Genomic DNA, 67,500 nt, shown 5'->3' on the forward strand with positions numbered 1-67,500 from the left:
ACATACAATCAAATTGACAATAAGTATTGATCATTGAAAAGAAAAGTTTAGAAAATAACGGAGGAAAGTTGACGCCTAGACAGGAAGCATACCCCCCCCCCCCCCCCCCCCCCCCCCCCCCCCCCCCCCCCCCCTTCCCGTTCTGCTTTGTTATAACAATCCCTTTTTTTATGGATAACCCTTTTGTTGTCATGGGTTCCTTTACCTGCGTTAAATGCATGCTCCATTATTGGGATCTCAGTTTAGCATCTGTTCCAAAAGACTAGCGCCTAGACCACCACTTAAGGTCTTATGGAGCGTGGAGGGAGTACAAATTTCCGGTCCACATAATTATGGGAACTGAACTCAAACCTGTGGACACTGGCTTCCTCGCTGGACATATCACCACTTGGCCGCCGCTCAGAACGTGCTGTTCCTAAAATGCCGTCGTCATGGCTCCTGAAGACATGTGCTGTTGTGATGCTTAAAGCATGGCTGAAGAAGAGAAACTGTCGGAATCAATTTTGTTCTGGGAGCAGAATGAGCTGCAATCTACTCAAGGGAAGCAATTTTTGCAAAACAGATTTTCACTCTGAATTTACAATTACTGCCCCTCTACTGGTCTGATTCTTGCGCCGTCAGACCTTTTGCCTGTTCGAAACCTGATTAACCGTTTCGTAACCGTCAAGAGCAACAACTAACAAAAAAAAAAAAAAGAAAAAAAAAAAATTTACTTAGCTTTTCTCTGGTAGTTTTGGCCGAATGAAAGCTATTGAAAGTGATTGATTGATTCTTATTAAAAAAAAAAATTTGCATAAAAATGACCCAAACATTTTGCCGCCGCAAGGAAAAGAAATGTGTATGGAAGTGAAGTACGACTGCTGTATATCAAAGCAAAGCGCACATAAGGAGACCGATTTAAAGCACATCGAAGGGGACTGAGCAAAGCACACTTAAGGGGACTGATGTATCATAGTTAAAACAAAGCACAGTTAAGTGGACAGGTGTATGAAAGCAAATCACGGTTAAGGGGACTGATGTATGAAAGCAAAGCACAGTTGAGAGGACTGATGTAGGAAAACAAAGCACAGTTAAGGGGACTGATATATGAAAGCAAAGCACAGTTAATGGAACTGATGTATGAAAACAAAGCACAGTTGAGAGGACTGATGTATGAAAGCAAAGCACAGTTGAGAGGACTGATGTATGGAAGCAAAGCACAGTTGAGGGGACTGATGTATGAAAACAAAGCACAGTTGAGAGGACTGATGTATGGAAACAAAGCGCAGTTGAGAGGACTGATGTATGAAAACAAAGCACAGCCAAGGGGACTGATGTATGAAAACAAAGCACAGTTAAGAGGACTGATGTATGGAAACAAAGCACAGCCAAGGGGACTGATGCATGAAAACAAAGCACAGTTGAGAGGACTGATATACAGAAACAAAGCACAGTCGAGGGGACTGATGTATGAAAACAAAGCGCAGTTGAGAGGACTGATGTGTGGAAACAAAGCACAGTCGAGGGGACTGATGTATGAAAACAAAGCACAGTTGAGAGGACTGATGTATGAAAACAAAGCACAGTTAAGGGGACTGATATATGAAAGCAAAGCACAGTTGAGAGGACTGATGTATGAAAGCAAAGCACAGTTAAGGGAACTGATGTATGAAAACAAAGCACAGTTGAGAGGACTGATGTATGAAAACAAAGCACAGTCGAGGGGACTGATGTATGAAAACAAAGCACAGTTAAGGGGACTGATGTATGGAAGCAAAGCACAGTTGAGGGGACTGATGTATGAAAACAAAGCACAGTTGAGGGGACTGATGTATGGAAACAAAGCACAGCCAAGGGGACTGATGTATGAAAACAAAGCACAGTTGAGAGAACTGATGTATGAAAACAAAGCACAGTTTAGAGGACTGACGTATGAAAACAAAGCACAGTTGAGAGGACTGATGTATGGAAACAAAGCACAGTTGAGAGGTCTGATGTATAAAAACAAAGCACAGTTGAGGGGACTGATGTCTGGAAGCAAAGCACAGTTGAGAGGTCTGATGTATAAAAACAAAGCACAGTTGAGGGGACTGATGTCTGGAAGCAAAGCACAGTTAAGGGGGCTGATGTATGTTGGGGCTCATGTACGTTTATGTGTATTTGATTGTGCTTTCATATCTGTGAAACTGCATGTTTGTTGCATATCTGTTATGAGTGTGTGTGTGTGTATGTGTGATGAATGTGTGTCTGCGTGTTTTACATTTATTTGCTTATTTATCATCATTGTTGTCTTTTTCTTTTTTGTTTTTCTTTTTTTGTGCGCTTAGAGTTGACTTCATCAAGATTTTGCACCTTATAAATATTAGTAGTAGTAGTAGTAGCATTTTTATGTATTTATCTTCTTTTTTTTCTTCGTTTGTTGTTGTTGTTTTTCTCAAGGCCTGACTAAGAGCGTTGGGTTACGCTGCTGGTCACGAGGCATCCGCTTGGCAGATGTGGTGTAGCGTATATGGATTTGACCGAACGCGGTGACCGCCTCCCTGAGCTACTGATACTGATGTATGAAAACAAAGCACTGACAACTAGGGGGCCGCTGATATTCAAAAGCAAAGCACAGTTGAGGGGACTGATCCCGAAAACTGATGTATGAAAGCAAGGCGCGGCAAGGGAAGTAAAACACATTTGTTTATACATGCATACATGAAAACAAAGCATCAGTGACAGTACCGTCGTCAGTGGTTGTGCAACATGACTTTTTGCTTCCCTCCCTTGAAAAAAAAAAAAGCATTGTTTTATGTTTATCCAAAGAATATCCTATGATGCCAAAACGTTTGTTTGGGGGCGAGGGGGTCTTTTTTTATTTATTTTTTTTTACTACACTGCTTAAAGGATTAAAAAATTGGAGAGGTGATGATTGAGATACATCACTCTCCGGCTTTTCTTCCCCCCTCCGTCCCTCCCCGCATCTCTATTCTGTATAAAAGAAATCGTGTCCCATCAGTCTCCTTGTCTCCATCAGTGCCGTAGTGTGTGTGTGAGTGTGTGTGTGTGTGTGTGTGTGTGTGTGTGTGTGTGTGCTGTCACGTGTGTGTGTTGTGTGTGCGCGCACGCAAAAAAGCACTCACACACACGCACGCAAAACACACACACACACACACACACACACACACACACACACACACACACACACACACCGTCACACACACACACACACACACACACACACACACACACACACACACACACACACACTCAAAATAAAAAACAAACAAAAAAAAACAATAATATGTTTTGGACTTTGTATTGTGTTGTGTCTTTTTTTTTCCACAACAGATTTATCTGTGTGAAATCGGGATTCTCTTTCCAAGGAGAGTCCATTGCCATAGTACAGCGCCATTCATACTTCTTTTTCTTCCTTTTTTTTTCTTTCTTTCTTCCTTCCCCCCTCAGTTGCGTGCAGGTCATGTAACAGCAGCCGCGATTTCATAGACAATTTCAGTGAATACCTTAACTATTTTTTTTCTTTATGAGTTTCGAGTTGTCTGAAATTGAGTTTGCTCTGGTGTGAGTATGTGGATTCCCTTTTTCATCAGAGGAATCGTGATACAAAGACATCGAAGACATACAATCAAATTGACAATAAGTATTGATAAATAACGGAGGAAAGTTGACGCCTAGACAGGAAGCATAATCCCCCCCCCCCCTCCACCTCCCCCCCCCCCCCTTCCCGTTCTGCTTTGTTATAACAATCCCTTTTTTTATGGATAACCCTTTTGTTGTCATGGGTTCCTTTACCTGCGTTAAATGCATGCTCCATTATTGGGATTTCAGTTTAGCGTCTGTTCCAAAAGACTAGCGCCCAGACCACCACTTAAGGTCTTGTGGAGCGTGGAGGGAGTTCAAATTTCCAGTCCACATAATTATGGGAACTGAACTCAAACCTGTGGACACTGGCTTCCTCGTTGGACATATCACCACTTGGCCGCCGCTCAGAACGTGCTGTTCCTAAAATGCCGTCGTCATGGCTCCTGAAGACATGTGCTGTTGTGATGCTTCAAGCATGGCTGAAGAAGAGGAACTGTCGGAATCAATTATGTTCTTGGAGCAGAATCAGCTGCAATCTACTCAAGGGAAGCAATTTTTGCAAAACAGATTTTCACTCTGAATTTACCATTACTGCCCCTCTACTGGTCTGATTCTTGCGCCGTCAGACCTTTTGCCTGTTCGAAACCTGATTAACCGTTTCGTAACCGTCAAGAGCAACAACTAACAAAAAAAAGAAAAAAGAAAAATTTACTTAGCTTTTCTCTGGTAGTTTTGGCCGAATGAAAGCTATTGAAAGTGATTGATTGATTCTTATTAAAAATAATTTGCATAAAAATGACCCAAACATTTTGCCGCCGCAAGGAAAAGAAATGTGTATGGAAGTGAAGAACTACTGCTGTATATCAAAGCAAAGCGCACATAAGGAGACCGATTAAAGCACACCGAAGGGGACTGAGCAAAGCACACTTAAGGGGACTGATGTATCATAGTTAAAACAAAGCACAGTTAAGTGGACAGGTGTATGAAAGCAAATCACAGTTAAGTGGACTGATGTATGAAAGCAAAGCACAGTTGAGAGGACTGATCTATGAAAGCAAAGCACAGTTAATGGAACTGATTTATGAAAACAAAGCACAGTTGAGAGGACTGATGTATGAAAGCAAAGCACAGTTAATGGAACTGATGTATGAAAACAAAGCACAGTTGAGAGGACTGATGTATGAAAACAAAGCACAGTTGAGAGGACTGATGTATGAAAGCAAAGCACAGTTGAGGGGACTGATGTATGAAAACAAAGCACAGTTGAGAGGACTGATGTATGGAAACAAAGCGCAGTTGAGAGGACTGATGTATGAAAACAAAGCACAGCCAAGGGGACTGATGTATGAAAACAAAGCACAGTTAAGAGGACTGATGTATGGAAACAAAGCACAGCCAAGGGGACTGATGCATGAAAACAAAGCACAGTTGAGAGGACTGATATACAGAAACAAAGCACAGTCGAGGGGACTGATGTATGAAAACAAAGCGCAGTTGAGAGGACTGATGTGTGGAAACAAAGCACAGTCGAGGGGACTGATGTATGAAAACAAAGCACAGTTGAGAGGACTGATGTAGGAAAACAAAGCACAGTTAAGGGGACTGATATATGAAAGCAAAGCACAGTTGAGAGGACTGATGTATGAAAGCAAAGCACAGTTAAGGGAACTGATGTATGAAAACAAAGCACAGTTGAGAGGACTGATGTATGAAAACAAAGCACAGCCAAGGGGACTGATGTATGAAAACAAAGCACAGTTAAGGGGACTGATGTATGGAAGCAAAGCACAGTTGAGGGGACTGATGTATGAAAACATAGCACAGTCGAGGGGACTGGTGTATGAAAACAAAGCACAGTTGAGAGGACTGATGTAGGAAAACAAAGCACAGTTAAGGGGACTGATATATGAAAGCAAAGCACAGTTGAGAGGTCTGATGTATGAAAGCAAAGCACAGTTGAGAGAACTGATGTATGAAAACAAAGCACAGTTGAGAGGACTGATGTATGAAAGCAAAGCACAGTTAAGGGGACTGATGTATGAAAGCAAAGCACAGTTGAGAGGACTGATGTATGAAAACAAAGCACAGTTAAGGGAACTGATGTATGAAAACAAAGCACAGTTGAGAGGACTGATGTATGAAAACAAAGCACAGCCAAGGGGACTGATGTATGAAAACAAAGCACAGTTAAGGGGACTGATGTATGGAAGCAAAGCACAGTTGAGGGGACTGATGTATGAAAACAAAGCGCAGTTGAGAGGACTGATGTGTGGAAACAAAGCACAGTCGAGGGGACTGATGTATGAAAACAAAGCACAGTTGAGAGGACTGATGTATGAAAACAAAGCACAGTCGAGGGGACTGATGTATGAAAACAAAGCACAGTTGAGAGGACTGATGTATGAAAACAAAGCACAGTTAAGGGAACTGATGTATGAAAACAAAGCACAGTTGAGAGGACTGATGTATGAAAAAAAGCACAGCCAAGGGGACTGATGTATGAAAACAAAGTACAGTTAAGGGGACTGATGTATGGAAGCAAAGCACAGTTGAGGGGACTGATGTATGAAAACAAAGCACAGTTGAGAGGACTGATGTATGAAAACATAGCACAGTCGAGGGGACTGGTGTATGAAAACAAAGCACAGTTGAGAGGACTGATATATGAAAGCAAAGCACAGTTGAGAGGTCTGATGTATAAAAACAAAGCACAGTTGAGAGGACTGATGTATGAAAACAAAGCACAGCCAAGGGGACTGATGTATGAAAACAAAGCACAGTTAAGGGGACTGATGTATGGAAGCAAAGCACAGTTGAGAGAACTGATGTATGAAAACAAAGCAGTCGAGGAGACTGATGTATGAAAACAAAGCACAGTCGAGGAGACTGATGTATGAAAACAAAGCACAGTCGAGGAGACTGATGTATGAAAACAAAGCACAGTTTAGAGGACTGATGTATGAAAACAAAGCACAGTTGAGAGGACAGATGTATGGAAACAAAGCACAGTTGAGAGGTCTGATGTATAAAAACAAAGCACAGTTGAGGGGACTGATGTCTGGAAGCAAAGCACAGTTGAGAGGTCTGATGTATAAAAACAAAGCACAGTTGAGGGGACTGATGTCTGGAAGCAAAGCACAGTTAAGGGGGCTGATGTATGTTGGGGCTCATGTACGTTTATGTGTATTTGATTGTGCTTTCATATCTGTGAAACTGCATGTTTGTTGCATATCTGTTATGAGTGTGTGTGTGTATGTATGATGAATGTGTGTCTGCATGTTTTACATTTATTTGCTTATTTATCATCATTGTTGTCTTTTTTTTTCTTTTTTTTGTGCGCTTAGAGTTGACTTCATCAAGATTTTGCACCTTATAAATATTAGTAGTAGTAGTAGTAGTAGTAGTAGCAATTTTATGTATTTATCTTCTCTTTTTTTTTTCTTCGTTTGTTGTTGTTGTTGTTTTTCTCAAGGCCTGACTAAGAGCGTTGGGTTACGCTGCTGGTCACGAGGCATCCGCTTGGCAGATGTGGTGTAGCGTATATGGATTTGACCGAACGCGGTGACCGCCTCCCTGAGCTACTGATACTGATGTATGAAAACAAAGCACTGACAACTAGGGGGCCGCTGATATTCAAAAGCAAAGCACAGTTGAGGGGACTGATCCCGAAAACACAGTTAAAGGGACTGATGTATGAAAGCAAGGCGCGGCAAGGGAAGTAAAACACATTTGTTTATACATGCATACATGAAAACAAAGCATCAGTGACAGTAATTCATCTTTATTCTTATCTTATCTGTCTATTATAATCAATGTGCAGTATAGTAGGCTATGTTTATAATTATATTCAAATAATGTTTCTTAATTCTTTCTGTTTTTACATTAAGAATACTAGTTATTACCTGCAGTGTGTGGATGTATGTATGAAACGATGTACGTGATATTTTTTACATTTGTATCTTCGTAATATTTGTTGGGGCTGTTGTTGGCTTTTACAGTTATGGTCCCCATGTTGTTTACTTGTCTATGTTGTGATAATGCACCTGACCAAATTTCTCCAGTTGGAGATAATAAAGTTATTCTTATCTTATCTTATCTTATCTTATCTTATCTTATCTTACCGTCGTCAGTGGTTGTGCAACATGACTTTTTGCTTCCCTCCCTTGAAAAAAAAGCATTGTTTTATGTTTATCCAAAGAATATCCTATGATGCCAAAACGTTTGTTTGGGGGCGAGGGGGGATTTTTTAAAATTTATTTATTTACTTTTTTTTGTACTACACTGCTTAAAGGATTAAAAAAAAAAAAAAATTGGAGAGGTGATGATTGAGATACATCAATCTCCGGCTTTTCCCTCCCCGCATCTCTATTCTTTATAAAAGAAATCGTGTCCCATCTCCTTGTCTCCATCAGTGTAGTGAGTGTGTGAGTGTGTGTGTGTGTGTGTGTGTGTGTGTGTGTGTGCCGTCACGTGTGTGTGTTGTCAGTGTGCGCGCACGCAAAAAAGCACTCACACACACGCACGCAACACACACACACACACACACACACACACACACACACACACACACACACACACACCGCCACACACACACACACACCGTCACACACACACACACACACACACACACACACACACACACACACACACACACACACACACACACACACACACGCACACACACCCACCGTGCACTCACACCGGACACACACAACACTGACACACACACTGACGCGCGCGCCAGCTTTCATGACATGCATGCATATACGTAAGCACGCTCTCACATTCTCATACTGTCCTGTCACAGTGTTGCCGCCGAATTACTTCACACAATCATCATTTTTGTCAGTGTACGGGCATATCAAAAGGTGGTGTCGGAAAAGGTCATGTCACCGAAGCCATGAACATGATGGGACAGAACCGGGCAATGTGGGCCTACGTCCGCATTGATGATTCTTTAATGCGTGATTTCATTAGCGGTATTAATGCTGTATTAGAACAGAAAACCACTCCAGTGTAGAATGAACAATGAATCAAGCCACTGATCTGCCGTGTGCCTCGAAACTGAAGGCTTCCCAGGGAGCTAACTGTGGAAAGTCAGGCATCGCCGCAGTTATCTTTTCTTACTTGTTTATTGCCAGAGGGCGTTTTACAACGGATTTGAGTGAGTTCCCCTGCAGAAGCAGATGTCTGCAATAAACATAGCGTCAGATTTACAGGTTTGCAATTTATTCTTGTTCTAGAACCGCTGGCTTTTTCACTTTAAGAATAGCAGCTGCATTCCTTATTGATAAAAGCAGTCATATCATGCAAGGGAAGCGATTAAAGTGATGCAGTTTGAAAGCATTTGCGCAGGAAGCTACAACAGCACTCGACGTTGTAATCACAATGTGTTAATTGGGCACTGTGTCGTTCATGCTTTGCATTTGAAGAGTAACAAGTTGTTTCCTTTGTTTCGTTATCTGATTATCACCGTACTAACATACACAATTCTAATACACATACGACACGGACAGTGTATTGATTCGGACTCTTTTGGGGCATATTTGCATTCGCGTTGAAAAGCTAGTCAATAAATATTATTTTCCCTTCAGAATTATCACATTTATTGAACTGCAGAATATTCAAGTGCGTGGCAGCAGGTTTTCGAGTAAGCGATTGAGAACAGCAACGAGTTCGAAATCATGCCATTTGTATTCATAGTGTTTTCCAGAAAGGTGTAGTAATGACAGTATCGCCTCCATTAAAATTAGATACAAAATCATGCGTCAGACAAAGAATTCAATGTCTTCTTTCAGACAGTTTCTTGGATGGTATGTTTTCTGCATACTTGTCATCAAGATTTAGAATCCCTCAGTTGTGTTTGTGTCTTGGGTATCTTTGGCAGATGATGCTTCAGGTCAGATCATGTCCACAGTATAGATTTCTCTCCCTTTGATTGTTTACGAAGTGTCCATCAAATCACTGTTCCACAAACAACAGCAGAAAACAATTTATGCTGTTGAATGTTTTGTTGAATCTGGTGGATTCTAGGTTGTACATTGATTTACTGTGTGTTTGTGAATGTGTGTGTGTAAGTGTATATGTATACATGTAAATTGTAAGTATATTTAAGTGTGTGTGTTTGGTGCCAGAACATTTCTGTGTTTTCCTCAGTCCTCCACATTCTTACTTGTTACATGCATGCTCCTTTGTAATGCTTTGATACATGTGATTTCTGGTTATTGTTCATTGCTTTTCAGTGTTTTGTTTTCTTCTTAAGCTTACAATATTGTGCTCATTTTCCTTAATCATGCAGACATTTTGCAGGAGTGTGTGCGGTAAAGGCTTTACCATTTATTATTATGGTTTATATTATCAGCTCAGCTCCTAAAGTATTTGATAGAATTTTTTTTTCAAAATGTCATTAACAGGTTAGTCACTAAGTAAGTGGTGCAAAATCCATTTGTAAAGAGTTAATTACAGATTTTCTCTTGGCGTTTCTGGCCTGAATGCAGAGAAACAAGGGATAATGTGTACAGTGTTGACATTGTGCTTGTATTGATATCTAGCATTAACAAGAGAAATAAATCATCAGATTACTTTATTTCAATACTTGTTATTTGAAAATTAGATAGAAAATATACTAACAAGATTCCTTTTAAAACAGTGGTAATTTTAGTGACTATGGCTTCAAAAACAGAAGAAATTAACAACCCTGAATATATAAATATAATTTATTGAAAATGTGGAGGATATATATATATATATATATATATATATATATATATATGTAAACATGTGTGTGTGTGTGTAGAATTTTTGTTGTTGTTGATATTCTGTATATTGAAAAATCTACATTGGTTTGGTTGTGTCAAAATTACAAACAGCCTTTTTTCATCAATGATTTCAGCTTTTTCTTCTTTTTTTTTTTTTTTTTTTTTAAATGACTAAACCTTACTTTTTGCTGTAACTTTTCTGCAGATAGTTTCAACTAAAACTTTTTTTTTTTTTTTTTTTTTTACTTGGCTCACTCAGCCCAGTCAGTGTTATCCCCTGCTTTTCACCACAGATTACCCATATGGATAGATTAGTATGATATTTTGTAAAGTTATTTCAAACTAGGTAATGAAATTTAAAAAAAAAACAAGTTATTAGTACATGTAGTATATACATTGGGTTAGCTGGTATCAAAACTTTAACTTAAGTTTCCTACCATGATGTTTCAGCTTGTTTTTTCACTTTGCATTTGAGAAACTTGGTCTTCAAAATTAATGAAATGTAGAGGATCTGTTCAAAATTATGCCTGGTGGACACACACAGAACACACACACACACACAAATGTTCTGATTGGTTGGTTTCCTCAGAGAAAAAGGCCAAAAGTGCTATTATTAACCTATGATATGATTGTGGTGCATTTATGTAGATTCAGAAAGTCCTGAATCAAATCTCAATCCAGAATCTTCACAATACAAAAGCATTGTTTAACGGACAATCCCGATGACCAGGAATGTTTGGGCAGAGAGAAATAACCTCTGCCAAAGAAGTTAGTTGGCTTGGGTGGTTGCTTTGTCATTCAACTAGATTACAAGTAATTTCTTTGATTTAAGAAAAAAGAAAAAAAAAAAAAAAAAAGATTCTTGGTTATTAGAAGATAGGGCAATGTTTGTCAACAGGATAACATTTATTTAAAAAACAACAACAAAAAACAGCATATATATATATATATATATATATGTATGTATGTATGTATGTATGTATGTGTGTGTGTGTGTGTGTGTGTGTGTGTGTGTGTGTGTAATTTAAAGGGCTGCAGACAAATTTATCTGTAATTTTGTGCAAGCAATGGCTGTGGGTCAAGACTCAAGGTTGACTGGAAATAATATCATGGAAATGGAATATATTGTGATGCTGATCCAGATCCAGATCCAGGGATGTTTCCAAAGATTTTTTTTCTCATTTGCAGACATGGAGATAATAATTAATATACTTTTTTTTCTTCTTCTTTTTAAATTGCCACTGTGGATAGCAGAGAAAATCAGATAACCCTTAGCTTTGGAAGGGGTAAGCAGAGTGCTTTCTAGTTTGTAATCTGACTATTTATCATGAAATATTACAACTGTTGGAACAGTTATTCAACTTTGTAACAGCTGGATCATCTATCATTCTATGGGAACGTTATATATATTTGCAGAACAAAAATATAGAACTGGAAATTATCCAGCACATTTATGCATCACACTTTTGTTGCAGGATACTGATACTATAGCAGGCAATAAGTTTAAAGTTAATGAATTTTTACAAGTGTATCACTGTCATATACAGTTTGTTAGTTTTGCTGCATTAAAACAATTACTCATAACCTTGTCATACTTTCTGGCGCTGACTCAGTGTGGAGGAACGTTTTTTTATATTATATATATATATATAATATATATATATATATATATATATATTTTTTTTTTTTTTTTTTTTTTTTTTTTTTTTTTTTAACCAATTCTTTTTTTTACCCAATAATCTTTTTTTTTACCCCTAAAATATCTGAAGAACACAGGTACAGCTGAAAGACCGAGATAAGTGAGGGGAAAGAGAACAGGATGAATAGAGAGGCAAGAGCTGAAGAGGAAAGAGGTGAACATTACAAACTGATTACTGCTTCAGCTTATACAGCACTGATGATAACCATATTTCCATGGATTTCTGTTTCACGTAAGCATAAATTATTTTGGTGTCAGAATTGACGTGTTGAACCTCTCAAACATGCGCGCGCACACACACACACACACACACACACACACACACACACACATCTAAGAGTTTCATTATTGTACTGAAATAAAATTTCAAAAACCCAATTATTTAAAACTCCATTTCACAGATGACATAAATCCTTTTGTTATTGTATGAAACGTACAAAAATATCTGCAACATCGTTTCTGTTTGCCATTTTCTACTCTGGAATTATGTGCTTTGATTTATCTGAATTGTCATGTAAAAATCTTTTACAGACCTTTCTGCTTGTCACATTGACACCACAGCAATCACTTGTGATCATTTGACCTGAGTGATTTGATGAGTGGTTATCAATTACATTGTTATCAACTGTAGTCACAGTGCTTAAAGATTAACAGCAATATATCCACAGTTCTTCCCCTCCACTCGTCTGTGTGACTGGCGGGGTGAACATCCACGCCTTACTGTGAACACGACTCATTCCGTCTTGAGGGTGGAAATTGTGGATGTTGCCACTTAAACATTTGAACTACAGCCATAGGTGGAAACTACATTGCTGACACCATTAAACTACCAGAGGGAACTTCCTGCCCACTATCTTCTCTGCTATCAGCTAAGTACACTGAAAAAAATCTCCAAGCCTTCAAGGCACATGAAAAGAACACCGCACATTTCACAACTGGCCAGTCACAAACACTTCCTGTTCTCCCAAGAAGCTATGGCATCCTTTTATTATCAAAAGTCTGTAAAATTTGTAAAAGGAGCAAATTTTATAGGTGGTGGGGTAGGGTTTTTTTGGGGGGGTTTTGTCAGTGCTAAGTTTAGAAGGATAAGATTTTGTCACTTGGCTTCCTGAGATGCCAAGATCTGCCACAAGTTGTTCTTCAGTAATGTGATTCAGAGTCATTTAACTCACTCAGTACGGCCAGTCCTCTCTTCTCCTCTACACAGACCCCTCGGATGTCCAGTGGGCGTCTGAATGACCCAACCTTTAGCTTCCATCGTCAGAATTGTGGTATTCTTTGTCAACATTCACGTCTTCAGTATAAGAGCCTTCCGCTTGTAATATTATGATGATGGTAATTGGGGTGAAACGCTGTTAACGTCGTCTCTTTCGCCGTTCGTATGGAGAGAGTTAACCACAGTTATGTGATTGTGCATTCAGCCTCACAGGGATTCAGATGGACAGTGTAATGTCCATGCCATCATGCAGTGCCTAGCTTCTTCTAACAGTGCCAGCCTCTGTTTCTCCTTCATATGCAAATTTGTCTTTGCGTTTCACTCACTTTGCTTAGTTTGATTGCCTCTTTGGCCCATCACTTTCAGGTGCCAGGCACCAAGTGGACCCCTGGTCTTTTTCCACACCATTCTTAAGCTCAGGCATAGGTAACGAACGAAACTGATGGACAGACGGAATAGAAATCTGTTAACAATTTCTGGACTTTTCTCTCTGTTGCCCAGTGTTTCTCTTTTTGCTTTATCTGTCCAGCCATTCTTGTGTTTCGATTTAATCAATGATTATAAAATAAAATGAAAAAAAAAAAAATGAAAAAAATTATATATAAATGTATGCGTGGTAGTTTTTGCAGCATACTGTGGCTTAAGAAAATCTCTCTCTCTCTCTCTCTCTCTCTCTCTCTCTCTCTCTCTCTCTCTCTCTCTCTCTCTCTCTCTCTCTCTATATATATATATATATATATATATATATATATGTGTGTGTGTGTGTGTGTGTGTATATACATTGTAGATATTGATTGTTTGATTGATTGGTTTCCTTTTTCTTTAACTTTTATTTTAGAAATGAGAAAATGGGTGGGTTGTGGGAAGCAGTTGTTAATGTTTTGGTCATCCATGTTGTGTATGTTACTATGTCTCATTTTCTGTGGTGAACTTGAAAACCAAACCACCTGGGCTGTGCCTCCAGATTTGACGGGCAGCCAGCATGGCGGACTACATGGGAAGCCACAACACCCACAGCGCCCACAACACCCACACCACAGATGGCAGCATGGGGGACAAAGACATGAGTGCCATGATGCTGCCCCACACCTCCCTCAATGAAGCCAGCAACATGCTCTCCCCGTCTTCCGATGGGCCCCCGGGACTCACGTCCCCCTCCTACATGTCTCATGTCAGCAACGCCAATGACTATGTCAGCCAGTCCCCTCAAGACGGATTCCTGTCTCACTCAGCCTTGACAGGGCTGGCCGCGGCAGCTGCCCATCATGCACGCTTTGCCTCCACAGGGCAGAGCCCTGGAGGCAGCTCCAGCACCCTGCAAGCCCTAGCTGGCTCCCCCGTGCCCAGCGGTGGGCCGTCCACACCGCAGCCCTCTCCAGTGTTCGGGGGCAGCAGTGGTGGTGCTGTGGAGACCAGCGACATGGGTAGTGGGGGTGCCACCCTCTCCATCTCCTACATGCGTCAGGGAGACAACTATGTATGCTCGCTGTGTGGCAAAACGGTGGCCTCCAAGGCGGCCATCACGCGCCACATCCAGCTGACGCATGAGAAAAAGAAACCCTTTGAGTGCAACATCTGCCACCGGCGCTTTGGCTACAAGAACATTTTGCTGGAGCACCAGAACATTCACTTTGGCATCAAGCCCTACTCCTGCAATTTGTGTGACAAGCGCTTTGCTGCCAGGTCCAACCTGTTTCAGCATCGCTTGCTGCACATGAAGCCTTTCCATTGTGAGGTGAGTTTCTCTTTGTGTGTGTGTGTTACATACTGCATTCATTTGTTGGCTGTGTCAGTGTGTGTGACAAAGCCCAAGACACATATTTCAGTTTTGTTTGTTTCTTAATATCCATTATCCATACAGGATTCCACCATGATTTGACCACATGATGAAGTTCTAGTACTCCAGTCTACTATTCAAGATGCTCTATGATCGCAGCATGAGCTCAGATTCAAAACACATCAACAAAAGTACCATTTGACTGATGAAATCCCTTGCAGTCCTAAAGTCAGCAGCATGGGATTTTCTTCTCTCTCTCTCTCTCTCTGTGTCTCTGTCTCTCTCCCCCCCCCCCTTCTCTCTCCCCCTCTCCTTCTCATGCTTTTATGTGTCTTCAAATACAAGCATTTCCTTGGAGACAACCAGCTAATAAGAATGATCATCTTAAGAAATTGTGATGAATGTTCTGTTCTTCTTGTGATGTACTCAGAGATGCCAACTGTTACAATTTCGCCGCATTTTGTTAGGCTTGATCGCAGTTTCTTCCAGCGTTATGCCAATGTCAAAATTGTTCTGATGAGTTCATTTTCAGCTACATAGCATGATCACATTGCTTTCCTGTCGTAACATTACCTAAACGCTCTTGACATATCGATCAAGTGGCCAGGGCAGTCACTACTAACCTTGGTCTCATGTGATGATGCTCAGCTGAACACGTGGGTGTTCAAATCAAAACAGCATTGAGTGGACCAGTTAGCTTAATCATTGCCCAAACAAGAGAGAACATGGTTAAATCAAGTTGCGTCTTGGTCAGACAGCGTCTGTGCCCAGTGGATTAAGCTATGGAGTGCAAGGAAGGAACGAACAGCTCGAAACAGAAAAAGTCAGCTGTGGAATGTGATTGTGAGAAATAAGACAAAGAAAGACCAGGGAAACAACACTGCCACAGATGTGTCAGCTGTAAAGAAGCAGTGGCGGGAACAGAAGTTTCACCAAACGTACACTGAAAAATATCTGTGCATCGTGCCATCCATTTTGGGGAACTCATGTTTGTTGTACTGTGTGTATGTTTGCTGATGTGGCTGGGAGTCTGAGTGTTCCCACCGAATTCAAAGTGTTCCTAGCAAATTTTCTGATTGTTCCTATAAACACTTGACAGGGGCTGGCATCTCAGTATACTGTAAACACAGGGTTTGGTGTCATATAATGTACCGTGTCAAACTGATGCAAACTAGGCCTATCAGTTAAACACAGAGATTGGCATAAGCTGCCCATTCTGTACTCTGTGTGTGTGTGTGTGTGTGTGTGTGTGTGTGTGTGTAAGGCATTTTAATGAAATTTTCTGTGCAGTCTAGTCTAATTTGCTTTAACTTTCACTTCTGACCAGATATATTACTTATATAAAACATATATATTTTTTTTTAATACGTTTTTGTGTGTGTGTCTTGTGTAAAGCAAAAAGCTGTTGAGTTTGTCAACATGGCTGGCAGGACATATGGAACAGAAAAGGTGGCTAGAATTTTATTTGATTTTCTGCACAATGTTGACAATAGCAACTATGAAAACATGATAGAAAATGAAAGTAATGTTGTTGTTGATCATCTGAAGTCATTCTGGTTATCCTGATAATGAATACATGCTACAAGATACAGGAAGTTGAAGAACAGGAAGGGGACGGGGTCGTGTTAGAAGTGGGTATAGAAAAAAAAAGTTACGCTTGAAACTTTTCATTTGGGGATTTTCATTTACTATGAAACCCTCCAGATTAAAGCTTCCAGCAGAAATATTGTCTGTCAGATAATTTTAAAAAAACAACACACACACACAGTGACACACACACAAAAAACACATCTAGATGACATAAAGTCGGCATGTATCCACGTATCATGTGCACAGACTGCTGCCTTGTGCTAGAGGTATGCTACCAATGGTACTTTTTCTAACAGTTGATCTGGCCACATCAAAACACTGGCATTTGACATTTATAAGGCAAGAAGATATGTATCAAATGCACAGAGTGGCACCTTGTGCAGTAGGTATGCTTTCAATAACACTTTTTTTTAACGGTTGATCTGGCCACATCAAAACACTGGCATTTGACATTTATAAGGCAAGCAGGTATGTATCAAATGCACAGAGTGGTGCCTTGTGCCGTAGGTATGCTTTCAATAACACTTTTTTTTAACGGTTGATCTGGCCACATCAAAACACTGGCATTTGACATTTATAAGGCAAGCAGGTATGTATCAAATGCACAGAGTGGTGCCTTGTGCCGTAGGTATGCTATCAGTAACAGTCAGATAGTTTAAGGTCTGTGGCCACACCAAAACACCGGTAGTTGACATAAGGCCAGCCATGTAACATCAACATGTGGCGTCTTGTGCAGCATGTACGCAATCAATAACAGATAAGTTTGTGACCTGTGGACAGACCAAAGAACCAGTAGTTGACATAAGGCCAGCAGGTATGTATCATGTGGTGCCTTGTGCAGCAGGTATGCTATCTATGACAGATTATAATCTGTGGGCAGACCAAAACAGGGGTAGTTGACATAAAGCCTGTATATATATATATATATATATATATATCATATGCATGGAGTGAATTGTGCTGCAGGTGTGCTATCAGTAACACATTTCAAACTGTCACCAGGTCGGTTCACTTTTGATGAGGCACTATGGCAGTCACACTCCAGCCATGTGTGAATGGGAGGAACCGGACTTTGAAAAGGGGAAGTGGGGGGGGTGGGGGGGGGATTAAAATGGGAGACGACTGGTCTTCACCTTCCCATGCAGAGCCCTAAACACTGGATGTTATTTCACTGCCCCAATGGCGGTAATTTCAAGCGACAGGACAATGAAGTTTAAAACCTAATCCTTTGTAACTTTGGCCTGACCAGAATACTTGGTAGTAAAACATAAGGCCTGCAGGTACATCCACTATACAGGTACCAAAGCACACAAGAGTTGGTGGCCTTGTCCCCGCAGGTGTGCAACAAGCGCTTTGACCGAGCAGACCAGCTGCAGCGCCACCTGAAGCTGCACCCCACATCCAACGTGCTGTCTTGCAACCTGTGCAACTTCCAGGCCAGCAACGTGGAGGCCCTCAACAACCACCTGAAGAAGAGTCACACCCTGCAGACCTTCAACACCCGCAGCCGCTTCAGTCACATGGCCGGCGACTTCAGGTCAGGGCGGGGTGTGGGGGGCTTGGGGTGGTGGTGTCGTGTCGTGTTGGTGGTGGTGTCGTGCTGGTGGTGGTGGTTGGACTGGAGTGGTTGATGGGTGGTGATCATGGGCAGTGGGGTGGTTGTTCTGGGGGGTATGGGGGGGGGGTCCGTGGGGGGGGGAGATGATTGTGTATGTAAATGTGTGTAATGTGTGTGTGGTGGTGGTGGTGGTTGGACTGGAGGTGTTGGTGGGTGATGATTATGGGCTGTGATTGGGTGGTTGGATGGTTGTTGGGGGGGGGGGGATGATTGTGTGTGTGTGAGAGATTTAGGTTGTTTTTGTTGAGAGGGGGGGAAAAAAGAAAATGAATGAGTATGATAGTTTTTTGGGGGGGGGTTGTTTTGTTTTTTGTATTCTGTGTTGTGTGGTACAATGAAATGATGAAATGTAAAGACTAGGAGAGATAGGATAAGTTTAGACAGAGGGGTAGGCTTGCAAGTGGAGTGTTGGCCTTGTGGTAAAGCCTCTGCCTTGGAAGTGAGAGAATCTGACTGCACAGGTTCGAACCCCACAGTCACCAGTATTTTCTCCCCGTCCGCTAGACCTTAAGTGGTGGTCTGGTCATTCAGATGAGATGATAAACTGAGGTCCTGTGTGCAGCATGCACATAGCGCACATAAAAAAAAGCAAAAAAAAACAACAACGTGGCAGCAAAAAGGGTTGTACCTGGCAAAATTTTGTAGAAAAATCCACTTAGATAGGAAAACAAACAAATTTGCAGGCAGAAAAAATACCAAAAATAAAAAGGTGGCACTCTCAGTGTAATAACATGCTCTCTCTGTGGAGAGTTGCCTGAATATCACATAGAGAAATCTGTTGTGATAAAAGAATAATACAATACATAGTTAAATATGCAATACAGTGCAGTAGAATACACTACAGTACAACTATTTATATAAGCAAATTGATGTTGACATTATCCACTGACAATTATCATTATTTATTTGAATTTGTATTTGTATTTCTTTTTATCACAACATATTTTTCTGTGTGAAATTCAGGCTGCTCTCACCAGGGAGAGTGCATCGCTACACTACAGCGCCACCCATTTTTTTGTATTTTTTCATGCATGCAGTTTTATTTGTTTTTCCTATCGAAGTGGACTTTTCTACAGGATTTTGCCAGGAACAACCCTTTTGTTGCCGTGGGTTCTTTTACGTGCGCTAAGTGCATGCTGCACACGGGACCTCGGTTTATCATCTCATCCGAATGACAAGCGTCCAGACCACCACTAAAGGTCTAGTGGAGGGGGAGAAAATATTGGCGGCTGTGCCGTGATTCGAGCCAGCGTGCTCAGATTCTCTCGCTTCCTAGGCGGACGCGTTACCTCTAGGCCATCACTCCACTGTAGTTTGGGGGGTTATTAAAATTTATTATTATTATTGTTGTTGTTTTTGTTCTTTTTCTTCTTCTTATAGTTATTGTTATTAGTGTTACTTATTATTATTATTACTACTATTAATATTTCATCATTAAAAGGATAATTCTAGACTGTATATATACAAATGTATAGGGAGTTTGGTACCAGAAAAAGCAAAGGAAAAAAGTTACTGGTGGTGCAACAAGCAGTCAGCATAGCTCAGACAATTTTCCCATGCCTTGACTGGTTGGCTTTGTTGTTGTGTCCATCCTCATAGACATGAACATTTTGTCAACAGGGTGGCAGACCTTCCCACACAGGTTCCTCTCAGCATGGCCGCTGCCGTTGCTGGAACTTCCTCATCTTCAGGTATGTATGATAGTCAGTCGTGTCCGACAATGACCATCTGAACAGCAGAGGAGGCCACTGCTGTCCCCCGGACTATCTGGGCTAGAATTCACGATCATTGTGGTGAGTGTCTTGCCCATGTTACATCCCCACAACTCTCTTGGCCAAGAGGGTTTAAGGAAAGTTGGTTTTAGGGATGGTCTCCAAAGCTGCAACATTATGAGCCTGTATGATTTTATTGCCTCCTGGTTTGAGAGTAGTAGTCCTTCACAAAATACGAAGTTGATTGCAGTGGAGAAACCATTGATCATACAGTTCTCTCATTGCTGTTGGCCTAACTGTAAGCTTATGTCAGTCTCGGATGTAAGCAGAGTGTTGAGCCACAGGTTAGAACCATAACAATGCACACCACCACATTTGGGCAGAGCTGCTACAGTTTACTGTCATTGCTCACTACCAGTAACTCTCGCTCTCACTGTATGGTGTTGAAGTCCAGACATGGGTGAACCTTTTTCAGAATGCAGACTGATATTTCATTCCACCACAGTGTGAATTTGGAATAGTAAGAGTTGGATTTAATAAGATTGGCTGACATCCGTAAGTTCAAATTATTTCATGGGGGTAAGTCGTCGTGAAACGGGAGCAACACTGTTTCCTTTGTGGAATCCATGGACTCACTTTTCACTTGCGTCATTCTTGTGATGACCTGTTCCATCAAAGTGGTTCTATTCTTGCTGGCAGCTTGGACCTTCTATCATCTGCTACAGACACCATTCGGTAGATGGTGGTTAAATCATACCCCACATGTCTGTTTAAGTCATGGTTCTTTTCCCATTATTCCTAGGACCTTCCCAGTTTTTCCTCCTGGACATGCAGTTTGTTTTGGACAGGTTTTTGATGTTTTACCTGATTGATGTGATGTCCTGTTTCTTTCCAGTGTTCCTCAGCTGCTGTCAAGGAGACCATTGTGGTTTGTAGTTGTGTGGCATCCTTTCACTCTCATCACAGTCGGCAGTAACCATTCAGGAAGGAATCACATGCACACATTTGTACAAGTGTGCATGTGTGCGTTCGCATGTGCACACATACACACACACGTCTAATATCACTTAAAGTGGAAGACGTTAAACTGAAGACTACTACTACACACACACGCACGCACAGACATGCATGCATGCACATATACATGCAGATACATACTCACACATATGCTCACATGTACATGTGCGTGCACGCACATGCTTACATGCATGTGTGCATGCGCGCGTGTACACACACACACACACACACACACAGACACACACTGAGCAAGTAACAATGTTTTTCACAAAATCTGCTTTGATCTGAATCATATACCCTTGCTAATTGTCACCAGTTTTAGGTCTCTATATCATTTATCATGTTTGGTGGATACAGTGCATGAATTTGGATCACTTAACTCTACAGTGTACTTTGTTTGGCATGGATATTTCAGTACCATCAGCACAATTTTGCATTGGCTCTTAAGTATGGATTACATGGATGAAAAAAAAAGATAACCAAAAAAATCCCTGTCAAAAAATGTTGAAAAGGACACATGACCGTTTTTGGGTTGGTTTTTTTTTTTTTTTTCAAACTTATTCAAATATTTGTGACCAGTCTGTAGATACATCCCCCCACCCCCACAAAAAAACAAACAAAAAAAAAAAAAAATTTCCAAAACCAGGCCAGTTAGGAAAATATGAACATGTATGAATAAATAAGATAATGACAGATTTCTGCCCATGATTCTTCAAGACCCAAAAGCAGATACAGACCAGTGACTCCTGAGTGAGTGTTTCCCCACAGCCTGGTGAAATTCAGACTGAGAAGAGAACGTTGCTCCCCACCAAGGAGTCTTGTTGAGTGGATTCTGTGAGAAACAACCATGTGCTTCGACCAAAGTCTTAACAGACACACAGTCATTTGCTTAAACAGGTTGCCTACCTGAAACTAGTCAGCTGAGAGCTGCCTTTGGGCGCTCATCATTTGTTTCCTGTGTCATCCCTTCAGGCTTCAGTCATGCACGCGCACAGACACAGTGGATTTTTTTTCAGAATTTGGCCAGGGACAACCCTTTTGCTTATATGGGTTCGTTGACATGTGCTAAGTGCCTGCTGCACTTGGGACCTCAGTTTATCGTCTCATTGAGGTGTACGTTTTGTCCATTTCATCTTTTTGATATGTCTTTCTTTTGCTGCGTGCTTATCTGGCCTGCTGAAGAGCTGAGTGTCAAAACCGTGTGACAGTCATTTATGTTGCGTTTCGTTAGGTTGTTCAGTGGTGAGTACTCAGTCCTTTTTTTTTTTTTTTTTTTTTTTTCGGCGTCTCTTCATTTTACTTTTCAGTACCTTCCATTGACTTTTTTTTAAAATCAATCTCAGTGTACGACTTCAAGACATCTCATGTCCCCTCCTGCTCGAACTGTCGAAAGGTCAAGGTTTTGTCTGACTCGTCAGTTGTACTACTTGTAGGGTGGATAACCATGAAGCCACATGCTGTTTCCGGTTTGATCATGTTCTTTTAGTATTGACAGATGGTATACTTACAAGTCACATTTGCGATTTTAAAAAGCTATCAAGTGCATGGTTTAATTTTGAAGAACTCTTTTTTATGGTGTAAAGATCAGTGGTGAAGGGGTCAGTTTTCAAAAAAAGGAAAGAATGAAAAGTATTGATACTTTTATTTTGTACAGCCTTTTGAGAAAAGTAACAATTTAGCATTGGAGCGTAAGTTTTATATGAAATACATACTGAGCAGTTTTATCTAAAAGTAAATTCTATGTCATGTGTTCTGCAATTATCATGACTTTTTGGAAATGTTTGCATGCATGTACATCGTATACCTTTAAATCTGTGACTACTTCATCATGATATGTGCACTTATTATGTTTACATTGTCAGTCTTCTTAACATAATTATGATATTTTATACAGTGGTTAGGTTTGCATTGTCATTTTTTTAACATACGATATTTTACATAGTACTATTAGTAGTTCGGTTTACATTGTCAGTCTGTCTTTTTTAACATACGATATTTTACAGCTTTCTAGATTAATCTAATGTAATGTAAGTCTGTCTTTTTTAACATACGATATTTTACAGCTTTCTAGATTAATCTAATGTAAGTTTTGAATGATTGGGTGGTGTACAATTGACTTCTCAAACTGTGATTGTTCAAATACATTATTGAAATTCCATGGTTTGTTTTCTTTCTTTTTCTTTTTTTCTTTTTTTTCATAAGTAGTCAATGATCAATGTACAAGTTCTTGTGATCTAGCCAGAAAAGTGACAGATGAAGGCAGTATTATTTTTATAAAGGGAAGCCACAGCAGTTGAATGAAACCATATGACTTATGAGGTATTGGAACAGAACAACTGAGAATTAAAACAAAAACAAAAAAAACCCATGAATCTCCCCTTCCACTCCTTCCCTTTTCTGTCTCTCTGTCTCTCGCTCACTCTCTCCACCCTCCTCCCCTCTCTCCCCCACCCCCTGCCCCCTCTCGGTCTCTGTCTCTCTGAGTCTGTCTGTCTCACGAAAGGAAGGGGTTACATGAAAGGAGCTTTACAGAAGGAAGGGAGGGAGAAGTTAGATGTAAATACAGTAAGCTGGTAACACAATCATCTACCTTCCTCAACTTGATCTCCATCCTCTACACGTTGTGGGCCTTTGCCGAGGGGGATCAGTCTGGCATGTGTGTCGACCACTCTTGTCAGTGCTGTGTGGAATGATGCCTGAATGAATGTGGTGGTGTCTTTAAAGGTTGGGGTTTAAGTCTTCACAGTTAAGCAGATACCCGGATTGGGGGGGGGATCCTGTCTTTAGATTGGCAAGACTTTTTGGGGGTCATTTCTGGATCATATCTGGATTGGTGAAAATTATGTTTGGCAGATTCTGTTTTATTATGTTGTGGTTTTAAAACAGTGTGACAGTCCATTGATGTGGACAGGGCTGCTTAGTTTAGGTGGAAGTGATCACTTGTGAGCACACAACTTCTGGCTCTACAAACAAGAACCCATTTTGTGATGGTGAGCAGAAAACATAATTTGGATCAGGTTATGCAGTTCACACACTATTTCTATACAGTAATTCTTCTTTTTATCTGATCTTTTTTTCATGTTTTATTATCAGCAGAACAGTGTCTGGCTGTTTGTCTGCCACCTTGCCTGCATGTTGGTTTTTGTGGAGATTGTTTGACAAGTGTTTGGAGTTTTTCTTACATCATGATAAGTACAACCAAGTATGTTGTTTGCATTCTTTGCTTCAAGCACTGAAACCTTTTGGGGAATCAGGAACATGGACACACTCATTTTCCAGATTTTGGTTTGTTGGTCTCTCGCACCCCAGTTTGTGTGTACATGTTTAATAGAACAGAAAGAAAAGGATGGGTGTTATTGTGGTTTGACTACTCTGTTCATGGGTGAAACTTTAAAAGTACGTTTGCAACGTGGCACAGAAGGCCTCAGTTTACGGTGTGTGTACTCCTCAGAGTTAAATGTTTTGGTGGTGTACTGACCGACACAACCTTCAGTGCTGATCAATGATGGTTTCGTTTTCAGGACAGTATAGCTCATCTGGAAATCCAGGTTTGGTGTTTTCATTCAGATTCTTGAAACACGAGACAGCACCAGAAATGTTTACCAAAAATGATCAGCTGATTTGACAGGAGTGTGGCAAACCCATTGATTCCAGACTTTGTTTCGATTCTCGGGGAATCCATCCGTGCCTTCTGCAGAATCCGTGTTCTGTTCCGGTAACAAGTGTCTGTCACAGTGATTCCTTAACTTTTTCAGGAGTCAGCCAACCAGTGATTCTGTCTTTTGTGGTTTTGTTCAGATTTTTTTTTTTTTTTTTTTTTTTTTTTTTTTGAAAACTCAAGCGTTCCTCCTGTGCTTGATTTTTTTTCTGTGTTCTTCTACCAAAAAAAAAGAAAAGAAAAGTGGGTGTGTGACAGTATTGGTCCTTTTCGGTTTGCAGCCTTGTCCTTGAACCTGGAGAGTGAGGCAATGAGGAAGATCGACACCATTTGCTCCCAGCTGGCCTCGAAAAGCCAGCCGGTCAAAGCGGAGCCTATGTCGCCCAATTTAGCATCCAACTCGCATGGTGGAGGCTTCCCTCCCATGAGTCCCTCGGCTGGTCTGTCCTCACCTCCGTTCTCCGCCGAGTCCCCCCTCCCTACAGGTGTGGGCTCAGGGGGAGGGAGAGGGAAGGGGAGAGAGGGTATGGTGTGAGTGAGAGAGAGAGAGAGGGTGACACAAAGAGGAAGAGAGGTGCAACAGAGACAGAGAGTGTGTGTGTGTGTGTTTTTGAGAGACAGAGAGAGATAGAGACAGACTGCAGAATCGTATGGAAGGGTAGAGGAATAGTACACGCACACACACACACACATGCAGAGTAAATAAGAGAGAAGGAAGGGGGTAGGTAATGTGTTAGGGGAGAAAAATGTGAGTGGAATAAGTTTGAGAACAAGGACAAAAGCCAGCCATTTTTGTTTTAAGATAATTAAGTAAAGAATAGTAAAAGTTTGGGAGATGAGAGGATATTCATGATAGAGAATGCTTGTTGCTGTTGTTTTCACTTTGAAGTTGACCTAAAAAGATGAAGAGGGAGTTCAGGCACAGACAGGCAGGGTGGAAGAATAAAATATATATAAAAAAAAAAGGAGAGAAAAAGATAGAGAATAAAGTTGATGGAAACTGGGGTAGGCTGAGAGGTGTGGACATATGGATAGAGAAAGAGAATAATAGGTAGGGGAGGAGAGGTCAAAATATGGCAAGAGAAAGAGAGAATAAAGAGGGGAAAATAAGGAGGGAGAGGGAGGAGGAGTAAAAAAAAAAAAAAAAAAAAAAAAAAGAAGAAGAAAGGGGTTGAGACGGTGAGAGAAAACTTGGACAAAGAGAATAAGGGAGATGGACAGAAGAAATACGGACCATGAGAGGCAGAGTGAGAGAGAGAGTGAAAATGATAACTGCAAAAAAGAGAAGGGATTTCCTTTTAGGAACATATAACTGAGTGAACCAAGACATCATGGTGAAGAACCAAACCATAGACTGTAGGAGAAGAAATAAAATGTACCACCCAACAGAAGAACGATCCAGATTAAGCGCTGTGGTGTTTCTATGTCTGGAAAACTGATAATTTCCCAGGTCAGATGTTCCCAGCCTATCGATTTCACCTTCGTGATTTTTGCATGTGAATGGAGAAGCAGGTATTTATATTTAAGATCTGTGGGTTTTAACCCTTTGAGCCCTGACCACCGCTTTACCGGTGGTAGAGAAAAATGACATAATGCCTAGCCACCGGTTGAGCGGTGCATAAACACTTGTGTCATGTTTTGCTATTGGTTGACTTATATTGAAGAGCCAGTCAGAAAAACCGTAATATTCTGACGTCAGCGAATGTAGTACCAACATGGCCGCGCCTTTTCATTGTGCATGTGCTTTGGATAAAAAAGATTGATTTCAATATAAGTCAACCAATACCAAAATACGACACAAGTGTTTACGCACCGCTCAACCGGTGGCTAGGCATTATGTCATTTTTCTCTACCACCAGTAAAGCGGTGGTCAGGGCACTCTTTTTATATCTGCCGTGACACATTAAATACCAATTATTTGCAAATTTTGGCTCAGGAGCTCAGGCAGAAGGGTTAAAATTGCTCAGGAACTCAGGGCTCAAAGGGTTAAGTACTGTATGCCTGCTTTGTGTGTGTGTTTGTGTGGCTGTAGCATTGGTATTTTTGATGGTCTTGTGTTAAATTTCAGACAGATTTTCATTCGCATACATCAGTCATTAAGCATTAATTGTACAAATATCTGTCATTTTCATCATGTAAGATTTGTCATTCAAACAGTGCCTTTTTTTCTTTCTTTTTTTTCTTTTTTCAGGATGAGTTTTTTATGTGTCCGTGTATCAAGATGGATTGAATCATGACACAGAAATGTTACATATAAATCAGTTATCTCCAGAACATGGGGTTTTTTTTGGTGGAACACTCCACAAATTTATTATTTGTAAAATAAATGTCAAATGTCTCTGCGTAAAATAAACTTAAAACTGAAATCCTTGATGTGACTGACTCCAGCATTATATTCCTGAGAAATAGTTTGCACAGAGGTATCAGGTCGTTTATTTCTACCCTTGGTTGAATAGTTTTGCAGACTTCTGAGAATGTAGAAAACTGGTCCATGGCCATGTCCTTTTGTTATCTGTGTCCATAACCATATTTGGAGCCAATGCATAGTTCAGATTTTTCGTGTGACGTGTATTATGAGTGTGTATAGTCTGTGATGATTTAGTGCGTGCGTATGTGTGTGTATGTGTGTTTCATGTTAGCTTTTAAATGCATGTTTGAAACGTCGTTATTGACGTTGTACAGGGCAGTTCAGCACGTTTTACGTGGAAAGATGCTTTATGATTTGAAGTATTATTATTATTATTATTGTCACCATTTTAGGTGATTAATAAGTTAATTCATTCATTTATTCATCCAGTAAGTCATTGAAAATTTGATTAACATTGATAAATCCATGCATTTACCTTCTATTCATTAGTATTTCTTGTGTACAACACATTTCATGGTTATGCTGAGAACAAAATGATTTGATTCAATAATTATATAACCCCTCCATAATCATAATGGAATTTATTATATTTTTTGTTTTGTTTTTATCATCTTGAGATGAGACTTGCAGTGTTGCATAGAATACGTTCAGATGAAGGAATGTCCAACCATACTTTACCTTTATTGATGCAAACATTAAAATAAATCTAGTTGTGTTATTGATTATGTTGAGTTCTCAAATCCTTCATACCCCCAAAAGGGATCAAAAGTTAATGAAACATTGTGTGTGTGTGTGGCGCAGGAGGCATGTTTCCAGGAGGGGAAGGGTTCCAGTCCAACAGCCCCATGCCCCCAAGGGAGGAGGGGCTGAGGATGTCCCCCCAGCTGCAGCACCAGCAGGACATCTACCCGGGGGACACGCCCACCTCCAGCATGTCCGCCCACTCCTTCGCTCGCCAGGCAGCCGGCCAGTTCCTCACGCCCAATCGTCGTGCAGCTTCTGTGGGCAGCATCCCGGGCATCCAGGCCTTCTCCCGCCAGAACCGCATCAACGGACCCCCGGCCTCCCCTCTGACCCCCCAGTCCAACACTTCAGTGCGGTCGTCGGCGGACTCCACCAGCAACCTGTCAGAGTTCTTCTCCACGCTGCAGGGTATGATCCAGCGCTCGCAGGACATCCCCGAGCTGCAGGTCACCATCGCCCGCCCCAAGACCCGCCAGGACGCCTCCACGCAGCACACCGCCGTCAGCGTGTCCGGGGACGTGCCCTCCCTGTCGGACATGCTGGTGTACTACGAGTCGCAGGGCAAGATCTACCGCTGCCACCACTGCAAGATCCTGTTTGAGGAGCGGGGCATGTACTTCCTGCACAAGTCCCTGCACGGGGAGCAGAGCCCCTGGGAGTGCAGCATGTGCCACAAGATCTGCGCCGACAAGAATGACTTCCACCTGCACTTCGTCAACGAGCAGCACCAGGCACACAACCTCTGAGCCATGCTTGTCTGTCTGTCGGTTAGTCTGTCAGTGGGTCGATTGGTCCCACACAGCCACACTGCTAGGGACTGCCTTGGCTTGCTCCACTGGACGCGTGGACTGGATCGGGTCTCTCTTGTGGCTCTTTTTGTGTCATACCTCTCGCGGCCACTGCAGTGAAATCCAGGGGTGAGAAATGGCAAGGGTGTCGATATCGTCATCCTTTTTTTTTTGTTGTTGTTGTGCAGTACTGTTTTGCCTACTGCTGTGAACTCTGTCTCCACAGAGGGGAAAACACAGCTGTACCCTTTTTGCAGCATGGTTCAGTCAAAGGAGATGACCTTATTGCTCAGGAGTAGGTACCATTATAACCAACATACACATGTATATATGTGTGTGTGTGTGTGTCATTATGTTTTGTCACTCTGTTGATAATTTGAGGGGGGGTAGCAAAAAAAATGTTTTGAGTTAAATTGCTGTATTCCTTTTAACTGCTGCAGTCGGCGTATTGTTTACGTGGAAGGGAATTGCATTGAAAGTGAAGATGATTTTTTTTTTTTTTTTTTTTTTTTTTTTTTATAAATAATCTATATGAATTTAGAAGACAATTGCCCTGCATGAGCAGCTCTGACATAAACTAAGCTGTCCTGTCATCGTCCAGACTGAAGTGTCAGAAGGAAAGGATAAGAACGAGAGCCCTTTATAGTTAAGTAATGTGAGAAAGTGCAGTTCAGTGGAACAGTTTTAAGGGAACAGGAACAAGCGTACTCGTTCTGTGTGGAAGAATGTAGACAGCTTCAGTTGTAGGTATAAAAGCAGCACCTCTGTAAGTAGCATTGTGAGTTTGAGCAGGCTTTTCGGCAATGCTGATGTAAGGAAACCAGAACTGTCCTTACCGTTTGACAGTGCAGGGTACTTTCTGGTGTGTGGCCTGTCCTGGTGACCTGGCATCAACAGTATCCTGTAGACAGATTGCTCGAGCTGAATCTGCAGCAGACAAACCTGGTCACGGTTGTGTATGGAGGATTTCAGTTGAACGGCGTAGGAGTAATGCCACTGAAACAATGCAGTTGATGGGGCAGCCCCCAGCCAAAAACAAAAACACCAAAAAAAAATATGGACAGTTATGATGATCTGAAACACAGTCCTGCCAAGGTTTCTTCAACATTGACTTTGAGCTTTATTAATTAATACCACAGCCCTTGAAATGGCATAATCCTTTTCCAGATTTGGGTGTCTTTAGTTTGTCTTGATAAATTAAAGAAAACATACTCTAAAAGTATGTTCCTTTTCTGGACAGAGAGCACAAGTCTGACCTATAGCAGTTGGTTGAACTCTGTTTTCACTTATCTGTCTAGACAGTCCCAGTTTTATTATTCATGCAGGACATATGTTCTTTGACCAGATACGCTCAGAAAAAAAAAGTGTTAAAGGAAGATAAATGTGTCTGTCAGCTGTGTGGACGTAGCATTTACTGGCTTTCGGAGACTTGTGACTTAATTCCGCAGTACAGGCAGTTTGAATTAGGTGGGTTTGTTTGTTTTTTTACCCCATTTTCTATTCTATGATCAAATAACTTGTACAAGGAGGGGGGGGAGGGGTTTCAGGATTTCATTTATACTTGATTGGGAAAGATTTTTGTTTTTATTTTATCGTATTTTATGTTTTTGACTGGATTTGTCTTTGAAACAATCATTGTTGGTGATTTAGGTTCTCAAAAGTTGTTTAATTTCTCAGGTAAAAAAAAACACAACAACATTGCAAGCGTTCCTGGCATCTTGTCAGGGGGTAAGGGGCGTCATGCCACACACTGGGGCTGCCTGATGAGTTGTGCATGCTGCATTGCAGCACTGTCCCTCATCCCTGTCACGTGTGTGTGTTGGAAAGACACTGAGAATGGTTCCTTTGTTAAGAGTTGTTCTTGCTTCTTTTTTTTTGTTGGTTTGTTTGATTTGGTTTTTTTTTACATGAAAATAACTCATTCTGCATGTAACCTCTCGTTTGGGGCTCCATGGTAGAGTCTGTCAGGCGTCAGACTTGTGATCCAGTATTCACCACTGATCACCAGTGATAAAAAGAGTTTGAGGCCACCTTTCGGCATGGTGGTGTGTGTCCTTGGGAAAGGCACTTAACTCCTGGTTTTCCTCACTCCACCCAGGTGTGTGTGAAAGGGTGCCTTGACTTTGGTTGGGGAAGGTTAAAAAAAAAAAAAAACAGTGAAAGGAGAGGATTTGGCCTCACTGCCTTAGTGTGAACATGAATTTACCACCCCTGAGGCTGTCAAAGGCTACAGGGCCTTTCATCTTTTAACTTTCTGGGGGTTTTTTACCCTTCCACGCCATTCCTTTATTCTCCCTGCTACTCAAAGCAGAGGTTTAAAAGGCAGTTCAAACTGGAGATTTGGAGTGATCTGGTTGACAAGGGAAGTCAAGTCATGCAGTGTCGGAAAGTCAGGCAGACAAGTTTACCTTCCTTGGAAGTTGGGGTTGCTATATCCCACCTAACCTGTTAGTGTGAATACCCCTCACAAGTTGAGTGAAGGCATTTTTTTAGAGTGGAGAAAAACATCTTTTACATTTTACTTAGCAAGAAAAACACCTTGCTCTTACTGTGATAGGATTCCTGTTTCACGACCTGTTCACATTTTTTTTTTTTTTTACCTTCGCTGAACTAATTCTTTCTTTCTTTCTCTCTTTGTCTCTGTCTCTCTCTCTCTCTCTCTCTCTCTCTCACTCCCTCTCTTTCTCTCTCTCACTCACTCTCTCACTCTCTGTCTCTCTTTCTTTCATTCAAGCGGATATTCTGTCCTTTGCCCCCATAGTCCAGTCTGTACAAGGGAGAGAATGCAAAATGAAGTGATGGTACACTGGCAGGATGTTGACTAAAGGTGTTGAGAAACATGCTTGCACTCTCTCTCTCTCTCTCTCTCTCTCTCTCTCTCTCTCTCTCTCTCTGTCACACACACACACACACACACACACACACACAGCACTGCTCTCAAAAGCGGAGCTGAATCTTGGCATGGGGAAGGCTGGGTTATCTCCCTTGAGCTATGTTGCTGATGACAAGTGAAGCCAGGCGTGGTGTCTTTTATCTCAGGATGTTCTTTATGTGTGGGTAGAGCATGGCATTGAATTTTCCCATGGTTTTTTTTTTCTTTCTTTTTTTTTTCTTTTTTTAAAAAATGAATTATATCTCAGGTTGTTCTGTAATAAATACTGTATTAGGGTCTGTGAATGGATTAGTCAGGATGTTTGTACAGAATGTTCATGTATTTAGATATATATATATATATATATATATATATATATATATATATATATATATATATATATGTGTGTGTGTGTGTGTGTGTGTACATTATTCATGTGTGCATAATTATTTGTGTTGTCTGGTAAGGCACGGCTGGATACCTGAAGGCTACAGCACTTGCTTTTTAACTGGTCATATAAACTGAAACACCACACTTTTTTTTCTCTTCGGTTTTTTTATTATTTTTTTTTTATCATTGACTGAGTTTGCCATTTTGATAGGAAGGAGTGAGTGTAGCTTCCATGAAATGTGGTTGAAGTTAAGTGTATGGAGTAATTTGTGTTACGCCATTTGTAAAGTGTATGAAGTGATTTGTGTTATGCCATTTGTAAAAGTTAAGTGTATCACTGTATGGAGTGATTTGTGTTATGCCATTTGCGAATTTAAATGCATGAAGGGATGTGTGTTATGTCATTTGCGAAGTTAAGTTTATGGAGTGATTTGTGTAATGTCATTTGCGAAGTTAAGTGTATGGAATGATGTGTGTTATGTCATTTGCGAAGTTAAGTGTATGGAGTGATGTGCATTCTGTCATTTGCGAAGTTAAGTGTATGAAGGGATGTGTGTTATGCCATTTGCGAAGTTAAGTGTATGAAGGGATGTGTGTTAAGTCATTTGCGCAATAAGGTTCCACATTAATCATAGTCAGGGCTGCTGGACGGTTGACCGTTTATAGACTCAGGCTGGTGTTGAACACACCTGTTTTGGGGTTGTTTTTTTTCTGTGTTCCCAATTAGAATAAGTTTGAATCTGTGGTATTTGGGTACATGCTGGGTGATACTATTTGTTAAACGTACTTGATATTAAGGAGGAGGGACCTTGGGCAGCATCACTATGGTGGGCAGAAGGGATTTGCCTGACTCCTCATCCCACTTGTAATTAGTCTTGAAGTCAACATTTCATTCACAATACACTACAAGTAGGTGGGTCCGGCCAAATTTTCAGATTCATAGCAGAAGCCTCATATCTGCAAGCATGAAAGAGTGCAATAGAGTAAGATGCCACACCCAATTTCAAAGCAGTATCTCGAATAAGTTTTGAGATACAGAGTTTTGAATTTTCAAAAAAATTCTGTGAGTTTAGCCAGTCTCACAAACGACATTTTGGAACCCGTGTAGAATTGCCACTAATGCATTCTCATAGTCAAAACTCTTCATATATGATGTATATAGTACGCAGAAGACAGATTTTTTTTAGTCGGCTGTTACGGTTATTGGCTGAATGCCAGTGTCATAAATTCTGAGGAAAATGCTTATTTTCTGCATGTCCGATCCTGCAGTTTTGATGGTAGCATTACTAAAATGACAGAAGCCCCAAAACTATTGCATCTACATAAACATTTAAGATATTTTCTGGTTCAGGAAAGACTGTAGACTTTCAAGACAGCAAATGTTAATAATAAAACTTGATAAATGACGGCTTTTGATAAGATTATATGAAAAAAATAAGCTTTATTCAAGACATTTGGGGATAATGTGTTCCATTAATGCTAAAGATGATTCTCCTTTTAGATATTTTTCAGGATTTGTGTGTGTTTGTGTGTATGTGTGTTTCAAAATCAATATGTATGCTTCACTTTATGTAATTGTTTTCTTGTTTATACATCATTATTAACTATTAATCAGCACAGCTGATCGTACCAGTTCTAAAGTAGAGACATCCAGCTGACCTAATGCATGCTCCGTATCAGTGCTGGAGTAAAAAAAGATTGAAAGGAAACAAGTCTTACAATACAGCATCAAATGTACCCCTGGTAGTGTTATTTTGATCAGGTTTTCTTCTCCTTCTTCTTCTTCCTCTCTCTCTCTCTCTCTCTGTATATATATATATATATATATATATATATATATATATGCATATATGTGTGATATACTCTCTCTCTCTCTCTCTCTCTCTCTCTCTCTCTCTCTCTCTCTAACACACACACACACACACACACACAGATTTGTCTCTAAAATAAAACAGATGTTAGAAAATGAGTTAGTATGTTGTGCAATCACAAAGTTGAACAAGACCAATTGAACTTCTCGCTGAAAAATTGGTCTGCTATTTTGGAGTTCTTGGCTGTCTTTCTTGGCTGTCTTTCATTGTCAGAAAGAAAATTGTTTCACAACAGAAAACGATGATATTAACTAAAATTATGAAACATATCATTCAAGTACTTACTAGAATAAGTAATGTAAAGTTGGGTTTCCTTTTTTTTTTTTTTTTTTTTTTTTTTAATTTCCCCCGTATTTGAATCAAAACCTCAAATACGTTGATCTCTGCGACAAGACTTCCATGAAGCCGGGCATTGAAACCTCAGATCTAGAAATAGATTTAATTGATCAGTGGTATAAAAAATGCAAGGTCTCCACTTTTTCGTTAAACGGAGGCTGCTCCTTAAAAGCTTTTGGGTCACTTTATAAAGCATCTTAAAGAAGAAAGAATGAACTTTTCAGTGGTGGGTTTGACTAGAACATTTCATTTGTCTGGAAGTGCAGTAGAGCGTCAAGAAAAATAGGTAAATTTTGAGCCGTATTTTTTTTTAATAAATCAGTTAAAATAAATCAACTGGAAACTTAGCCCATGTAAAAGTAGAGAATGTGATTTTTTATTTGATAGGTCTCTTAAGTCGATTGGTTGTAAGGAGCAATCTCCATAACCTATTTTTGTCACCAACCCTCTTAGCCTAGAAGCAGACGTTGGCAAACTTCTTTCCCGCGCTGTGTTTTGAAGAGCGAAGGTTACTCCACTTCGGGCAATCAGTCTCACTCACACTAGTGGCCTAACACACAATAAAAGAAACACTAAGAAGAACGAACAAAGATGGTTTTATTTTTGACTCACTTGTGTAAACAAAGTGAGTCTATGTTTTAACCCGGTGTTCGGTTGTCTGTGTGTGTGTGTGTGTGTCCGTGGTAAACTTTAACATTGACATTTTCTCTTTAACTATGTTGTCAGTTGACACCAAATTAGGCATAAAAATAGGAAAAATTCAGTTCTTTCCAGTCATCTTGTTTAAAACAATATTGCGCCTCTGGGATGGGCACAAAAAAATAAAGAATGAAGCCTAATTATATGCAAACTGCATTTACTGTTATATTTATATTTTTTGTATTCTCGAAACTTGGCACTTTGATCTGATATTCTGACCCAACAGCTAGAGCAGTCATTATTATCATTTTTTGTTCAAACAGGAACTTCTTTTGCTAAACATGAAAGTTTTATTTATTTTGCAAACGTTTTGGTGCAGATAGTAAAAAGGGAAATTACTCTGTAATGCTAGGGGGAGTTAATTTGCTTTAAACTGATCTTTCTCATCTTAAACATTACATTTTGAAACAAGAGAAGCAAGGCCTTCAAGACTCACTTATGATGCACTTTTTAAAAAACACCCAAGCTTTTTATGTATTGAGTATAATTTCAAAATGTAATGTTTAAGATGAGAAAGATCAGTTTAAAGCAAACTAAGTCCCCCAGCAGAGTAATTTCCCTTGTTTTACTGTCTGCACCAAAACATTTGCAATCAACAAAACTTCCATGCTTAGCAAAAGAAGTTCCTGTTTGAACAAAAAATGAAAATAATGACAGATCTTTTGTTGGGTCGAATATCAGATCAAAATGCCCAGTTTAGAGAATATAAAAAATATAAATATAACAGTAAATGCATTATACTCAATACATAAAAAGCTTGGATTTTTTTTAAAACTGTATCACAAGTGAGTCTTGAAGGCTTTGCCTCTCTTGTCTGATATATTTTTCAGCTTGATGTATGCAGTCTTGCGTTGCTAGGGCAAAGTGAAAAGTGATGAAAATAGGATCCGTCATCCATAGCAACACAGCATTACATAGCGGCCAGACCTACCTACTACAATAGATATGGCATGAAGAAATAGTTACTTCATGAAGATATGTATATGTCTTTGTGTGTGAAAGAGAGATAGATTTGCATATCTATAGATAATGAATAGATTAATAGATAGATACATACACACATATATATATATATATATATAGAGAGAGAGAAACACGCTGACATTGTATTTTTGTGGGTTTTTTTTTTTTTTTTTTTTTTTTTTTTAATGCATTCAGGAAGCTGTTATAAAGTTTTTTATAAACAAGAAAAATAAGAATGTAGGAGCCCAGTAAATGATGATTGTATTTAGAAAACTGCATAAATGTATCCAATAATTATTAGAGGGAGAGACTGCTTTTAGTGTACAGTTCCTCAATAAATACACAGATAAGTGACGAAGTTCATTCGATTTGGTTAATTTGATTCAGGAAGTGGGAACTGAACGTTTATAAATTTTTCAGACCTTTTGTTAGTGGAATCTTGTATTGGACAAGGTAGAAGTGTTTCTAACTGAAACCATTAGTAAACCGGTTCTTTGATTTTTATATCTCTAAGCCTTTCTTTTTTGGTTGTGTTTGTTTTGGATTGTTGGTTTGGTTTTGTTTTTTGGGGGGTTGGGGGGGGGGGGAGGATGGGGTGTGTGCAAAATCTGTACATGCCAAATTATTAAAAGAAAAAAGTATTCTACTCTCACTCCCCAGTCATCCCCATGCCTAACCCCCTCTCCCCTCTGTTTTCCACAGTCTATACTTTGTAGAAGACTATGTGAATTACCAAACAGCAGGCAAAGAAAACAAAATTCTAGAGGAAAGCAGTCATGTTTTATATAGATTTTTAAATAAAGTGATAATGTATCAACAAAACTAATAAGCAGGCCACCATTCATTTCTCAAGGAATCAACAGGCCACCATTTATTTCTTATTAAGGACCATACCTGATTTTGTGAAAGCCTTATTGTGTCAAGAAAGTTACACTACTCTTCCTGAATGCCAGTGTTGCTCGTCTACATGGTATATATCCTCAGTATATATACATTCTGTCCTTGCTGGGCATGGTCAGACGATGTGTGTGCTATCTGAGATGTATGGCTTGTGGTGGTTGTATGTATCAACTGATGTTGAATCAACGGAGAAACTGTGGACCTTGCCTTGTAGTTGTTGACTTTATTATTTATCTCCTTGTGTTGATGATGGTATGGTTGGTATCAACATTTTTGCCTGCCCTGCGAGACGCACTGTAAAGTCGTCATTTGCCATATATATATCTTGATGCTGCAGTTCCTGAACTGTGAGGTTTTGCCGCCAATTTAATACATTTGCTGTGTGTACTGTAGCTTGTATGGGGGAAGGTTTAGAGGGAGGGTGTGGGGGGAGGGAGTTGTTTTGAAGAGCATCAGTTGTGTGTTGAGTGACAGTGATGCTGTTGCCCAGGACAACAGCCGTGACGTGACAAACAGTCCACCTTCAGGGAGCTGTCTGCTGCCAAGTGTTGTCGAGTGTGGAACTCTGTTCATGCTGATCAATGAAGTCATTCAGTTGTGACTAGAGATTGTTCACATTCATCATATACAGAAAACTGGTGGTGTTCTGGAGTTTTCCTCTTTTTCTCTCTGTGTGTGACCTTATATGACTACTCTTTCCTCAGTGAGAGCGTACAGAGTATATCATGATTGTGATTGTTACTTGAGATGATGGTTGTAATGTGGGTGGTTTTGTTTGTTTTTTCTTTCACTACTACATTTCTTTTGACATGGATCTTGTGGGAAGTGCGGCTGTCGTTAAGGGAGGTGGTGACTACTGACATTCAGGAGGAGATGGGTGGGTGTTTGATGGCATGTTGTGTGCATCGCTGAGCTGCTTTGAAATCAAATTATGTCTAGTGGTAGATAGAGTAGGAGACAAAGAACTGACCTCTGTGTGTGTATGTTTGTGTGTGTGTGTGTGTGTGTGTGCTGGAGGTTGTGTGAGCTGCTGCAGGGGGCAGTGAGAAAGATGAAGTGCTGTGAGTGAAGGCCAAGCATGTGTGACTGGTACATGGCCCAGGTATATGGGTACATGCCTCAGGTGTGTGGGTGCATCACCCCTCGCGTGTGTGGGTATGTGCCCCAGGTTTTTGGATGAATCCTCCCTCAGGTATGTGGGTACATGTGCCCCAAGGGTGTCTTTCATGCCCCAGGTGTGTGGGTACATGCCCCAAGTGTGTGGATGAATCATCCCTCAGGTATGTGGGTACATGTGCCTCAGGTGTGTTTTATGCCCCATGTGTTTGGGTACATCCCCCAGGTGTGTGGGTACATGCCCCAAGTGTGTGGATGAATCATCCCTCAGGTATGTGGGTACATGTGCCTCAGGTGTGTTTTATGCCCCATGTGTTTGGGTACATCCCCCAGGTGTGTGGGTACATCATTCCTCAGGTGTGTGGGTACATCCCCCAGGTGTGTGGGTACATCATCCTTCAGGTGTGTGGGTACATGCCCCAGGTGTGTGGGTACATCATTCCTCAGGTGTGTGGGTGCACCCTCAGGTTTGTGGGTACATGCCCCAGGTGTGTGTGGGTACATCATCCTTCAGGTGTGTGGGTACATCATCCCTCAGGTGTGTAGGTACACCATCCCTCAGGTGTGTGGGTACATCATCCCTCAGGTGTGTGGGTACACCCCCAGGTGTGTGGGTACATCATCCTCCAGGTGTGTGGGTACATCACCCCTCAGGTGTGTGGGAATGTGCCCCAAGTGTGTTGGTACATCCCCCAGGTGTGTGAGTACATCATCCCTCAGGTGTGTGGGTATGTGCCCCAGGTGTGTGGGTACATCCCCCAGGTATGTGGGTACATCATCCCTCAGGTGGGTGGGTACACCCCTCCCCCACCCCCCACCCTCCGGTGTGTGGGAATATGCTCCAGGTGTGAGGATATATGCCCCCGATGTGTGGGTACATTGTCCTCAGATGTGTGGGTACATCCCCCAAGTGTGTGGGTACATCAGGTGTGCAGGTACATCCCCCAGGTGTGTGGGTTCATCCCCCAGGTGTGTGGGTACATCAGGTGTGCGGGTATGTACCCCAGGTGTGTAGTTACATCAGGTGTGCGGGTACATCCCCCAGATGTGCGGGTACATCCCCCAGGTGTGTAGGTAGATCAGATGTGCGGGTATGTACCCCAGGTGTTGTGGCCAAGAACAAGAGGCTTCCGTCACTGTTCACTCCCTGACCCCTCCTGCCTACCTGTTCCCTGTCATTGTCTGTCTCCCATTCTCCTTTGTCACATAGAAAGGTGATATTTGTGCTGCTAGTCAGGACCTGCAAGTGTGCAGTCTTTTCAGTCATTGTCTGCGGAGTCACCACTAGCAGGTGGTGTCTGCAAGTCAGGTGTCCGTTCATCATGTCTCTGTTGGAACAGGCAGTATTGTGTGTGTGTGTGTGTGTGCCTCGGGTCATTGCCTTTGGTGTGAGTGGCTTGTCTGTCTGTCCGTAGCTGGAAATCTGTCAGGTCTTTTCTTGCATGTTTATATCTCTCAGAACTGAGTGCCTGTGTTGAGTTATTTAGGTCTCTCAGAACACAGTCTCTCCCTTTCGCTAGTGGAGTTATTAGTCTCCGACTCTCCACCCAGTCACTAGAGTGGTGAGAGTGGGTCGGATCTCTCCACAAAGGATTTTCTTTCTTTCCATTTTTTTCTTTTTTTCATTGTCATCACCACCAGTGTTGTCCTTGCATTTTACTGCGGGTAGATCATAGCATAAAGGACCAGCCTCATACAGGTGTGTCTGCCCTCATGGGAAATGAATTGTCCCTCGAGATTGGTTCTGTAGGATCTTGTAGTTTGACTATGGATGATCCAGTAAATTAGGACCCATGCTTCTCTTGACATAATGTATATATTATATAGAAAGATGTAGAGTATTGGCTAGTGTTTCACTGACTGTACAATACACATCTCGTGATATTTTTGCCCAAGAAGTAGCAAGCGTCATCTCGATGCCCTCAACACTAGGAAGTTTATTTGGCATTGTTTTACAAAGACACATAGCTCATGAGTTCCGTTCTCTCCAAAGCTTGATCAGCAGACCTTCCCACCTGCCCCATGGTGTAGCTTTTCCAGCCGTGCACTATCCTGTTTAGCACCTTTATCCCCGAGGGCCGACACTTTACTTACCTTGTTGTCAGGTGGGTCCGTGACCTCAGTGACTGCCAGTCGTTGTCCAATGCATTAATAAACTGTTTTCAGTGAAGGTCAAGGAGCAGCTAGCGTCGGCTGTGCTGTTTTACCCACGTCATCCACTCAGGGAGGATTTCTTGTGTTCTCAGGGCTTGGAAGAGGTCACTCTTGTTTGCAGCTGAGAAAGACGGACCAAATTTACATTGTAAAAAAAAAATTAAAAAAAAAAAAAAAAAAAGAGAGAGAGAGAGAAGAAGAAAAAGAATGAATAATATTTTTTTTCTTTTTCCCAGCCTTTTTTCTCTCAGTTTTTTTGTTTTGTTTTGTTTTTTTCTTTCATTTTTTTTTTTTTTTTTCTTGTGGACTAGGCATGAAGGATTTTGTGTAGCTTTAAAGAGACAGGAATGAGTAGGTTCTCCTGCCATTGGTTTTTGGAGGTTTTTTTTTTATTGTTTTTTTCCTAATAGTCAGGAGAGTGTTGTTGTTTTTTATATTCAGTACTTTTCATAGTGGCGGGTATACGTATTTGCCAGGTTGAAGTTTTTAACATTGAATTAGTACATTTCATGGTTTTGATAAGTATGACCAAGATGACAATGCTTACATTTCCTTTCCATTTTCAGTTGTTTAAAATAAAAAAATTGTTGTTTTTTTGAGACACAGTGACAGATCTACCATTTTGATTTGATTTATCGCTCTCTTTTTGAGTTTCTTGAGAAAAAAACTTCTTTTTTTTCTTCTTTTTTTAATTTTTTTATAGAGGTTAGGATGTGAGTACTGACATAAACAGCTAGATGTTTCGAAAGCCTGGACTTGTCTGCCTTGCTCACTTCTGTTGCATGCTCATGGAATGTATAATACAAAACAAAGTGTCTTTTTGGAACTCTGATTTTGACTTGTGTGTGCTGGTGTCGGCTAAAGAGTTATGGTCTCCCATTTTTTTCCATGACGTCATGATTTTTCATGTCTGCTTTTTTCCCACCCCACCACCACCCCTCACTCCCACCACACCTGCCTCACCTCCCCCTCGTTCCCCTCTGTTTTCCATCTTATTCCATCTTATTGTAATCTTTTTTCATGTTTTGAGGGACTGCTGCTTTGAATGTATGCTGGCCAATGCATATATGTAGACGTGCATGTGCTCTCTCTCTTGATATATATATATATATATATATATATATATATCTGTGTCTCTCATGTGCTTGCACACACACACACACACACACAAATACACACATGTGTACACATGTGCACACACACACACACACACACACACTTTCTCTCCATGCATACACATGTATACCTGCCTACATCTCCAATTAATGTAACCGTCTTGATCTGTTGATCAGCAGATGGTCTTGCTGGTCAGCTGGGCTTGGAGTGCAAGGAAGTGATTGGCTGGCTGATTGATTTTTTGGTTGACTGACACATTGATCGACTCATGGATACTGATTAATCATTGCTTGATTGAAGTTCATGTGCCATTGTACAGTACAAGAGAAAATCATTAAACTTGGTGGCTGCACCTCTGTGTTACATGTATTTACTTCTCTTTTTTTTTTAATATAATTATGGTTTTAACTTTTTTTCCTTTCTTTTGTGTTTTTACCTTTCAAAAAAAAAAAAAAAAGATGATATTGAGAAGATTGAAAATTATTTGGTATCAGAAGAGTTGTTTCTCTTGTCACAATGTTGTATTGTTCCCACAACTTGTGTCGTAGAGCCCAACTCCAAGTTCATTTCTGACATTTTATTCTGTGGTGTACATTGTTGGCTGATGTTGAAAGCAGTGTAAGACAGCCAATATGTTCAGCAGAGCTGTAATTTATACAGTGTGGCAGAACTGGGTTCAAAATATTGGATGTGAATACACAACAAGACTGGATTAGAAATACTGGATAGGATTATGGTCTGGGTATGGTAGCATTTGAAGACTGTGAGTGCAGCTGTGCATACAAGTTCTGAAGCATACTTTGAATCAGACAGACCTCGTTCGTGAGCGTCTGTTTCAAAACGATGGATTGTGTGGTGTTTTTGTTGTGTTTCTCGAATGGTTTTACATTCATTTTCTTCTCACGTTTTGAGCACAGTGGATTTTTTCCCCCTTCTTACTGAAATCATCAGATCTTTTCTGATTCATTCTTTTGATCCTCAGATGTGTGTTTAGAGAAACCTTAATTCTGTAAAGTGTGTGTGTTGCATTCTCCATAGAGGCTGTACTCATGCTAGTTTTTTTGCTAGTGTTGCGATGATGTTTTTCCCTGTTAGTATGCAAGGTGACAAATTTGTTGTTGCTCAGTATTTTCCAAGAATGCCATAAAAAAAATTCAAAAAAATTCAAAATTTAAAGTGAGGGAGAAAAAAATGCCCCAGTCTTCATCAGGCATACATCTTAGCCAAGAATGTTTTCACTCAGTTTAGCATCCACATACGGGTAAAATGCAAAGAACAAAGTGACGTCAAGTTCAGCATTTACGGGTAAGTCAAAGAGGCATAAAACAGGTTAGCCAGTATCAGTGAGCTGCTCCAGGATTTGTACAATTCCAGTTTTGCTACTCCTGTCTTACTTGTCATGACTTCTTTTTGGTTCATAGAAAAAAAAAGATGAAAAGAAAAAGAAGTCAGAATATTCTGTGTGTGTGTGTGTGTGTGATTCTACTGGTTTCATTGACTGATAGGATTTTGATGTTATTGAAAAAATGCTTATGTTCATGTGCATACAGTTGCACACACACACACACACACACACACACACGCACATGCATGCACACATGCACGCGCACACACACACACACACATGAATGCATGCATGCATGCACAATAATACATGTACGAATGTCTGCATGTGGACAGGTTCTTAGTACTGAAGATTCTTTTTTTCTTTTCTTTTCTTCTTGAAAAAAAAGAATTGAAGTACAGTTCAGTTCATTCAAATTCTGACTGAAAATACTTCCTTGTATTTCTGTTAGTTTCTCTTTATTATTTATACAGTGCATTCATTTTTAAACCCCCAGGTGATGCAGTTTTGTTGTGCAAGCTTTAATTTGTTTAAAACATGACTGGTTGACACTTTATTCTTTTTGTTTGTTTGATGTGTGTGTGTGTGTGTGTGTGTGTGTGTGTGTGTGTGTGTGTGCGTGCTCTGCCCTTTCAAAGAATTGATTGACAGATTTTTTTTTTTTTTTTTTTTTTTTTTTTTTGTCACACCATCTGTGTAGGATTGATTGAATTCTTTTTCTTGGCCCTGCACCCAGCGTAGCATTGATTGACAGATCTTTTTTCTTTGCCCCGCCCCCAGTGTAGGATTGATTGACATCTTTTTCTTTGCCCCGCCCCCTATGTAGGATATAGTTGACAGATCTGTATCATTGCCACTCCATTGTAGGATTGATTGATGTTTCTTTGCCCCTGTCTCAACTCCTGTATGGCTACTGACTGAGAGATAGTTGTTTTTTCTTGGCCCTCACCCTCGGTGAAGGATTGACAGATATTTTTCTGTTGCCCCAACTTGTGTGTTGGATTGATTGACAGGTGTTTTTTCTTTGCTCCACCCTTTGTGTGGGATCGATTGACAGATATCTATCTTTGCCCCAGCCCCATTGTAGGATTGATTGACAGATATTTTTTTTTCTTTACCATGCCCTCAGTGTAGGATTGATTTTACACATCTGTTTTCGTTACCCTGCCCCCAGTGTAGGATTGATTGACACCCTCCCATGTAGATTATGCATATCATCTTTGCCCCAGCCCCATTGTAGGATTGATTGACAGATATTTTTTTCTTTACCATGCCCTCAGTGTAGGATTGATTGACACATCTGTTTTCGTTACCCTGCCCCTAGTGTAGGATTGATTGACACATCTTTTTCTTTGCCCCACCACCAGTGTAGGATTGATTGACAAATATCTATCTTTGCCCCAGCCCCATTGTAGGATTGATTGACAGATATTTTTTTTCTTTACCATGCCCTCAGTGTAGGATTGATTGACACATCTGTTTTCGTTACCCTGCCCCCAGTGTAGGATTGATTGACACATCTTTTTCTTTGCCCCACCCCCAGTGTAGGATTGATTGACAGATATTTTTTTCTTTACCATGCCCTCATTGTAGGATTGATTGACAAATTTTTTTTTTACCATGCCCCAGTGTAGGATTGATTGACACATCTTTTTCTTTGCCCCACCCCCAGTGTAGGATTGATTGACAGATATCTATCTTTGCCCCAGCCCCATTGTAGGATTGATTGACAGATATCTATCTTTGCCCCAGCCCCATTGTAGGATTGATTGACACATCTGTTTTCGTTACCCTGCCCCCAGTGTAGGATTGATTGACACATCTTTTTCTTTGCCCCACCCCCAGTGTAGGATTGATTAACAGATATCTATCTTTGCCCCAGCCCCATTGTAGAATTGATTGACAGATTTTTTTTTTTTTTACCATGCCGTCAGTGTAGGATTGATTGACACATCTTTTTTCTTTACCCTGCCCCCAGTGTAGGATTGATTGACACATTTTTATCTTTGCCCTGCCCTAAGTGTAGGATTGATTGACACATTTTTATTTTTGCCCCACCCCCAGTGTAGGATTGATTGACGCATTTTTATTTTTGCCCCACCCCAGTGTAGGACTGATTAGGATTGATTGACGCATTTTTATTTTTGCCCCACCCCAGTGTAGGATTGATTAACAGATTTTTTCTTTCATTGCCCCATCTTCTGTGTAGGATTGAGGATTGATTGACAGGTTGTTTGAGGGGGTGGGGGGCTGGGGGTAGGGGAGGGGGGTTGTTTTTCACTGCTAACATCTAGATAGATTGGCAGATTTTCTGTTTGCTTCACTCCCAGTGTAGAATTCGTTGAAAGATTTGTTTTACTGGGCAGTCTGTGTAGGATTGATTAACAAATCTTTTTTCTTTGCTCCATACCCTGTGTAGGATTGATTGACAGGGGTTTGTTTTTTGGTGGGGTTTTTTTGTTGTTGTTTTTTTGTTTTGTTTTTTTCTAATTTGCCACTCCCCCTGTGTAGGATTGATTGACAGATTTTTTTTAGTGCCCCGCCCCCTGTGTATGATTGACTGACAGATCATGTCATTTTTGTTGCCTGCCCCTTGTGTAGGATTGATTGACAGATCTTCTTTGTTGCCCTGCCTCCAGTGTAGGATTAACTGACATATCTTGTTTGTTGCCCCACCTCCTGTATAGGATTGGTTGACAGGTCTTTTTCTTTGCTCCGCCCAGTGTGCAGGCTCCTGTGTTAAGGAGTCGTACAACAGGGGACACATTAGAAAACAAATCATGTGTATAAATAGTACTGTCCTTTCCCAGTTTACCTCATTTTTAACACTTCAGTGTGTGTGTGTGTGTGTGTGTGTGTGTGTGAAGCTTTAGAATATCAACCAGAACACTTTGATTCTCCTTTTTCTGGTAGAAGAATGGGAAATACAGTAAGTTAAAGTGAACCTTTTTCTTCCCAGATGTTTGTGATTCAGGGCAATGATGTCAGGGATTTTAACTCTCTCTCTCTCTCTCTCTCTCTCTCTCTCACACACACACACACACACACACACACTGCTTAAAAATATAAAGACATTTTAACCAGTCCATTGACTGTTTTGGTAACCAGCTCTATCTTTCCAGAAATATCTTTCCCTCTTTTTTATTTCTTCCCAACTCCCCCCCCCCCCCCCCCCCCCCCCTGTTTATTTTCTTATTACTCAAAATGCACATGTTGGTATTTGGTGAACAGCATGTTTGGATACAAAACCCACTTCACCAATCTGATGAATGATTTTGTTAGTTCCATTGTTATTGTATTCCCTTGTCTGTTCATGATACAAAATATTTTGTAAGTTGCGTAATAGACTGAGATGGTTTTTTTTTTTTTATCCTTCTAATGTATCTCTCACCTGATCAGTCGGAATGACCATTGTAGTTGATTGTGTGCACAATGTCAAATGTGTTTATGATTTTGTATTTACAAGAAATATCTGTTGTTTTCTCTCTTAATAAACTGGTTTGTTTTGTGTTGTCTCTCCATGTCTTGTGTTGACATAAAAGAGGAAATTTGAGGGTGGGCAGCAATTTTAGTGGAGTCAGGTGTGGAACACTTTAAAAACTTTTTTTTTTCTTCTTTTTTTTTTTTAAACAGAGCCTTAAGTTTCGCAGCTACAAATACAGTGTATATTATCACTGTATCATTTTTATAATAACCATGGTCAGGTTTGTTTATAGTAAAATGTGGGTGTTCTTGTTTCAGCTAATAGTCTTTGAGTATTGTTTGTAGGTAATTTATTGAAATATCTGTTATGAATGCTGTAATATTATGTTCATTCTTCATGAGACGACATTATGGTTGAAGTATTTGTTTGTTGGATTTGAATCATCTGCTAACTTGCTAAATAACCCTTCCGTTTTATGATAAGCATGTGTATATATATATATATATATATGTGTGTGTGTGTGTGTGTGTAATAATTATTTGCATCATTTTTGTTGTTGTTGTAATAATCTTATATATTTTATCATTCAATTGATGTGATGAAGTTTCTCAGCATACGTGTACATGTAACTGTAATAATCTTCCTTATTGATGATTATTGTTGTCATAAGCCTTTACCTTTTCTGTGGCGTGTATGCTTTTTATGATCATCATGTGTGCTAACTGTTGTTGTTTTGTTTTGTTTTTTAATACATAGTCATTGATGCGGATTATAACCGTAAATTATGTTAATGATTTCAGCCCCAACAAAATATGCGTCTGATTTTTTTTTCTTTTCTTTTCTTTATTTTCAGTCTGTCAGGGCAGCAGAGAATTTGCAGTCTTACCATTCAGCTTGGTGTTGTTGGTCTGTGTGCAGGCTGCTGTCTGATGAATGATGGAGTAAGGTGTTGTTTTCTTACTGTTACAGCTTACAATGTTGCCATTATGTTTGATCATGTTCGGGACATTTGATGCCATTGCATGTATTTCATCATCGGTATTATAGCTATCATTGTCTCTCACTCTGCTCCATTTATCTTGAATAGCGTTGAAATGATACCCCTCTTGTTTGGATAGAGTTAAGTCAAGTCAAAATGATCTTTATTGAGGGTAAAAGAATAAGCTTATACAGCTGTTTTACATCCTGCCCTCAGGAAAAAAAGAAAGAAAAGAAAATCCCTCAAAAAAAGGGAAGAAATGATGGAAGCGGGGATCGGGGAAAAGATAATATAGAAATAAACAGAAAAAAAAAGAAGAAAATCCCTCAGAAAAAGGAAAAATGAGGGAAGCGGGGATCGGGAAAAGATAATATAGAAATAAACAGAAAAAAAAGAAAAAGAAAATCCCTCAAAAAAGGGAAGAATTGAGGGAAGCGGGGATCGCGAAAGGATAATATAGAAATAAACTGGAAAAAAGAAGAAGAAAATCCCTCAAAAAAGGGAAGAAATGAGGGAAGCGGGGATCGGGAAAGGATAATATAGAAATAAACAAGCAAGCAGTATGCCGTCAGGGTTGGACAGCGTCCTGGTTAGAATGGATTGGTCAGGTAATATCTGTGTTATGTTTTTTCCATGTTGCTAGAGGGAAACTGTGTCTGTGGTGCCAGATGAGGTGATGTTCATGTTTGGACAAGGCTGAGAATAAGGATCAGTTTTTTGCTGGAGATTAGTTTTGGGTAAAGGTTGTGTTTTATGCAGGCCTGTTTGTCAGTTGAGTGAATGAAATTGACATATGAGAAATATATGAGGTGTTGTATCATGTGTTAAGACATAACAAGAGGCTTTGGTATTGTCAGTCTTACACCAAGTTGGCTCTGTGTCTGCACATATAATGTGTATGTGTGTGTGTTTGTGTGTATGTGTGTGTGCGTGTTTGTGATCAGCCACCTGCCCTTTCAGCAGCTGTTTGTCTGCATGTTGTATTTGCTTCTATCAGCTTGATGGTCAAAGGGCTGGCTGACTGTTGTCATGTTTGTGTGCAATCTCTTGCCGCTGGTTCATTGTAAATATCAGGCCTTGACCCTAGCAAATGAAGCAGAAAATGTTGTTTGAAGCATCCTCATGGATTGGTCATCAGTGATGGTGTTGAACATCCTCATGGATTGGTCATCAGTGATGGTGTTGAACATCCTCATGGATAGGTTATCAGTGATGGTGTTGAACATCCTCATGGATAGGTTGTCAGTGATGGTGTTGAACATCCTCATGGATAGGTTATCAGTGATGGTTTTGAACATCCTCATGGATAGGTTATCAGTGATGGTGTTGAACATCCTCATGGATTGGTCATCAGTGATGGTGTTGAACATCCTCATGGATTGGTCATCAGTGATGGTGTTGAACATCATGGATAGGTTATCAGTGATGGTGTTGAACATCCTCATGGATTGGTCATCAGTGATGGTGTTGAACATCCTCATGGATTGGTCATCAGTGATGGTGTTGAACATCCTCATGGATTGGTCATCAGTGATGGTGTTGAACATCCTCATGGATAGGTTATCAGTGATGGTGTTGAACATCCTCATGGATTGGTCATCAGTGATGGTGTTGAACATCCTCATGGATTGGTTGTCGGTGATGGTGTTGAACATCCTCATGGATTGGTTGTCGGTGATGGTGTTGAACATCCTCATGGATTGGTTATCAGTGATGGTGTTGAACATCCTCATGGATAGGTTGTCAGTGATGGTGTTGAACATCCTCATGGATTGGTTGTCAGTGATGGTGTTGAACATCCTCATGGATTGGTCATCAGTGATGGTGTTGAACATCCTCATGGATTGGTTATCAATGATGGTGTTGAACATCCTCATGGATTGGTTGTCGGTGATGGTGTTGAACATCCTCATGGATTGGTTATCAGTGATGGTGTTGAACATCCTCATGAATTGGTTGTCGGTGATGGTGTTGAACATCCTCATGGATTGGTTATCAGTGATGGTGTTGAACATCCTCATGGATAGGTTATCAGTGATGGTGTTGAACATCCTCATGAATTGGTTATCAATGATGGTGTTGAACATCCTCATGGATTGGTTATCAGTGATGGTGTTGAACATCCTCATGGATAGGTTATCAGTGATGGTGTTGAACATCCTCATGGATAGGTTATCAGTGATGGTGTTGAACATCCTCATGAATTGGTTATCAATGATGGTGTTGAACATCCTCATGGATTGGTTGTCGGTGATGGTGTTGAACATCCTCATGGATTGGTTATCAGTGATGGTGTTGAACATCCTCATGGATTGGTTGTCGGTGATGGTGTTGAACATCCTCATGGATTGGTTGTCAGTGATGGTGTTGAACATCCTCATGGATTGGTTGTCGGTGATGGTGTTGAACATCCTCATGGATTGGTTATCAGTGATGGTGTTGAAGAAGACCCACCAAGACTGGTTGACATACAAATGTTGCTGCGTGTCCTGTGGAAATGTCTTGCTAAGACAGTTTTACTGCTACACTGTAGGTCTGGGCAAGTGCCATGGTGAACTGCCTGTAGTGCTTCCTGCTTCAGTCGGCTGTCTGACTTCTGGAACGTTTTGTTTTTCTTTGTAGGGTGACCATGGGGGTCAGGATAGGTGTTGTCCCTCTAGGTTTAAGAACACAGTTGTGTAGTATTTGCATGGTTCTGTAGAGGGTCTCAGTTGATACTATATAATCAAACAGCTGTCTTTTATCATCTTCCAATATCTGATGAGCCGGTACACAGATAACAGCCCCCTCCATTCCCCTACCAACTCTCCCCCCACCCGTAACCCCCAATGATCCTACACACCCTCTTCTATAAACCCTTCTCTCCTCCTCCTCTCCATTTTGTATTCAGTTGAAATACACACAGTCAGTGATCATCTTCTCTTCTCAGAGATAAATACTTTAATATTTTATGTCACGTTTAAGGTTGACCGAAGAATGCGAGATAGCAGCAACAGTTTGGAGTGCGACTTACTATTTGATTAGCCCAATGAGTCACTTTCAGCGAAAACCTGAAGCCAGTTAAGGGTATAGGACTGAATGACTACCCTTTCAGTCACCCACCAACTGCATCGTGCACAGTGCTCTGATAATCTTGCTGGGTACCAGTTTAGAGAAAGTGCACTTCGCTGAAAAAATTGCCAGCTGTTCAAAAGTGAATTTTTGAGACTGAAGAAGATGGAGAGGGTACTTTTGCTGTGGGGGAAAAAAAAGAAGACAATATCATTCTTTTTCCCTTCTGTTCACTTAAGTGGTGAGTGTCATTTTTTTTGTGTGCAAGTCAAAAATACCTGCCTTTCAAGTATGTCCGGTTGTTTTGTTTGTAACATAGTCTGGGGTGGTGGACATAATAGATTTAGAAAAAAAAATGTATCCCCTATATTTGTGTATGATTTTCAGTATAACACGCTGTTGCATTCAAGAGGGTTTTCAGTACAGAGGCAGTGGCACATTTGGAAGGAAGTAAAGAGGGGGGGGAGAGCATGTTGTTATTCTTATAAGAGGATCAGTAATTTTGGTCTCTTCACTCATAGTTTCCTGAGTTTACTTTCTTTCCTTACTAATTTATTTTTTATGTAGTGTTTAAGAGAAAAGGGGGATGATATCAGTGCTCATGTTGCATGTATTTGCAGATAGTTTGACCAGTTTTGTGCATTTGACAGCACCTAGTTAAGCCCTGCTTGGGAAAACAATGAAAATGGGTTATTGTTGGAAAATGGGGTGGGAAGTACTTTGAATAATGGACAGTGAGTTTATGGTTCAGCCACTTCAGTAGACATGCATGAGAGGGGAAAAACAAATTGCAGCAGTCAAGAGACAAACAGTATTGTATTACATTTTGTCACAACAGATTTATGTGTGTGAAAATTGGGCTGCTCTCCTCAGTGAAAGCATGGCGTTACAGTGCAGTGCCACCCTTTTTATATTTCTTTTTTCTTTCTTTCTCTTCTCTGTCTTCAGGTTTATTTATCAAAACGGATTGTTCTGCAAAACGTTGCCAAGGACAACAACCCTGTTATGTGTTGTTGTCCTGTTGTCCTGCCCAGGGAAGGGTGGTGTTCAGTGACGCGTTGTACTGGGAAACTGCTTGGTCTTTTTGATGATTCTGGATGGAGTTTGGCTGGCCTATGGTGACATGTTAAGTGGCCCCTCCTTTTGTGTGTCATCACCGCCACCCCACCCCACGCACCCTTACCAAAACTGCTTTGCCAGTTCTGACCCTTTTCAGACCGGACTATCTCCATGTGGGTATGGCACAGCTTTTTTTTTTTTTTTTTTTTTTCAGTTGTATATAATCAGCTATCTTACATTCTGTGGATGTATCAGTTACAGAGACTCCCCACCTTCTTGAAAATTTTTTTTTTCTGTTATTCAGGTTTTCTGACTTTTCTTTTTTTCCTGTTTTTTACTTCTTTTTCTGCTATTCATGCAGTCTTCCTTTCTGCCTTTTTCGTCAGTTCACATACTGTAACTTTCCACAAAATTTCCTTGGAAATTACAGTCTTTTTCTAATTGATTGTTTTGAGTTCACTTCTTTTATATATATATATATATATATATATATATATATATATATATATATATATATATATATATATATATATATATATATATATATATTGCTTTGTTCTACAATGTGGAAGTGATCAACTGAGTAGGATATCTGGGATTTTCTTGATGTTACTTTCTAGTAGAAGATACTGATGGCTGTATTGACTGACAGGCTTTCTTTCAGGTGTGTTGCCAAGGTGTATGAAATCATTGGAACATTCTGTGCACTGGGTTTCTTGAACTTAAGAGGAGTTTGGGTTTTGTTTTTTAGTTTGTTTTGTGTTTTTTTCCTGTTATGACAGCTTTCACTGGTATGTGTTTTTAAGAGTGGTTACAATGGTGGTGATGCAGTGCCAGTTCTGAGGTGTACTTCAGACAGGTCAAAGTTAGTGAAATCACAATTTATTCTCTCTCTCTCTCTTTTTTTTTTTTTTTTTTTTTACATCAGAACATAAGAGCTCAGGCCTTTATGCTGTGTGCTGTACCGTTATTGATAATAATTATTCTGATGAGGCTAGCACACTGGAAATAGTTTTGCATATGAAATTAAGCAAAATGCTGCAACCTTTCCATGTCGGTGTCAGTGATGCAAGATAAATGGTTAAAAAAAAAAATAAAAAAAAAAAAGGTTATAAAATAAATGTTCACACAGTGATGGGATTAAGAGGTGGGTTAGGAGGTGCATGTTTTGTTTTTTTGTTTTTGTCTTCTGGTTTTGTCTGTTTGTTTGTTTTTTTGTCTTATGAGCAGCAGGGATCCTTGGCAGCAGTATTTCTCTTCAATTCTTTACTTTGATTTTGTTTTCAGTTTCAGTTTCAGTAGCTCAAGGAGGCGTCACTGCGTTCGGACAAATCCATATACGCTACACCACATCTGCCAAGCAGATGCCTTACAAGCAGCGTAACCCAACGCGCTTAGTCAGGCCTTGAGAAAAAAAAAAGGGGAATAAATAATAGATAAATACATAAAAAAAAGAACTACTACTACTAATAATAATATGTATAAGGTGCAAAAACTTGATGAAGTCAACTATAAGTGTACATAAATAAATAAATAAATAGATAATAATTAAAAAAAAAATGTTTATCAGTGCACACACCTGGATGTTTCATTTGAAAAGCTAGGGCCCCCATCTCTTCGCATATGTCTTCCCAGCAAGTGAACACAAAACTTGCACAGCATTGAACAGAGTTCCACAGCAGTGTCCATATTATTGCCAAGTAAACATTTGACAGCAGTGTGCAAACAGGTGGTAATTGTTTAACGACTAACCCAGTTTGTGGGACGTAAGACAGAGGAAGGATTGAGGAGTCAGGGGGGGGAGGTGGGGGTGGGGTTGAGAGAGAGTACAGGACAAACTTGATGCACACATAAGATGCTTTATATTTAAAATCTCTATGAAAACTTCCCAGATGTGTTTTTTGTGTTGCAAATACGAAATGGTGTTGTGTATGATTTAAATAAATAAAACAGAAAAAAGAAAAAGAAAACGGAACACGGTAATATTATGGCATGTGTACATTCATGCTTGCGCACGCACACATGCATTTTAATTTTAACAAATGAAGGGGGGCGGGGTGGGGGGGGGGGGAGGCGGGGAGGAATGAATAGACGAGGGATGTGGTTAAGGGGTGAGTTTTAATCTAAAATCACAATTGTGGTTATACTTATTAAATAATAATAATGATCACACACATGCACACAAACCCATGCATTCTTTTCTTTTTTTTCCTTTTCCTATGTACAATACACCATACTTTTTTTTTTTCTTTTTTTAGTCGTGCTATTTCTTACTATCTCTCATGATGTTCTATCAATTCGTTTAATAGTTCTACAAGTGTTTGAAATGATGCTATTTCTCACCATCCCCCCCATGTTTCTTTATTTATTTAGTTTACTTTATTGATGCCTCCATTACTGCTCCTGTTTTATGGGATATGCTAAACTTAATGAAATGTAAACTCAGGTAAAAAAAAAAAAAAATTAAAAAAAAAAAGTGGATGAGTTCCAGACCTTAGAGTGTGGGTATATATTTATTGTGAACTTTGTACATATTATTACATGTTGTCTTCTCATGGTAAGATGTTATGTGTGTGTTTTTGTTTGTTTTGGTTCTTTTGTTGTTTTTGTGGGGGTTTTTTCCTTGATTGTTTTGAATGTTGCTGCAACAGGATATTGCTGTTTTTCTCCTGCACGATCCTATTTACTATTGGTATCATTGGTAACGTCTGTGAGCTTGCTCCATCCTGAATTTAGTTCCAGCCTATTTCAAGAAGTTTAGAGATCCATTATTTTGCTCATGTAGTGGTATGTTCACAAATTGAACTTTGTGTTGTGAGGTGTGCACCTATACAAATACATATATATATATATAAATATATATATGTGTGTGTGTGTGTGTGTTTGCTTTAATGTATGTCTCTCAGAGTTGCTATTGATCTATATTTGTTGTATGGATGGTTTTGTGTACATACTGTTATACATCTCTCTCAGAGATTATACACACATGACGGTGTATTTTATTGGTTGATGTTGTGAACTTTGTATCAGTTTAACACACCTTCCCCCAGGTTAAGAGTTGCAGAGTGTGACTCTTCAACTGTGCCCCTTGAACCTCATTATAATACTCAGGTACCCCCCTTAGTCCCTCTCCCTTTCCAGTCTCACATTTTCTGGCATCCCGTCCTTTACAATGCACAGTGCCCTTGTCCTGCCAGGTAGTCAGGGATTGGAGTTCGGGTCTCTTTAGGAACCTGCATATGTTTTTTTTTTTTTTAAAACACCCATCATGTGTTATGCAGTTGACCTTGATGACCCGTTATGCAGGTGGCTAATAATAATCAAAGTAGATTTTGGAGGAAAAAAGGAGTGTTTTATCTAATGTTCTGCAGTTACCGGATGTTGACTTTAGGCCATACTTTGTCACATGTTGATGTCAGAAACTCGCCTGAGAATGACCAAGTTAAAGGTTTGATTGGGTGCTCTGTCAAACACAGTGGTTGCCAGAATGCTGATGCCAGCAAATTCATTCCATGGCACTCATAACAATAGAAGCCAAGACGTAATAATTACATCTCTGTGCGAACTTACGGTTTGTGTTATATGTCAACATCAGGCACTGTTTTGCCTAGTATCAGCATTCAGGAACTGATGAGAACATTGTATTTCATATATAACATATGTACTCATGTTTTTTTTTGTGATTTAGAGACAATTACATTCGAATCTTGTCTTGATGGTAAGCTTGCGGTTTTCTACAGTGACGGGTTAACGACTCATTGAACTTGCGCGGTAGTGTGTGGAAAACATTTTGTTCTTCGCTGAACTTGCGCCTGTCCATGACTTACTGTGTCACTGTTGAACTTCAGCGGTTTGAGGATTCCACTTGCCACAAGTCTTTTTTTTTTTCTTTTTTTTTTTTTCTCAATAAAGTTAAAAGGAATATTTCTCAGGGTCTTGTCCTTTTGATGCTAAATTCATTGGAGAGGAAAATACATTTTCAGGTCAGTGCTACCAAACTACTATGTGCTTAAATGTTTTCTCTTTGTCTTTCTTTGAAAATGCAGAACAGTGTTTGGAAAAGCAAGAGAACTAAAATGCGGGATGTCTTAGAAAAAAATGCTTTTCTTGAAGCGTATGAGAATTAATGTTAAAAAAAGAAATGGAATCACAACTGTTTTCTGGCTGTGAGAGAGAGACACGTTGTCACTCAGCTTTAGAAAATCAGTGGTTTCTCCAGTCAATGGGAAATCATTTCAGCTTAGTCTTTTGTGAAGACTATGACTCTCAAACTAGGAGGCAAAATTGCAATGGCTCTTAGTGCTGCAGCCTTGTGGGCTAGCTGGCCTTTGGGAACCAGCGCCGACTGTCCTAAAACCCTCTTGGCCAAGAGAGTGGGGATGTAACTTGGGCAAGACACTCTCCACTGTAATCAAATTCTAGCCCAAATAGTTGGAACAGTAGTTGCCTCCTCTGCTGTTCTGATGGTCATAGTCGGACACAACTGACTATCATATATATATATAGGAAACCATCCTCTTGGACCAGGCATCAGTCCCTCTGTGGTACAACGTAATGTTCAGGATGTTGGTACAACGTAACAGGATGTTGGTGCAAAATCATTTTCTGTCTCTTAATGGACAGTGGAGTTTTTCTGCAAATTATTGGTTGTCCTGTGGATTTTTTTTTTTTTAAACATTATTTGTAACCCTCCCTCTTTTTTTTCTTTTTCTTTTTTTAATTGTTTATTTCATGATTGGTGTGTGTAATCATGGTAGCCATAGAACACAGCGTTAGTATACAACCCATTTCTATGTTAATCATCTATGTTATTTGAAAGTAAATACATATGAAAATGTCTTTTTCCTCTTTGTTTTTATTTGTACGTTCGCCTGTTTATTGCAGTGTGCGTAAATATGACACATTGAAAGATTACATACCATAAGCTTCAGAGAATGCACCACAGATGTATAAATACACATCAATGAATGTGTGAACCAACATGAATTAACTCTTTCACAGAATCGGCACACTGCCATTGAACATGAATATGAAACACACACACACATACACAAGCACTCACACACACATACACACTTTCATTTTGAAAACGTTGAACATAAGTATAGGTACACGATATATATGCACTTACTCAAAGCCTGACTAGCGTGTTGGCTTCTGCTGCTGGTCAGGCATCTGCCTATAGTGGTGAAAAGTATATGGATTTGTCCGAACAGAGGGATGCTTCCATGAAGGAGTGATCAGACAGACAAACTGCCCCCATCTACACAGGAACAAAGAGCTGGCCGGCTCAAGTCAAAGGCCAGGGTTCGTCCCTCTCCTGTACTTAACCCTTAGTGGTGGTGGTCTGGATGCTAGTCTTTGAGTGCACTTTCCACAAGTCTGAGACTTAAATAATTACAACAATGTTTGTTCCTTGAAAACCCACTTTGACAGTAAAAAGTAATAAGTTTGTAGACAGAGCAAAAGGGCATTACTTCACTGTTGTGATGTTTCCCTCTCCCTCTCTGAGGGACAACAGCCTCAGATTTGAGACAGAGGGAAATGGGCATTTTACACTCCCATCTTTCAAATTGATAAGCAGCAAGAATCAGACTTAGCAAATATGAAGCATGTTCAGCATTGGGGTACTGACTAATCAGTCTTGCAAGTCGCTCTGGAATACGTCAACCATTACAGCAAACAAGGCATATGTCGGTGCCACAAAGAGTCAATTTTGTATCAATGTTTCTTGCAAGCGTGGGCCATAAATGCAATCTTACAAAGGCACACAATTACCAACCAATTATGAAAACGTGGAACACATTATACAACAGTCCCACAACTTTGAGCACTTAGCAACAAGTTTTGAAAACAAGGCATACATAAAACAGTTTTACAACATAAGTAAGTGTACTTAATATACAAAGATTTCAGAAAGAGGTATATATGAAACAGTATTACAGTGCTAATTTGTATGATAAATAAAACAGTTGAATTATTACAACTTCAGAACATATCACCTAAACTGTATGGCGCCAGGAAGACAGATATCAGTGGTAATATAAACAACATTTTACCTGTTTGTATCTGATTATAACTGAACTGATCAACAATGATCAAAATATTATTGGATCTGATGCACAGAAGACAAAGCCCCAGGTACATCCTCCTCAATGAATATCAAGAAACACAACATCAGAACAAGAAATGCCTCTATAAAATCATTATAAATTGTTACACGGTAGGTTCAGTATCTAAACAAATGCAATATGCAGTAAAAGAGACAGGTTCTAAAGTAATAATCATATACTTTTGCCTTAATATGTTCAAGACCTCATCAAGCATCATTGTACCCCTCAGAGGTATGAATCAGGGTAGGAAAAAACAAAAAACCCAACCTACCCAGCCCCCACTACCACCTGGCAAACTGGCAGATCACGAGTAGAACAGTTTGCAGAACAGCTTGTCATGACAGTTCTGCAGAATGTCTGGTACTGGAAACGCAATGCAGGCCTCGTCAGTGGATCGGCTCTTGTTCCTGTAGACATAGTGCAACACAGCAATGGTATCTTACAGCACAGCACAAATATGTCTGGACATACGGAAAGAAACATAATGTGCATGTGGACTTAAGCGTACCTGCAATGTAAGTTTCAGTTTCAGTTTCAGTAGCTCAAGGAGGTGTCACTGCGTTCGGACAAATCCATATACACTACACCACATCTGCCAAGCAGATGCCTGACCAGCAGCGTAACCCAACGCGATTAGTCAGGCCTTGAGAAAAAAAAGAGTAAATAAATAATAGATAAATACATAAAAAGAACTACCACTACTACTAATAATAATATGTATAAGGCGCAAAAACTTGATGAAGTCAACTATAAGCGAACAAAAAAAAAAAAAACCCAAACAAAAAAAACAACAATGTAAACACATGCACAAGCAATGACAGGCACAATAGCCGAGTGGTTAAAGCAGACTTTCAATCTGAGGATCCTGGGTTTGAATCTCGGTAACGGCACCTGGTGGGTAAAGGCTGGAGATTTTTACGATCTCCAAAGTCAACATATGTGCAGAGCTTCTAGTGCCTGAAACCACCTCCCTTGTGTGTCTACACATGCAGAAGATCAAATACGCACGTTAAAGATCCTGTAATCCATGTCAGTGTTTGGTGGGTTATGGAAACAAGAGCATACCCACCATGCACATCCCCGATAAGGGAGCGTGGCTGTCTAGATGGCGGGGTAAATACACAAAATGGTCATACACGTAAAATGTTATATGTCTGTCTGAGTGTGTATGTGTGAATGCCTGAAATCTGACTGAATGACAAACACACAGTTTTCTCCATCTCCATCATGAAGACAAGCACACAGTTTTCACCATCTCTATCATGAAGACAAACACACAGTTTTCACCATCTCCATCATGAAGACAAACACACAGTTTTCACCATCTCCATCATGAAGACAAGCAGAGAGTTTTCACCATCTCTATCATGAAGACAAACACAGAGTTTTCACCATCTCCATCATGAAGACAAACACAGTTTTCACCATCTCTATCATGAAGACAAACACAGAGTTTTCACCATCTCCATCATGAAGACAAACACAGAGTTTTCACCATCTCTATCATGAAGACAAACACACAGTTTTCACCATCCCCATCATGAAGACATGCACACAGTTTTCACCATCTCTATCATGAAGACAAACACACAGTTTTCACCATCTCCATCATGAAGACATGCACACAGTTTTCACCATCTCCATCATGAAGACAAACACACAGTTTACACCATCTCCATCATGAAGACAAACACACAGTTTTCACCATCTCCATCATGAAGACATGCACACAGTTTTCGCCATCTCCATCATGAAGACAAGCACACAGTTTACACCATCTCCATCATGAAGACATGCACACAGTTTTCGCCATCTCCATCATGAAGACAAACACACAGTTTTCACCATCTCCATCATGAAGACAAACACACAGTTTTCACCATCTCCATCATGAAGACATGCACACAGTTTTCACCATCTCCATCATGAAGACAAACACACAGTTTTCACCATCTCCATCATGAAGACAAGCACAGAGTTTTCACCATCTCTATCATGAAGACAAACACAGAGTTTTCACCATCTCCATCATGAAGACAAACAGAGTTTTCACCATCCCCATCATGAAGACAAACACAGTTTTCACCATCTCTATCATGAAGACAAACACAGAGTTTTCACCATCTCTATCATGAAGACAAACACAGAGTTTTCACCATCTCTATCATGAAGACAAACACAGAGTTTTCACCATCCCCATCATTAAGACACACACAGAATTTTCACCATCTCTATCATGAAGACAAACACACGGTTTTCACCATCTCCATCATGAAGACAAACACACAGTTTACACCATCTCCATCATGAAGACAAACACACAGTTTACACTATCTCCATCATGAAGACAAACACACAGTTTTAACCATCTCCATCATGAAGACATGCACACAGTTTTCACCATCTCCATCATGAAGTCATGCACACAGTTTTCACCATCTCCATCATGAAGACATGCGCACAGTTTTCACCATCTCTATCATGAAGACATGCACACAGTTTTCACCATCTCTATCATGAAGACATGCACACAGTTTTCACCATCTCCATGAAGACAAGCGCACAGTTTTCATCATCTCTATCATGAAGACAAGCGCACAGTTTTCACCATCTCCTTCATGAAGACAAGTGCACAGTTTTCACCATCTCTATCAAGAAGACAAACACACAGTTTTCACCACCATCTGTATCATGAAGACAAACACACAGTTTACACGATCTCCATCATGAAGACAAGCACACAGTTTTCACCATCTCCATCATGAAGACAAACACACAGTTTTCACCATCTCCATCATGAAGACAAACACACGGTTTTCACCATCTCCATCATGAAGACAAACACACGGTTTTCACCATCTCCATCATGAAGACATGCACACAGTTTTCACCATCTCCATCATGAAGACAAACACACAGTTTACACCATCTCTATCATGAAGACAAACACACGTTTTTCACAATCTCCATCATGAAGACAAACACACAGTTTACACCATCTCCATCATGAAGACAAACACACAGTTTACACCATCTCTATCATGAAGACAAGCACAGTTTTCACCATCTCTATCATGAAGACAAACACACAGTTTTCACCATCTCCATCATGAAGACAAACACAGAGTTTTCACCATCTCTATCATGAAGACAAGCACACAGTTTTCACCATCTCCATCATGAAGACAAACACACAGTTTTCACCATCTCTATCATGAAGACATGCACACAGTTTTCACCATCTCCATCATGAAGACATGCACACAGTTTTCACCATCTCCATCAATAAGACATGCACACAGTTTTCACCATCTCCATCATGAAGACATGCACACAGTTTTCACCATGTCTGTCTCAACACCAGTGCCCTGTGCCCTGAACGCAAAAACTAAAGTAGCACCAAGAAAAGAAAGAAAAACAAGAGAGGCAAGGCCTTCAAGACTCACTTGTGATAAATTACATCCCCTAGCATTAATTACAGAGTAATTTCCCTTTTTCACTACCTGCACCAAAACGTTTGCAAAATAAATAAAAATTCCATGCTTAGCATAAGAAGTTCCTGTTTGAACAAAAAATGATAATAACGACTCCTCTTGCTGCTGTGTCAGAATAAGAGGTCAAAGTGCCAAGTTTAGAGAATACAAAAAATATTAATATAACAGTAAATGCAGTTTGCATATAATTAAGCTTCTTTTTTTATTTTTTGTGCCCATCCCAGAGGTGCAATATTGTTTTAAACAAGATGACTGGAAAGAACTGAATTTTTCCTATTTTTATGCCAAATTTTGTGTCAACTGACAAAGTATTTGCAGAGAAAATGTCAATGTTAAAGTTTACCACGGACACACAGACACACAGACACACGGACACACACACACACACACACACACACAGACAACCGAACATCGGGTTAAAACATAGACTCACTTTACACAAGTGAGTCAAAAACCTAAAGTGGAGGTCCAGTGGAGGGATGGCCTGGAGGTAACGCGTCCGCCCAGGAAGCGAGAGAATCTGAGCGCGCTGGTTCAGATCACACCGGCAGTCGCCAGTATTTTCTCTCCCTCCACTAGACCTTGAGTGGTGGTCTGGACGCTAGTCATTCGGATGAGACAATAAACCCAGGTCCTGTGTGCAGCATGCGTCTACCGCACATAAAAGAACCCACGGCAACAAAAGGGCTGTCCCTGGCAAAATTCTGTAGAAAAAATCCACTTTGATAGGGAAACAATTAAAAATGTAGGCAGAAAAAATACAAAAAAAAAAAGAATGGTGTTCTCAGTGTAGCAATGCGCTCTCCCTGGGTAGAGCAGCCCAAATTTCATGCAGAGAAATCTGTTGTGACAAAAAGAGTAATGCAAATACAAATACAAATACAAAGACAAACATTGGAAGCGGAGGAGTGGGCCAAGCCGTCCAATGCCAAGCACAGTGGGTGTGAGTTCACTGCCTTCTAATGCCAAGCACAGTGGGTGTGAGTTCACTGCCTTCCAATGCCAAGCACAGTGGGTGTGAATTCACTGCTTTCCAATGCCAAGCACAGAGGGTATGAGTTCACTGCCTTCCAATGGCAAGCACAGGGGGTAGGAATTCACTGCCTTCCACTGCCAAGCACAGGGGGTAGGAATTCACTGCCTTCCAATGGCAAGCACAGGGGGTAGGAATTCACTGCCTTCCAATGCCAAGCACAGAGGGTGTGAATTCACTGCCTTCCAATGCCAAGCACAGTGGGTGAGAATTCACTGCCTTCCAATGCCAAGCAAACAGGGTGTGAATTCACTGCCTTCCAATGCCAAGCACAGTGGGTGTGAATTCACTGCCTTCCAATGCCAAGCACAGTGGGTGTGAATTCACTGCCTTCCAATGGCAAGCACAGGGGGTAGGAATTAACTGCCTTCCAATGCCAAGCACAGTGGGTGTGAATTCACTGCCTTCCAATGCTAAGCACAGTGGTTGTGAATTCCCTGCCTTCTAATGCCAAGTACAGTGGGTGTGAATTCACTGCCTTCCAATGCTAAGAACAGTGGGGGTTGGAATTCACTGCCTTCCAATGCCAAGCACAGGGGGTAGGAATTCACTGCCTTCCAATGCCAAGCACAGTGGGTGTGAATTCACTGCCTTCCAATGCCAAGCACAGTGGGTGTGAATTCACTGCCTTCCGATGCCAAGCACAGTGGGTGTGAATTCACTGCCTTCCAATGCCAAGCAAAGAGAGTAGGAATTCACTGCCTTCCAATGCCAAGCACAGTGGGTGTGAATTCACTGCCTTCCAATGCCAAGCACAGTGGGTGTGAATTCACTGCCTTCCAATGGCAAGCACAGGGGGTAGGAATTAACTGCCTTCCAATGCCAAGCACAGTGGGTGTGAATTCACTGCCTTCCAATGCTAAGCACAGTGGTTGTGAATTCCCTGCCTTCTAATGCCAAGTACAGTGGGTGTGAATTCACTGCCTTCCAATGCTAAGAACAGTGGGGGTTGGAATTCACTGCCTTCCAATGCCAAGCACAGGGGGTAGGAATTCACTGCCTTCCAATACCAAGCACACAGGGTGTGAATTCACTGCCTTCCAATGACAAGCACAGTGGGTGTGAGTTCACTGCCTTCCAATGCCAAGCACAGGGGGTATGAGTGCACTGCCTTCCAATACCAAGCACACAGGGTGTGAATTCACTGTCTTCCAATGACAAGCACAGTGGGTGTGAATTCACTGCCTTCCAATGCCAAGCACAGTGGGTGTGAATTCACTGCCTTCCAATGCTAAGCACAGTGGGTGTAAGTTCACTGCCTTCCAATGCCAAGCACAGTGGGTATTCACTGCCTTCCAATGCCAAGCACAGGGGGTAGGAATTCACTGCCTTCCAATGCCAAGCACAGTGGGTGTGAGTTCACTGCCTTCCAATGCCAAGCACAGTGGGTGTGAGTTCACTGCCTTCCAATGCCAAGCACAGTGGGTGTGAATTCACTGCTTTCCAATGCCAAGCACAGTGGGTGTGAGTTCACTGCCTTCCAATGCCAAGCACAGTGGGTGTGAGTTCACTGCCTTCCAATGCCAAGCACAGTGGGTGTGAGTTCACTGTCTTCCAATGCCAAGCACAGTGGGTGTGAATTCACTGCTTTCCAATGCCAAGCACAGAGGGTATGAGTTCACTGCCTTCCAATGAAAAGCACAGTGGGTATGAGTTCACTGCCTTCCAATACCAAGCACACAGGGTGTGAATTCACTGTCTTCCAATGACAAGCACAGTGGGTGTGAATTCACTGCCTTCCAATGCCAAGCACAGTGGGTGTGAATTCACTGCCTTCCAATGCCAAGCACAGTGGGTGGTCAATTCACTGCCTTCCAATGCCAAGCACAGGGGGTAGGATTTCACTGCCTTCCAATGCCAAGCACAGTGGGTGAGAATTCACTGCCTTCCAATGCCAAGCACAGGGGGTGTGAATTCACTGCCTTCCAATGCCAAGCACAGTGGGTGAGAATTCACTGCCTTCCAATGTCAAGCAAAGAGGGTGTGAATTCACTGCCTTCCAATGCCAAGCACAGGGGGTAGGAATTCACTGCCTTCCAATGCCAAGCACAGTGGGTGTGAATTCACTGCCTTCCAATGCCAAGCACAGGGGGTAGGAATTCACTGCCTTCCAATGCCAAGCACAGTGGGTGTGAATTCCCTGCCTTCCAATGCCAAGCACAGTGGGTGTGAATTCACTGCCTTCCAATGCCAAGCACAGTGGGTGTGAATTCACTGCCTTCCGATGCCAAGCAAAGAGAGTAGGAATTCACTGCCTTACAATGCCAAGCACAGTGGGTGTGAATTCACTGCCTTCCAATGCCAAGCACAGTGGGTGTGAGTTCACTGCCTTCCAATGCCAAGCACAGTGGGTGTGAATTCACTGCCTTCCAATGCCAAACACAGTCGGTGTGAATTCACTGCCTTCCAATGCCAAGCACAGGGGTTGGGAATTCACTGCCCCCAGTGGCCCATAAAAGGCTACAGGGCCTTTCAACATTAAAAGACTGACAAAAAAAAAACCCAGCCTTCAGTTGTCTACACTTCCAGAAAAAATATGACTAGAGGTTTGAGGTTTGCGGCAGAAGGCTGCCAGAGTTACCTGTGGATGATGTCTGGTATGTGGGTCTGCACTTCTGCCACTATCTTCTGAGCCTGTCAATAGAAAAATAAGTACAGAGAGAATGGGGGTAGGGCTGGGGAGCCAGGGAGCTGGGATGTGTGTGTGTGGGGGGGGGTGGGGTGGGGGGGGGTTAGAGAGTGCCATGAACATAGCAGAGAAGAAAAAAAAAGATTAATCTCTGTAAAGTGAATAATCATGCATGTGTGAGAAGTGTTATGTGTGATATTTGGTTTTTTGTTGTTTTTTGTGTTAGTGTGTGTGTGTGTGTTAGTGTTAGTGTTAGTGTGTGTGTGTGTGTGTGTGTGTGTGTGTGTGTGTGTGTGTGTGTGTGTGTGTGTGTGTGTGTGTGTGTGCATGAACATGTTGGTGTCTGTAAGTGCATGTGTACATCTCACGAAATGGTGGAAATCACTATGGATGACAAATATGAGTAATAACATCATTATCTTTTCTTCTTCTTTTTTTTGGTAATATACATTTTGTTCAGATTCTATCAAGCAATGCATACCTTTCATACAAAATTTACTGAACCAGTGTAAAAAACTTTGGATTATTGAAAGCATACATGTCAGGTCTTATAAACGCATACACATACCCCCATCTCTCTCTCTTTCTCTCCCTCTCATTAGATGTTCTTTAACAAGGTTTTGTTTTGGTGTATCTGATGTCAATGCCCACAGTAAAAGACACAAGATCAGCGCTGTAAACGATATGGTATGTCCGTTATGTGGATCTACAAAAAGATACAGTCCATTTCGTATTATTTGGTCCTGTATTAGATGACTTGAGACAAAGATATATTCATTAAGATACCATAGCAGACCAAGCATTTTTCCGTTAGTATTACTTCTGTCTTCTACAAATGATAACGTCATTTCGAATCTTGCCATATTTATTTACAAGTCAACAAAAAGATGTAGTTTCATGACAGCTTGAATGGAATAGGACATTTTTGTTGTGTATGCATGCAGTCAGATTATATCCTCATGTAGATTTATTCTTTCAAAATATGTGATCACCCCTTCAAATGGGGCCATGGCCTTATTAGATAAACTATTGTTACACCTCATTTTTCCTACTATATATCAAGTTAATGTGACGTACTGTATCCATTCTGTTTAGTAATACTTCTTCTTCTGCGTTCACTCGTATGCACATGAGTGGGCTTTTACGTGTATGACCGTTTTTACCCCGCCATGTAGGCAGCCATACTCCGTTTTCGGGGGTGTGCATGCTGGGTATGTTCTTGTTTCCATAACCCACCGAACGCTGACATGGATTACAGGATCTTTAACGTGCGTATTTGATCTTCTGCTTGCGAAAACACACGAAGGGGGTTCAGGCACTAGCAGGTCTGCACATATGTTGACCTGGGAGATCGTAAAAATCTCCACCCTTTACCCACCAGGCGCCGTCACCGTGATTCGAACCCAGGACCCTCAGATTGACAGTCCAACGCTTTAACCACTCGGCTATTGCGCCCGTCGAATATTAACACGATGTTCTGTGCATTGTAAAAAAAACTGAATGAATAAAAATATTCTGAACATGAAAAAATACAAAAACTACTACTGTTATCGCTATCTGAGTATCTCTCTCTCTCTCTCTGTCCACTATAAATAGCCACATCCACTGCTTTTCCCCTGTTGGTCAAATGGGTTGCCCTCTTTGTTCTGCTGACTGTGAAGATGAATTCCATGTACTGTTTGAATGCCCAAACTACAGTGACCTTAGGTTGAAATATTGTATAAATAGTTCCAACTCATACTTGACAAGAGATCAACAATGTGCAAGTATTTCGAATGGTGGACTCGACAGTAAACTAAATCTTTCACAGTTTCGTTTTCTGGCTTTTAAGCGCAGAGACATAATGAATCATGAATCACTACCAACAACTAGTTAAGGTACGAAAATGTTTAATTATGTTTTGCCATTGCCTTATTCAAGTGTCTTCTCACAAGGATGGTCTCTAACTGATACAGTGAGGACAAAAGATTTATTTATTCATTTATTTGTTTATCTGTCTGTTATTTATCTACTTATTTGTGTGCCTTGTGTAGGTTTCTTTATGTATATTATGTTTGCAACGGGTCACAGGCCTGTACGCAATTAAAACATTTGTTCTTCTTCTTTGTTCTCTCTCTGTCCACTCTTTCTACAAACCTCCACAGGCCCCAGTTTATCCAGTCTCACAGCGCTGGCCACGGCTGTGCGAATCGTGGCGGACATGAAGGCAGCTGTCGTGACCTCCAGGGTCATTCCCAGAGTGCCACACACAGCCCCGAAGACCACCGAGTGGTGACAGTGCTTCAGGCTGGGTGACAGACAACTGATGTCGTCCACTCCATACACCTGGCTGGCTGCACTGGCCATCGCCTTGCCCTGGCCAACCGACCACAGGTAAGGTGACTGCTTCTTCATCTTTGTAATAATAATGATGACGATGATGATGATGATGATATGGACACATATTTAGCACCAATATATGTAACATTTCACAAGTATGGCCTTTTTGCTTATTTACCCTGCCATGTGGGCAGCCATACTCCTTTTTCAGGAGTGTGCATGCTGGGTATCTTCTTGTTTCCATATCCTAATCAAAGCTGACATGGTTTACAAGATCTTTAACACGCGTATTTGATCTTCTGCATGTGTATACACACGAAGGAGATTCAGGCACAAGCAGGTCTGCACATATGTTGACCTGGGAGATCAGAAAAATCTCCAACTTTTACCCACCAGGCGCTGTTTCCGAAATTTGAACCTGGGACCCTCAGATTGAAAGTCCAACGCTCTAACCACTCAGCTATTGCACCCAACAACAACAATGATTATAATGATGATAGAAATGATGATAATGATAAAAATATTGATAATAATAGTAGCAACATTACCAGTAATGATGATGATGGTGATGACAATGCTTTCTGATAGTTTTCATCCTCAGTAACTAGTTGCAGCAGAAGTAGAAGCAGCAAAAGCAGCAGCAGCTATTACTGTATTACCAGCAGTAGTGGTAGTTGTAAAAGATGTTGTAATAGCAGCAGCAGCAGCTTTTTTTTTCTTTTTTTTTTTCTTTTTTTTTAGCCCCATCATCTGCACTGTTTCAGTGGCATTACTCCCACGCCGCTCATTCATATTCCCCCATACACGGCCACACCCGGGTTCGTTTGTCGCAGTCCCAGTGCCGGCAATCCACAGGGAACCATCAATATTTGGTCGCTAGGAGGCCACACACCGGAGGAGACCCTGCACTGCTGCTGAGTCACTTCGGTGGTGTTCAGTGGTGCCTGTTCTGATTTAACGTACTTAAGACACCACCTACTAAGCCCCATACTGACGACAATAATGGTTTAGTCGCAGACCCAGACTGAGTGAGCATCTCCCCTAGAGTGGAGACTGCCACCTCCAATGACAGTCCCCCATGAATCCGCTGACTCTAAAGACCTTGACAAGATTCACCCCAAGCGCGGA

At 40.7% G+C, this 67,500-nt stretch overlaps 2 protein-coding genes across 2 annotated transcripts in view; one reads left to right on the forward strand and one right to left on the reverse strand.

The window, feature by feature from the left end:
- The first annotated feature begins 14,219 nt into the window (after window positions 1–14,219).
- LOC143287169 (uncharacterized) lies at window positions 14,220–28,625 on the forward strand. Its single transcript, XM_076595113.1, has 4 exons — window positions 14,220–14,972; window positions 17,942–18,141; window positions 19,843–19,913; window positions 27,779–28,625. Exons 1-4 carry the CDS (start codon window positions 14,220–14,222, stop codon window positions 28,465–28,467), a joined length of 1,713 nt encoding a protein of 570 aa, XP_076451228.1. The 3' UTR covers window positions 28,468–28,625.
- Window positions 28,626–55,619: 26,994 nt separating this feature from the next.
- Window positions 55,620–67,500, reverse strand: part of LOC143287593 (uncharacterized) — a 19,765-nt gene continuing 7,884 nt past the window's right edge. The window contains exons 5-7 of the mRNA XM_076595702.1: window positions 66,190–66,408; window positions 64,006–64,058; window positions 55,620–57,304 (exon numbers count right to left, since the gene is read on the reverse strand). Of these exons, the coding sequence (XP_076451817.1) occupies window positions 57,202–57,304; window positions 64,006–64,058; window positions 66,190–66,408 (375 nt within the window). The 3' untranslated portion in view covers window positions 55,620–57,201. The remainder of the gene's footprint in view (window positions 57,305–64,005; window positions 64,059–66,189; window positions 66,409–67,500) is intronic.

The sequence above is a fragment of the Babylonia areolata genome, chromosome 11 (genome assembly GCF_041734735.1).
Source record: "Babylonia areolata isolate BAREFJ2019XMU chromosome 11, ASM4173473v1, whole genome shotgun sequence".
In the NCBI taxonomy this organism is placed as follows: domain Eukaryota; kingdom Metazoa; phylum Mollusca; class Gastropoda; order Neogastropoda; family Buccinidae; genus Babylonia; species Babylonia areolata.

Excerpts from the sequence above, each read along its gene's own strand:
- LOC143287169 (XM_076595113.1), top strand. The coding sequence starts at position 14,220 with ATGGCGGACTACATGGGAAGCCACAACACCCACAGCGCCCACAACACC. Across the intron at positions 14,973-17,941 it reads TGAAGCCTTTCCATTGTGAG|GTGTGCAACAAGCGCTTTGA; the intron begins GTGAGTTTCTCT and ends TTGTCCCCGCAG. Across the intron at positions 18,142-19,842 it reads CACATGGCCGGCGACTTCAG|GGTGGCAGACCTTCCCACAC; the intron begins GTCAGGGCGGGG and ends TTTTGTCAACAG.